Below are 68,015 nucleotides of genomic sequence, written 5' to 3' on the forward strand. Positions count from 1 at the left end.
CTTCCAGCTCTCGGCTCCAGGGGGAGGGGAGGGGGCGCGCCAGGCAGAGCCCGGAAGTTGGGGAGAGGAGGCGGGAAGGGCTTCGGCTCCGTCCAGGTGAGTCTCCGTGATTGACACCCCGGTGGGCGGGCCCTGGAATCCCGTGTCCGGGACAGCTCTGACTCCGCGCCCGCCCGGCCGCCTGTGGGGGGAGGGGGAATGAGGAGGGGAGGGGAGAGCGGAGAGGGGCGGGGCTTTTCCGCATCCTCGGCTCTGATTGGTTCAGACTGGGGTCGCCTGCGGGGGCGCGGCTCTGGGCCCGCCCGGAGTAGCGGCGGACCAATGGACGCGCTCCGGGGGTGGGGCCTCGACGAAGGCTGCGGTGGCGGCGGCGGCCCCGGCGGCGGCCGAAGAGACAGCGGAGGCGGCGGGCGGGGCCGGGCCGGGCCGGGCGGGCGATGGCGAAGAGCCGCGGGGAGAACGGGCCGCGCTCGCCGGGGCCAGGCGGGAGCCTGTCGGGGACCCGGGAGAGCCTGGCCCCGGGCCCGGACGCGGCCTCGGCCACCGACGAGCTCAGCTCCCTGGGCTCCGACTCGGAGGCCAACGGCTTCGTGGAGCGCCGCACCGACAAGTTCGGCTTCCTCGTGGGCGCGCAGGGCGACCCCGGCGCGTGAGTACCGGGGACCCCCCCCAGCTGGGACCCCCCCTTAAGACTACCCCCCCCGCCGTGAACCTTCCTCCGCGCCGTGACCTCCCCCCCCCACGCTGGGACTCCCCTCGAGACTACTGGAACCCCCTCCCCCCCGGCTGCGACCCCCGAAACTGCCGTGACCCCCACCCCGCCGTGACCCCAGAGATTGCCGCACTCCCCCTTGCTGTGACTCCCCGCTGCTGTGATCTCCTCCACTGCCCCGAATCCTCCAGCAGTGACCCCCCCCCTCCAGACTACGGGACCCCACCCTGCTGTGATCCCCTCCACTGTGACGCCCCCCCCCCCTCACTCCCGGGATTCCTTCGCCATGACCCCATCCCGCCGTGATCCGCCCTGAGACTGGTGGGATCCCATCCCCGTGACCCCTCTGTCCGGGGATTCTCCCTCTCACCGTGACCCCCTTGAGACTACCAGGACACCCCTCCACCCCGTGACCCCTCCCCTCCAGGACATTCTCTGCCATGCCCCCCCAACCCCCCACACAGGCAGGGGCCTGTGACTCAACACAGGTGACTAGGGCATCCCTCCCTCCTGGACATTCCCCTCCCCCGCCCCTTCACCTGCCTCGGGATCACCCCTACGCACCCACCTGGGGCAAGGACGCCTGACACATGACACTCCCTCCCTCCCTCCCTCCCTCCCAGTCCCCTCCCAGGTGAGGCCGGAGCTTCCCGGAACACTTGCCCACCCCCAGGGATGCCAGGACACTGCCCCCCCCCCCCAGCGGCTTCAGGAGTGGGTCACCTCCCATTTCCCCTCCTGGGACTCGCCGGGACCCCCAGTCACATTCTTTCCCCCTCCCCACAATAGGGCCCAGCCTGAGTTTCTGGGGAGGATCAACTGTGAGACCTTCCTCCAGCCCATTCCCAGACACAGACACCACGCCCCCAGCCCATTCCCTATCACCCCAGAGACGGGTCCAGTCCCCCCAACCTCTCTTCCTGGAATCCTCACCCCTTGTCCACTTCTCCCAACACCAGCTTCTAAGGGCACCCTCCAATCCTCACCCCCTTCCCAGGGATTAATTCCCCTATTGATCTTCCCTCCACTTTCCTTCCAGTTCCATGAATGGGCCCTGTTCCCACCAAGGAACTACCCTTCCTCCCCGAATAGAGACCCTTTCCTCCCCACAGAGACATCCCAAGGAGGGTATTTGAAGACAGGGCCAAAGCCCCTCCCTAGAGGTCTCTGGAAATCCCCCCAAAGAGGCTGAAAGCTCCACACACTCAGTCTGACTCTCCTCCTCCCTCCCTCCCTGCCCCTCCTCCCCTTCCTGGAATCCCCCCTCTCTAAATAGGAGTAATCCCAACCCCTGGGAGCCTCCCCCTCCAGAAACCTGTCAGGTCGCTCCTATTCTCACAGGGAGGAAGGAGGGGGGACCTTTAGGGGGCTTCCTCCAGGCATCCCCCCCTCCCCCAGCTTGGGACATTTTTTCTTCCCTCCACTTCCCCCCATCCCCCTTCAGAGAGGAGCAGGGCTCTCCCAGATCTTGAGTCCTTCTCCCCCAAACCACACATATGAATGAGTGGTTCAGGCTGTTCTCAATCTGCCCCAAGACACAGATGGGAGGGGTCTCCCACGGAGCTGGGTGGCTGGTGCCGGCACCACTCCCCCCACCCCCCAATTGCTTTAATCCCTGACAGGAGGAGATGGGCTCAATCCCATTCTCCCTCCCCCACATGTGTGTCCAGGAGGGAAGAGAGAGCTAAATTGCCCCCACCCCCACCCCCATGGCCAGCTGTGCCCTCAGCTTCTCCAACAGGTGAACTTAGCACCCTACACTCCCAATGTCTTATATGCTGACCTATGCACATGAATGGACAACTCGGAAAAGTCCCAGCTAGCAGTAGCGCTCCATCTCTCTCTCTCTCTCTCTCTCTCTCTCTCTCTCTCTCTCTCTCTCTCTCTCTCTCTCTCTCTCTCTCTCTCTCACACACACACACACACACACACACACACACACACACACACACACACACACACACGCCATCCATCCATCCATCCATCCATCCCCCCAGGCCCACATACAGATGTTGGATAGAGATGTTCCCTTTCCCCACCAGCTATGAAGAGACAAACACTTGTGCCCTCCTGGTTCTTAGCATCCCATGTTATCTGCCCCACATGTGGTGGGCATGCCCCTTGCTGTGCCTCTCATTCCCCTTTCTCCCATCTGTCCCAGACCTCCCAGGGAGGGCCTCCCTGTGCAGCAGCAGACCCAGCTGCTCCCATGCAGCAGCCAAGCAGCCTTTCTCCTCCATCGGGCACATGCCCCTCTGTGCCTGCCCCTTCCCTCCATTTCTGAGCTCCTTCCTGCCTGTGAGCCCTCTTTCCTGCTCAAGGAGAGGATGTTAGTTGCTTAGGTCGCTTGAGGTAGGCAGGCTGTGGAGGCTCCTTTGGGGGTCCTGCCTTTTATCTGCCCAAGTCTCTCCTCTCAGAGAAGATGCCAAGCTGGCCCAGAGGGCCCCTCACTTCTTCAGGCTCATCTCGGTCTTTGGAAGGGAGATGGGCATCTCACTTTCCTCACATTTGGGATGCTTCTGGTGACAGGAAGTTCTCCTCCCCCTCCCCCTTCCCCTGCTGGCATCGGGCCAGGGCACCCCTCATTGATAGATGGATAACCCAGCCAAGCTTTCTCCTCACTTCCTCCCCTGCTTATTGGGCCTACAGCAGGCCTGAGTCTAGCAAGGAGTGAGAAGGTGCACTGGTGCCCTGCTTCTAACATAGGGAACTGTGGTCACACCGGAATGGTGGGTGGGCGGGCGCCTCTTTGGGTGCTGGGGAGCAAACCTGAGTCAGCTGCCTCTTCTAGGGCGGGGAGAGCTGCAGATAAGCCTCTTTGGGGGAGCCCTAAGGGGTTTGCTGGGGAGCCTTTGCCCTCAGAGGTTAGAGAAGGGAGCAATTATCTCTGGTATTTGGAGCCTGAGACACCTCCCTTGGGCTTGAGGGCGGGAGGCAGCCAGCCCTGGCCAGCTTGGCCCTTGGCTGTCCCCGGGCTGGACTCTGATGAGAGACAGCAGGAGTCCAGAGGAGAGGGGACTCTGCCCCGGGAACCCGGTCTAGTGGAAAGGGTTTGTGTCTGGTCCCTGCTTTTCTATTCATGGTCTTGGCATGCTGTAGCCCCTGTGGGCTTGGCCTCTATAAGAAGGAAGGGCAGGGGCAGCTAGGTGGCTCAGTGGATAAAGCACCGACCGGCCCTGGATTCAAGAGTACCTGAGTTCAAATCCGGCCTCAGACACTTGACACTTGCTAGCTGTGTGACCCTGGGCAAGTCACTTAACCCCCATTGCTCAGCAAAAACAACAACAACAACAACAAAGAAGGGCAGCTTGTTGTGCCTTTCGCCCCTCCCCAGGAGGAGTGAGACAGTAGCAGCAGAGGCTGGGGGTGAGGTGGGGGGGTAGCAGACCAAAGGTCCATCGAGGCCCTGTTGGACCAAAGTTCCTTGGGGGTGGGCTTTGTCAGCTGCCTCACCACACCTGGAGAAAAGGCTGCTGGGACACTGGCTCACTCCCTGGGAGGGTGAGTGGAGGCAGTGCCAGAGGGAAATGTGGACTGAGCACTCTCTGGCCTCCATCAGAGCAGTGTCACAGCATTTAGAGGTAGGCGGTCTAGTCAGGCTTCCATGTGATGCACGAGGAAACTGAGATTCACCCAGACCTCTCAAGGGAACACCTCTTAGCTGGAGATGGCTGTCCTGGGTGGAGGAGATGGGGGGTCTCTTTACAAATATTATCTCTGATCCTTTCAACAGCCCTTTGAGGGAGGTGAGGAAACTGAGGCAGGCTGAGGTTAAGTGACTGACTCCCCCAGGGTCACACAGCTAGTAGTGTCCGAGGCTAGACCTGAACCCAGGTGGTCCTGACTCTGGGGCCTGGCGCCCTAATCATGGGGCCCGCCTGGTGGCCCTGAATGTTGAAGAAAAGACTCTGGAAGGGAGCGGAGGCTCTTACAGCCCAGCGCCCTTGCTTTACAGCTGGGGACATTGAGACCCAGAGTTGCCCAAGGTCAGAGATGGAGTAAGTGTAACTCCAGGACTCCTTGGGCCAGGCTTGATCCCTTCCTCATCCTTTCTCCCCCTTCCCTAGGATACCTGAAGAGATGAGTCTCTGAGCTCTGCCCTCAAGGGGCTGCCAATCTGACTGAGCATAGCAGAAAGAGCCAGAACAGTCTGGGGTAGGGTGTGCCAAGTGCCAGAGCAGAGCTGGCGGCAGTGAGGCCCCAGGGGTTCAGAGTGTCTGGGCTTGGGCAGGGCTCCCTGTTTAGGGGCACCCTGTGGCCTTAGGGGTCATGAGGAGGGGGTGAGGTGGAGGGGAGTGAGTGGTGGGCAGCGCAAAAGGAGGAGCCACAAGGGGAAGACCCTCCAAGGATGAGAAGGCCTCCACACTCCATAGCATTTCAAGGTTTACAAAGTGCTTCATGCCTCCCGACCCTGTGAGCCAGGGAATACAGATGGTATTCCCATTTTATAGGTGGGAAAGTGAGGCTTTGAGTGCTGGAGCTCAGTCAGGGATCCTCCCTGGAGGATCTCTAAGCACTGAGGCAGAGCCCCCCACCTGCTCCCTCTGAGCTGTTGGGAAGGACCAGTGAGAGAAGTGAAGGGACAGGCCGGCAGGGCTGATGCAGGGCTCGTGGCCCGCCAGTCCTGGAAGAGGCGCCCTGCCTCCCTGCCTCCCTGCCTCCCTGCCTCCCTGCCTCCCTGCCTCCCTGCCTCCCTGCCCTCTCCTTTCTCCATCTGGTGGGACTGGCTTCTCGCTACCTCGAGGCCTCTTATTTCCTCCCCTGCATCAGATGGCCGTACTATCCCTCACTCCCCTGGGTGCCTGCTTCCTGCAAGGGCGGCTGGGGGTCTGGGACCCAGGGAACATCTGGAGCAGCTGTGGATGCCAGAGGTTATTTCTGTATGGCAGGCCCTCAGGGGGACCCATTAGTATCCTGCAGACTTCCTCTGAAGACTGTCCTCACTGAGGGGGCGAGGGGGGGTCTTCAAACAGTAACCAAAGCTCCTTCCTCCGCGAGCCCCCACTCTCATGATGCAGGATTCCCATGAGAGGGGCCCAGGACTCGCCGCACAGCTGGAATGAGGCAGCTGTGGATGCTGGAGGGGGCCACTGGGGGACCCTAGTGAGGGAGGCTGCTGGGCCTCCCTGTCCCTTCTCTCTGCTCTCCACTCCAGCCTCAGAAGAAAGTCTGGTTTGGTAGCCACCTTAGCTGCAGTGTGCTGCAAGAGCCGCTCCCAAGCTGTCTATGACAGGAGCCCACTTGGTAGGGGAGGGGGCCAGCTTGCCAGCTGCTGCCCTCACAGGCTTTGGGAATGAGACAAGGCCGGCAGGACCTGTTTGGTGTTTTGTCTTCTCAGCCTTGGATACCAGGCCTCCAGCCAGCCAGTAGCACCTGGCCCAAAGCCAGGGTCCCAGGTAGGGAGAGAAGCTGCCTGGGGTAAGTCTCTTTGGAGGCCAGAGCCACTGAAGAGGACAAAGCCTCAAGCCCCCAGCCTCCCCCAGGGCCGGGAGAGCCCCCAGAAGTGTTATTCATTTAGCCAGTCATTTCCCGCCTGCTTCTGCCCCGTTTGGGCTCCTGCGGGCTGGCTTATGGGAGACACGGAGCCCCATGAGAGGCTGCCCTCTGGTGAGGGAGATAAGCCCTGTAGCCAAATGACTGATGATATGAGGAGAAGGTGATAAGTATAGGAGGGGGGAGATCAGAGGAGGGAAGATTGCTCTTGGTGCATCAGAGCAGACTCCTCTAGGAGGGGAGATCTGAGCCCTGGAAAAGGGCTCAAGTTTCAGCAGGTAGAAAGAGGGGACCAACTGCTCAGAGGAGCGGTCCGTCCCCCCCCCCAGTTATTGGCGCCTTCACTGACCCCCTTTGTAATCGATGCCTTTGAAAAAAAATCCCTCGTCTCCTCCTCCCAGTAGTTGAACTCTGCCTTGTAACAGATGAAAGCTAATGGACTCATAAAGCAATGTGGCTGACGGTGTCACGCTCCCGTTCTGCCCCCTCCGTCCTGAGACCGCCCCAGTGTGCGCCCATTCTCTGTGCTCTCCAGGGAAGATTGGTCGGTGCATTAAGGACTTTGGCCTTTCGAGGGCTGGGTTTGTTTGCATGATCTGGTTCTTAGGTTGTTCTTCTATCTCACTTCACAAAAACCTTCCCAGACTTTTCAGAATTCCTCACTCACCATTTATGACTCAGTAATATTCCATCCTATTTCTTCACCCATTCCCCGGTCAGTCCAGGGTTTTGTTACCACAAGGAGTTCTTGTGTTATGTGTATGAGATCTTTCTTGCCATCATTGATTTCTTTGGGATACATGCAATCCCCCTCTTCTTCCTGCCTCTTTTTGGTGGGTGGGGGGAGGGCTCAGTCACCTTGGGAGGATTGGGTACTCAGTAAGCATTTATTAAGCGCCTGTTTTCTGCTGCGCTGGCCCTCGCTTATTGCTAAGGATACAAAAACAACCCCCAAAACATTCCCTGCCTACCGTCTAACGGAGGAGACAGCCTGCCCATGTTTGGATGTATACAAGATACTGAGGGGGGAGATAAAGGGTGATTTGTAGAGGCAGACCCTGCCGCTAGGGGATGGGCACTGGGAAAGGCCTCCTTTGCAAGGTGATGCCTGAACTGAGACTGGAAGGAGGCTCAGGAAGCCTCAGTAAGTGCCAGTTGAGGAGAAAGAGCAGTAGGGGGCCTAGGGGACAGACCAAGTTGGCAGATGGATCCCTGCATGGGAGAAATTGAAGGCTGGGTTGTGTGGACCAGGGAGGAGAGGGAGCAGAGCACTGTTTGATGAGACCATCCCTAGAGTTTGAGTAGGAAGCAAACAAAGACCATCAGTTATTAATTGCCCACTGTGTGCCAGAACATGCCAGGTACTTTACAAATAGTATCTCGCTTGATCCTCACAATGGCCCTGGGAGGCTGTTGACTGAACACCAGTCGTGCACTTGTGGAGGATAGATTGGAGAGGGGAAAGATCTGAGACAGGGAGACCAATTAGCAGGGTGTTGCAATAGTCCGTATGAGAGGTGGGCCTGAACGGGGGTGGTTGGCTGTGGGAATAATGGTAAGGGGAGGGTCGTAGAGGCAGAAATGGTAAGATGTGGCAAGTGATTGGATAAGGTAGATTGATTAAGATTGAGGAGCTGAGAAGGAGGCTAGGGCCAAGGTTACAAACCTGGGAGACTGAAGAGATGGTGGCACCTTGGCAGAAACTGGGGAGTTTTGAAGAGGGGCAGGATGGTTTTAGTGGGGAAAGAGAATGAATTCTAGAGTAGTAGACACGTCGGATTTGAGGTGTCTGCTGGACACCCAGATGGAGATGAATGAAAAAGAATTTATTAAGCACAAGCTCAGAAGAGCAGAGTAATCCCTGCCTTCAAGGACCTCCCGTGCTAAGGTAGCACATATCGGTGGGCAGAACTGCAGGGTGGTGGAAAGGCCTCGCAGTCTCAGTGATGGGAGGGCAGGGCCCGCTGGTCGTAGGTTACATCAGCGGGTCAGATGAAAGTGCTGGGGGTTTAGAGGACACCGCAGCGGTGGAGACGGTAAGTCCTGAAAATGCTCAGACCTTGGGACACAGATGGAGGGCCCTCCATCCCACTAGAAGCAGGAGAGTTGGCAATTCCCACTTTATCTAAGCTGTGCAAGAGACAGCCCCGAAGGAGCCTGTGCGGCCTGGGGCCCAAGAAGAGGAGAAGGTGGAGTGGAAAGGGTGCCCCTGTGTTGGAAATGCCCCATAAGTGTTTGCTGATAGAGAACTGGGAACCAGAGGAGAGGAATTGGTGGGGGGGGATTTAGTAGAGGAAGTGGAGCATAGGATGTGAGGAATAGCAAATAGGCCCCATGGCCCTCGTGTCCAGTTTGTGGAAGACTAGATGGATATGGAGGGGGCCGAGCTGTGAAGTGCTTTAAATGCCAGTCGGGAGTTTCTCTTTGATCCTAGAGGTAGCAAGTTAGCCACCAGAGTACAGACTCCGAATTACAGAACATTAGAACCAGAAAGGACTTTAGAGACCATCTGATCTGACCTCCTCATTTTGCACATAGAGAAACTGAGACACTAAAGATGAAAGGGTTTGCTTAAAGTCACATAAGTGGCAGAGCTGAGATTCTAAACTAGATCTCAAGCTGCCAAATGCTATTATTCCATTTTACCAAACTGAAGCCAGGGGCTTGGCCTACCTAAGGTCCTCCTGCCCCAGGGCTGATGGGAGAATTCACCTCAGTCCAAAGAAGTGGGAAAAGCTTATGTGAGACCTTGTTGCCATCTCTATATGTCTTGTGTTGAGGACAGGGAACCCTTTGATGTGAAAATCAAATGGACGACCTAAATCTAAAGAACCAAAATCAATGTTCTTTTTTTCCCCTAATTTTATATGTCTGTGTATGTACATATACATTTTCAATCAGGAATATTGGTTCTTCCCCCTAGCCCTCTTCCCCATTTGAAAATGAAAGTAAAACAAAATCCCTATTACAAACATGTATAGTTAAGCGGAACAGATTTCCTCATGTCCCCAAACCAAAAATATACATCTGTCTCATTTTTGCCCTATGCGCGTTTCATTTCTCTATCAGGAGGTGGCTAGCATGTGTCATCATTAGTTCTCTGGAATCGTGTTTGGTCACTTACTGATCAGAGCCCCTAATTCCTTCAAAGTTATTTGTCTTTACCATATTGTCATTTGCATAAATTGTTCCCCTCTTTTTGCATCAGTTTGTATAAGTCTTCCCAGGTTTTTCTAAAATCATCCATCCCCTTCATCATGTCTTATAACACAGTGATGTCCTTTCACATTTATATATATATAATGAGAGGTAGAGAGATTCGAGTGTCAGCTGCACCCTTCCCTTTCTTCCCTTCCCTAACTTTCCTTTCATTTTCCTTCTAGTGTATTCCTCTTCTCTTAAGATCATTAAGACATAAGAGAACTGGGGCAGCTAGGTGCCATAGTGGATAGAGCACCAGCCCTGGAGTCAGGAGGACCTGAGTTCAAATTTAGCCTCAGACACTTAACACTTACTAGCTGTGTGACCCTGGGCAAGTCACTTAACCCCAATTGCCTCACCAAAAAAAAAAAAGACATAAGAGAACCACCCCAAAGGCTTGTCTTAATAGATTCCCTCTGTGACCCTTGATGATGAGGGGACACATGTATCATCTCATATTTGAATGTAATCATTGTTTAGTCCTCCATGTTTGTTTGTATTTACCTTTTTATGTATATTATAACTTTTGTATTTGAACTTCAGCTAATTTCTAAACAGCTCTAGTATTTTCACTGGGTGTGCTTGGAAGTCCTATGTTTCATTAAAGGTCCATTTTCCCCCTGGAGGAATATACTCAGTTTTTCTGACTAAGTTATTCTTCTTGTAAGCCCATATCTTTTGCTTTCTGGAATATCATATTCCAAGCTCTCCATTTCTTTTTCGTGGTGGCTGCTAAATCTTGGTGGTTTTGATTGTGGCTTCTCAGTACTTGACTACTTTCTGGAGGTTTGCAGTATTTTTTCTTTGACCTGGAATCTCTGGGTTTGGGCTATAACATTCCTGGGAATTTTCTTTTGGGTGTTTTTTCAGGAAGTAACTATTAAATTCTTTCTATTTCCATTTGCCCTCTGGTTCTGAGAGATCTGGACAATTCTCTTTTAAGATTTTTTGAAATGTGATGTCTAGGATCTTGTTTTGGTCATGGTGTTCATGGAGTCCAATGATTCTTAACATTTTTCTCCTCAATTTGTTTTCTAGGTTACTTGTTTTTACTATTAGATACCTTAACGTTTTCTTCAATTTTTTTCAGTCTTTTGACTTAGCTTTAATATTTCTTTTAATATTATAGAGTCATTGGCTTCTGTTTGGTCCATTCTAATTAGTTTATTGCTTGGGCAATATTGTCCCAACCTGTTAATTTACCTTTTCAGTACTTTCTTCCATAACTCTCTCTTTCTCTCTCTCTTTTTTTTTTTGGTGAGGCAATTGGGGTTAAGTGACTTGCCCTGGGTCACACAGCTAGTAAGTATCAAGTGTCTGAGGCTGGATTTGAACTCAGGTCCTTCTGAGTCCAGGGCCTGTGCTCTATCCACTGCACCACCCAGCTGCCCCCATTCCTCATTTCTTTTCCAATTTTTTTCCTCAAATGCTCTTATTTCATTTACAAAAACATTTTAAACTTTTCTGAAAAATCTCTTCGTCTCTTTTAGGAATTGTGGTTGGTTTTGTATATTTTCCTTCGAGGCTTTGCTTGTAGAAGTTTTGGAGTTATTGTTTTCTTCTGAGTTTGTGTCCTGAACATTGCTGTTAACATAAGACCTTTTTATAGCGGGATGTTATTTGTTTTTCCAGTCTTGATTTTGGACTTGATATTAAGGTCAGGCTCTGTGGGAGCTGCTTTCTTGGGGTATTATGTGTTGTGTTTTTCCAGGCTCTCAGGACCAGCTCATGCTGGGGGCCTGTAAGCTTTTGGTCTGATTGCTACCCCACCTCCCCCCCACCTGGCCTCTGCATGTTCCTGACCTTGTTTGGGGTCTGAGCAATAATGATTGCTGCTAAACTTGTCCTGTACACGCCCGCTGGGAAGTCCTGCTGATCGTGAGTGACAGAGCGGCAGGCTCCCTTTGGTCTGGGCTTCCTACCCTCCTTATTTCTCTACAGGTTGGTCTAGAACCAAGACCCCGATCTGGTCCTGCCAGCTACTCTCTCAGTAGTTGGGCTTGGGCCTTCTGCTGCACCCATGGGTGCAAGTCCCCTCAGTCCTGGATCTGTGATCCAGAACTGAGCAGTGAGGGACTGCTCAGTTCTGCTGGAGTTCTCAGGACTGCTGCCATCAGACCCCAGTACCCTGGCATGGGTCTGGCACTTCCTCTTGCCCTGGTACACAGCCTCTTCCTGTACTGCAATGCTTCATGTGAGGCACCCCTGGCCAGACCCTGGCCCCAGGGTCCACAGACCTCTCCGTCTGTCTCTAGGCCAGACAGCCCAGGCTATGACTTTTCTTGGATTCCCCCATCAGGATCAGGTCTGGGGTGTTTGCTGTTTGGAGGACTTTGGGGAGGGTGGTGGTGGTGGTAAGGAACTCTCTGTTCTGTTTCCTGCAGGCCTCTCTCCTGACTCCTCCTCCTTTGAGCTGTGTTCTTGTGGTTAGGTCTGAGTCTGAGTAAATCCAGAGGGCTGTGAGCTGGGTGGTAGAGGGCCTGCTCCCAAGCCCATCTGATGAAGGAATGGAGGATGCTTGGTCTGGAGAACAGAAGGGGCTTGGGGGAGGGACTGAGGAGCCTTCACTTTAGCCCCTCAGAGGGATACTGTCGTGACGAGGGCAGAAGGAGGCTTGTGGGGTGAAGCTTCAAAGATGTAGAACTGGGTTCCCAGCAAAGAGAACCTTCTAGCAATGAAGGCTGTCCCCAGGTAGAATGGGCTGCCTGGGAGCCCGTAGGGGCCCTTGGAAATATGGAGATTCCTATTCTCGTAGGGTTTGAACTAAAGGGCTTTGAAGGTCCCTTTCAGCTTTGAACTTCCTGGCTACAGCCAGTTCTCATCATCCTTGTGGCTCTAAGCATGGGTGGGATTGGATTAGTAACCCCTTTTTCCCTTTGACATTGGCAATCGCAACTATGCGGGTAGAGAATAAACGAGGCGGGGCAGCTAGGTGGCGCAGTGGATAGAGCACTGGCCCTGGAGTCAGGAGGACCTGAGTTCAAATCCGGCCTCAGACACTTAACACTTACTAGCTGTGTGACCCTGGGCAAGTCACTTAACCCCAATTGCCTCACTAAAAAAAAAAAAGAGAGAGAGAGAGAGAAAATAAATGAGGCGCGATAGGCACAGGTTTGTGGAGTGCCTGATATTCTACTGGGTGCTTCACTGCTCTTGTCATTCTCTGTCTTTGTTGCATATTTTTATTGTTTGCCTTTAAAATTCAAGTTTTCGATGGCAAATCCTCCCCCAAAGTGGACCATGAGACCTTTGGGCTCTAAGGTGATGTTGAGACCTCAGCAGCTTTGTTCTCTTCTGACAGCAGCAGCCAAAGTCCCAGCAACATCTGCCTTGGTTTTCAGAGGGTGGCCAACGTAGAGATTTACAGTGGTATGTATGGTCTACGGTATGATGCCCTAACACTGTCATCTGATGCAGTGGAAGGTCAGATTCAGGTTAAAAAGTGTTTTGCTTTTAAGAATTTCATTTGCTATACGGTATTTATGGTACTCCAGATTTCACGTGTCACGAGAAATGAATGTTGTCTGAAATAATTTTTTTTTAACTGAGATATTAGCACAAGAGGCCACAGAATCATAGGGAATGACTAGCAAGAAAAAAACATTACAGGTCACCAACTTTATTTTGGGTCGGCATTATGTGCGTTACTTCAGGGTTACTGTGTTAAACATACATGTTAGAGTTAAAGTTTGGTTGTGAAGGTGCAGAAAAGCGTATTTTCCATCATGTTTACTGAAAGATTGCAGCTTTTGGTGGTGTCAGGAACCCAACCCCCTCTTTCCCAGAGGTTTAATGTATCGACATTTGCATTTGGGGCTTTTGTTTTCTAGGAACTTTGCCCCTGGGGAAGCTGAGGATGGACTATATTTGTGTCGGTCAGGAGATCTGATCTCCTGTTGAAGCCCTTCCCCTTTGCTTTTCCTTTGGGCCAAAGCTTCCCTCTTCCCTCTTCCTTCTTTCTTTTTCTTTCTTTTCTTTTTTTTTTTTTTTTTTTGGTGAGGCAATTGGGGTTAAGTGACTTGCCCAGGGTCACACAGCTAGTTAGTGTCAAGTGTCTGAGGCCGGATTTGAACTTAGGTCCTCCTGAATCCAAGGCTGGTGCTTTATCCACTGCACCACCTAGCTGCCCCCCTCTTCCTTATTTCTTAATGATTCCTATATAGATTTGCTAATAGCCAGTGAGTGAGTGCCCCATTATTGGGACAAATGAGGGTGAGTGGCTTCCTCTCACTGCCCAGGCTTTGCTAAGGGATCCTGGCAGGCTGATGTCGTGCATTAGTCATTTGAGTCTGGGATGCCCCTCCCCACCCCCACTATGCCACTGCCTTCCTGGGCAGCAGGTGTGGGGGGGGTGAGCCTCAACTCTGCAAAGAGCTTTGTCCCCAGGCCCTGTTGCTGCCCTTAGGACCCCCTTGGAGGACCAGATGAGCCTTCTCCATGAAGGGGCTTCAGCTCACACAGATTCTATCCTCTGGAAAGGTGCTTGCCCATGTCCAGTCTAGAACCGGCTCATTGAAATGCTGAAGCGTAGGTGACCTCTGCTATCTGCAGGTCCTCATGCCAACGGGGCTCTCACTAGCTCTAGGATTGTGGGGAATCCATGGTTTGCCTCAATGGCAGCCACAGTGTTGGGCCCAGTGGCCACTCTCCTCTGGGAGCGCCATTGGGGCTGACATCTCCAGGTTTCTCCCTAAGCCAAGACTGGGATGAAGCGTTGCTGTCTTGGCTCTCCCTCTTGTCCTGCCTTTCCTGGATTCTGGAGAAGTCTCTCCATTGGGAGACCCAAGAACTGGGGTAGAAGGGCCAGGCTTCTGACTGATGGGAGAGGAGGCCTGAGAGGATCCCTCCCACTCACTGTGAAGCCAATAGGTATTGAGGGAATGTCTCTGCTTACGTTTAGCTGCTTGGCATTAGAAGGGGTCCCCTAAGGAATGCCAGGGACGCTGGAGCAAGCCTAGGTCTCTGGGTAGCTGCTGGCCCCTTGTTGCCTTCTCTATCCTAGTGCTGTAGAGGGATGCCCAGCCTTAGTTCCCCATGCCTGGCCAGCCTGCTCATCCCTTCCCTCAAGTAGCCAGCTCACCCCCTGGCAGTTGCCTCTGGGTTCTAAGAAAACAGGAAGTCCTGGCTCGAGTTTAGCTCCTTTCTGAAAGCCTGGAGTTTGTGCTGCTGCCAGGGGCTCCCCTAGCCCTGGGGTTCTCATCTCCCTTTGCTGAGAGGGGCCGGGCAGCCTCAGTCTGCTGGCATTGCAGGGGCTCGGGCACACCGACTGGCCCTCAGAGCTTTGCCGTAGGACTTCTGTGTAATTCTCTAGGAGCAGGTTCGCCCAGCTGCTGGCAGAGTGAGCGAGTAGGGCTGTGTAGTGTTTTTGTTCCTGCCCCATCAGCAGATCAGGGGGCGGAAAGAGAACCCTAGGAAAGCGGTACAAGGACCTGCTCCTCTGGGCCTGGGGGCCTGGCACTGGCAGGGCCAGTGGGGAGGCCACGCCCAAGGACGGTGCATGGGGAGAGGGGGATTGGGTGGAGGCTGACAGGAGGGGAAGACAGCTGCTGGCTGAGGGTGTAACTTGGCAAAGAAAACCTGGATCCAGCCTGGAGCCTCCAGCTCATGAGAGCAGGTGGGACCCAGGCCTGGCAATGAAGGCAGAGGAGCAATGACTACCAGCATCCTAGGAGAGGGTCCTTAGGCCATCAGAGTAGAGCCTGACAGCTTTTCTATGGATGGGGGAGGTGGAGGGGAAGGAGGAGGTGGGAACAGCCTTGGGTTGGGGGGAAGGGGAGAGTCCTCATCCTGCACTCACCAAGCACTTACTGTTTGGCTTTAGACAAGTCACTGGACCCCTGGGGGCTCCAGTTCCCTCATCTGCCCCAGCAGGCCTGAGATAGTGCCTTGTGCTCCTGGCCCTTGGCCCTTGGCCCTTGGCCCTTGTTCCTCCCACCTCCTTCAGTCTTGTGACTTCAGATCAAACTGCAGCAGTTTTCCTTCCTAAGCATTTTTCCCTTTGACATTTTTTAAATCGATTCTTTTTTCTGTTGCTCCTCCCCCACCCCATGAGTCAGTTACCACTTCAGGCCAGCTGTGTCGGACACTGTGCTTCATCCCACACCTACTGGCCTCCACTTCTCTGCCAAGAGGCGTGTTCCGTCACTACACTGATCAACATTCAGAAGTCTTTCAGTTCTTTTCCTTTGGGTAATCAGGGTCATGCTGGGAATTGTCCTGGGTCTGCTCGTGTCACCCTGTGCGAGACAAGGGAAGTCTGATCGCATTGCTCCTGAGCTCTTCCTGGTTGTCATTTCTTCTCAGTCCCACCCCACAGTTTATTCAGCTAGTTGCCCTCTCCTTCCACTTCTTCCCTCCTTCCCAGTTTCCCCCCTCCTGCCCCAGGACTCTGGGAATCCTTCACTTGACTGGTGTGTGTATGCACCTTTCACTGACTCAGATGACAGCCTCTGTGAATTACCATGGCCCCAAACCCCCATTTCCTTCTGGTGATGAATCTCTTGGAACTTAGCCAGCAGCCAGTCATTCGACCGACCGGCTCATCCTCGCCATGCCCAGACCTATTGGGGTTCAGCCTGCCTGGGCTTGTGTACCTCCATGTCACAATGAGGCATTGGAGGAGGCGGGAAGAGCTAACAAGGACAACTCCTATTAATGCAGTGAAGGAAGGAAGGAAGGAAGGGAGGAAGGAAGGAATGCTCTGAGGTTTGCAAAGCTCATCCCTTACAAGAAAGGTAAGGGCAGGAGGGAGCTCAGGTACCATCCTCCCCATTTTATAGATGAGGAAACTGACCTCTGGGAGGGGTCATGTCCTCTGCCCACAATCCACAGCTAGTAAGTGCCTGAGGCCAGATTTGCCATCAGATCACCTGACTCCAAGTCCAGGGTTCTACTTTATTACACTGCATAGGAAATTCCCATCGCTTTCTCCCTTTGCACCATCTCCTCCACACCCTTTGGGTAAGGCCTCCCTGGCTGCTGCAGGGCCATGGGTGTATGTGACCCTGCCTGTCCAAGAATGTGTGGAATGCTGCTGACCTTTCTCGGTGTGTTTGGGCTGAATGCATGCCCTCCAGGACCAGTGCCAGGAGGGGGCTACTGAAATCAGGTTTCATCCCTCTGAGCATAGAATGCCGGGGTGGGGTTTGTGCCCAGCCTCCCCCTAGGCCCATGTGGATTCTCACCTCCTGACCCACCCACTTGTGGTGAGTTCCATCTTCCTTTCCCTTCTGTGTCAGGGATAGAGAGCCCAGCAGGGCCTTTCCCACCTTCTCTAGTCTGCTTTGAGGTATGTCGGGGATCGAGAGCATGTGTGGTCCAGGGGTCACCCACTAACCTTGGCCAGAGGACCAAATAGGCCCGCTTAGCACTGCTAGCTAAGGACGGCTTTGACCTTTTCCAATACGATAAAACCTTCTTTAAAACTATGCAGACCATTCTCAGTGAACAGTCCGTAGGGAAGCAGCCGTCCCTGGTCTAATCCAACACTTATTTTCCAGAAGATGGAACGGAAACTTTGAGGAGGGAAGCAGGAACTTGGCTGTTAGCACTGAGCTCAAACCCAGATCTTTCAGTGCCTCGGCGCAGGGCTCTCTTCCCCATGCTGCTGCTGGTGGCTCATTTGGGCAACTTCACCTGGCCCGACTGGCCGGCTCCCCTCCAGCATTTTCGTGAGGATCCTTTGTCTGGAAGGGGAAGGAAGGGATTGGCCGCCTGGAAGCCCTTAGCTGGACGGCTTTGAGCGGAGCCTAGTCAAGGAGCTCGTGGAGGGATGGAGTTTAGAGTGTAGGTAGGGGTTGGCCGTCCAGGGGCTGGCGAGTTGTGGGTGAGAGAGAGCTCTGTATGGCTTGTGGTCAGTCCTGGACTCCCAGGGACCTTTTCCTGCTTCCTGGTATTGGCGGAGGAATGGGTTCCTCTGGGTTGAGGACTGGTTGGGCCTGCCTCCGAGGCCTCTCTGAGTCAGCCTGTTTTCAGAGGACTCCACCCTTCTCTTGGCCTTTGAAAGTAAAGCAGAAATGAGAACAGGCACTGCCAAGCCTCTCTCAAAAGACACGTGTTACTTCCTGAGGCCAAACCCCCTCATCTCCATCTCCTCAACTTAGAGAAGGTGCCTCCTGTGCTGGTTCCCTTCCTGTCCTCCTTGAAATAATGAAAACCAGCATTTGTATCGGGCTTTAAAGGTTGCAAAGCACCTACAGATATCTTGGAGCATAGGTGCAATTATCACCCTCATTTTATAGATGAGGAAACTGAGGCAGAGGTGAAGTGACTTGAGCAGGGTCACACAGCTAGTCAGTGTTTAAGGCTGGATTTGAACTCAGGTCTTCTTGGCTCCAGGCCTAGCCCTTTATTCACTGCCACAGGGAAAGTTAAGCATTCCACAAACACTGATGAAGGACCTCCCTCCTTGGCCCTAGGGCCTCTAGTATAAGAGGCGGCACAACAGCTGGGCACGGAGATGAAGGGGCTTATGATCTAACTGGACACAGGTGACTGGCCTATGAGGGAAAGGGAGACGAGGGCAACGTTTGATGTCATCTGTATAGTCTGAGGGGGAGGCTTTGTGGAGGAGGTGGCAACCCCGCTGAGGGACCTGAGCCAAAGGGGAGAGGAGGGAGGGAAGGATGGGGTGTGGGAGGAGGTCAAGGGAAGTAGGAGGAGGGTCAATTAGAGCCCAGCTGTGCATGGCCTTGAATGCCAGGATTGAGTTTATAGTCAGTAGGCTTCAGAGTTGTGCACGTAGGGAGTGGTGTAAAAGACAGATGGGAGAGGGATAGACTGGAAGCAAGAGGGCTGGTTTGGCTATTCTAGTGGTCGAGGCCTTCACTAGGGGCTTGTAGTGGGAGTGGAGAAGGAAAGGATGCCAGAGATGGTGGCAGCTGATTGGAAGGAAAGAGGTGAGTCTGATTTGGTCATGGGGCCCTTGATAAGTCACCTAACTTCTGGGTCTCAAATTTCTTAGCTACGGGGCGGCTAGGTGGCACAGTGGATAGAGTACCGGCCCTGGAGTCAGGAGGACCTGAGTTCAAATCCAGCCTCAGACACTTAACACTTACTAGCTGTGTGACCCTGGGCAAGTCACTTAACCCCAATTGCCTCACTGAAAAAAAAAAAAAAGGAAAAAAAATGTCAGCTACAAAATGAGGGTATTTTTCTCAGGACTCTTTGAAGGCTCTTCCCAGCCTTGTCATCCTAGAATCCAGGTTCTGAGGCTCTGTGCCTAGGAGGAGGCGGGGAGCACCATCAATAAAAATAGAGTGGGGGGAGGCTCTTTGGGGATGAAAAAGATGAGTTGCATTTCAGCTGTGTCCACAGCCCACAGGACCCCTGGGGGACATGCCACAAGCAGTGGGAAATAGCCCTGGCCCACAGAGCTGGAGGGCTTCATCTGCACAGCAGGTGTGACCTTTCAGTGTTCTGGGCTCAGAGCTGGGCCGGGGCTCATGGTGGAGTCTAATAAGACTCACCCAGAATCATCCCAAATGATTGAGAAAGGCTTGGTTTTGAGCCCTGCCCTGGCCTCGCCTTAGCTGTGGTACCTTGGACAAGTCATTGCACATCTCAGGGCCTCAAGTCCCCTTGTAGCTCAGGGCTAGACTAATGAGGATGTCACCCTTTCTGGTTATCATTTGAATCTTAAAACCACACTGTGGTAGGTGGTACCTGGGAAAGAGGTCTCAGCCTCTGCTGTCTAGAGCAGTCCAGGCCAGCCGAGCCCGAGCAGCTGGGCATGGGGGCATTTGGACCGGCCTCAAAGGCCATCCAGTCCAAACTGGCCCTGAACAAGCATCCCTTGGGCAGCAGGAGCCCCAGTGGCCTCGGCGGGAAGGCCTCCAGACCTGGGGCCGGAATAGCTCTGATCTCACTGAGGGAGTGGGATTTTGTAGCGGTGTCGGGGGCTGAGCACTGGGCACCGCTTGGCCTAGGGCTTGGGGGGCCTGGGATGGGTCCCTTTCTCACTCTTGGGAGATGAGGGAGCCTGGAGGTTAAGTAGAACCTGGGTTACCTCCTAAGGGGGCTGGACCGGGGACTCCGTATCTGGTTTGGGGGCGTCTAGGAGGTGGCCCTGAGATTGGGTGAGGTGGGCCCAGGGAAGAGCTGCCTGGTTGCACATACAGGCCATGGTGTGATCTCCAGCACTGGGGTGGGTGCCTTGGACCCTGGGGGGCAGGGCGGGAGTTGAATGAGGAGAGCTCCCCGGCCTGGGGAGGCAGCAGCAGGAAGCTTGGCAGATTCCACACCATGGGCCAGCCTGGGCTCCCAAGGTGTTTTTAGGGGAAAGGAAACAGCAAGGTCCCACCCAGTTGTGCCTGATGTAGCCTTGAGAGCTTCCTGGTGAGCTTCGGGAGGAGCCAGCTTGGAGCTCATCTTTAGTCTAAAGGCCAAAAGAACTGGAGATCCCCTCATCTCCCAGGCCCTCCCTGCTAAGCTGGAGGCCTGGAGTGCTGGGGTCAGTGGCCAGTCACCTGTAGCAACCCCAGCTGCCTGGGGTGGGTGTGAGCACTTATCTGGGGCCTTCTGGGGGAGGAGAGAGCCTGCTGCTCTGTCCCCGGGGCCTGCCCCTTTCTGGGGGAAGGCCAGTGTCCAACTCAGCATCCACCCTCCGCTCTGCTTTGCTTCCCTGGGGGCCCTGGTGGGCCAGACCTCAGCCCATCTCCAGCTGGTTGAGAAAGTCTCAGAAGGGAGCCTGGCAGGGGAGTGGGGAACACTTCAGTCTTGCCCACAGGGCCCTTACACTTTAAACTGGGCTTCAGGCTGCAGATGCTACAATGAGCTGTACCTGGGAGTGGGGGCACATGAAAAGTGAATCCCTTAGGCCTTTGTGGGGGGCTGGGGGGCTGGGCTCTGTGCGGCAGGAACACAAGAGGCAGAAGATACCGACTGAGAGGGCGTGGCTATGGGAAACCTAGCTCAGGCCCTTCCTGGGTGGGAGGCCTGGCACCAGTCTTCTCTAAAACACCCAGGGGGTGGGATGCTGCCTAGGGAGCTTCTGCCCTTTGGGGGAGTCAGAATCTTGGGAATTAGAGGTCAAAGGAAGTAAGACACCCACGTGTACACACAGGGACACCCCCACCCACAGGCACACCCACAGGAAGCCCAGAACAATACCAGGGGAGTGTAAGGGCTCCCTGCTTCTGCTTTATTAGGAGGCCTTGGGGAGGTAGAGACAGAGTGGTCCAGTCACCCCTGCACACGTGGATCGGCCTGCCTAGAGTACGGTGTCTGTGGAAAATCTGATTTACTAAAGAAAAAAAAGACTAGATTTGGGAGCAGCACAGAGACAGAATCCGTGATCTGAGAGCCAGGATCCTAGACTGGAGCCGGGAAGGGCTGAAGGCGCCTAGTTCATCCCTTCATTTTACAGACAGAGTCAACTGAGGCCTGAGAAGGCGTGAGAGTTGACCAAGCCTGCAGAGCTTGGGGTGGGGGGAAGGGGGGTTAGGACTAGAATTCAACAAATGCAATTAAGCAAATGTTTATGACCCACCCCCTACGGGGCCTAGCCTGGTGCCCTCACACTGCCCTCCTAGGCCCTACTCATGTCGGCCTCTCTGGGGGGACAGAATGAATGAGGTACCCACATAAGTGCCCGGTATGGCCACAGCAGGCCACAGGGGCACCCGGAGAGCGAGTGGGGATGGGACAGCCATGGCTGACCAGGGGGCCCTGATGAGGGAGGGCTTTTATACCACCTTGAGGACTTGGTTATTTAGTCTCCGCAGGCACCTGGGGTGTCACTGAAGGTTGCTGAGAAGGGGAGTGCTGAGCTGCCAGGCAGATAGCAGCAGAGGAACTGGAGGGGTGAGCTTGGGCGCCAGACCAGGGTCTCTGGCATCCTTACCTGGTGCCCTGACACACAGGGAAGGTGACCTTGAGCAACCTGTAGAGGCCAGTTTTATTGAAGGAAGTTCAATTTACCCTTTTTTCTTCCTGAGAACACGCCTGTCATCTAAAGCAAGGTCTGCATGGTCTGAGAACGGGGTCAGAGGTCAATGGTGGCTTCTCCTTTATGGTGTATTCATGGAAACTCAGGGGGTGGGGCAGGTAGAGCTGAGCCCCAGGGCACTCTGGGGAAGGTGGGGTGACCAGGCCTCTTATAGCTGCCATCGGAGGCCAGAAAACACTGAGAACCCTTTCCCTCCTAAACTTACAAATCCAGTGGGGTTAAAAATAAAACTTTACTAGGTAATTAAATAAAACATCACATCAGCAAAAGTCAGTTCAAAGCTCAGCTGGTCAGGTTTGCCAAGTGGTAGCTGGTGCTGCTGCCCATCGCAGCCAGGTGGGGGAGGTGGAAGTGAAGCTTGGCCACCCTCCAGGCCTGGTCAGAGCAGGAGAAAGCCTTTGCTGACTGAGGGTGCCAAGCAGCTGGAGGGCGCCTCATTCCTTCCTGGAGGAGGCCACGCTGGCCGCTGGGCTGTTGGTCCAGCAAGTCCCGCTTCCTCCATAAGTGTGCATGGAGTGTACAGAAGCCGTGGGGTCGGCCCGGGCTGGACCAGCTCCGGTCACTGAGGGACAGATTGTTAACTGACTTCCTCGTAGACCCCTGGTCCCAGCCCTGGCACCTCTGCCTACCGGTGCTGGTTCAGGGGTTGGGCCTTCGGTCCGCTTCTCTCCTGGCTCTGACAGTCAGCTCCCTGGTGACCCTGGCCCAGCTACTTCATCTGGACCTCCCTAGCTGCCTCGCATGGGAAGGCTTATGATGATCCCTCTAAAAAGTCTGGACCTTATCTCTCTGCGAGACAGCTAGCCTGAATATGCTCTCCCTCAACCCTGCTGGAGAACAAGGGTGCGCTCCTGTGAATGGGGCAGTGTGGTTACAGGGTCTTGTCTGCTTTATCACCTCCAGGGACTGGGGTCACTTACCCTCCACCGAGGGGCCACGGCCACTTGAACACTTCTTGCCTGTTTGCAGGTTGTAAGAGCTGTAGCCCAGCACACTGGCCTTTCAAAGCCTTTCAGAGATGGCCTGCCAAAAGCCCCCTGGGTGGTGTTCTGGTGTGTGAGGGAGGAGCAGATGGTATGATCACAAGCAACCAGGAAGCTCTCCCCATGCTGGGGGCAGCCACGTTTATGTAGCTTGTTTGAGGGAGGCCGCCTGCCCCATGCGATGACCATCTGAAAGTGGTTCGGGCCCGGTTGAAGGCTCGGGCCCAAGCTGTCACCACTCCTGTTGTTACTGGGTCTCTGTTCTGAGCTGCCCAGATTCTTGGGGAGAAGGGTGCTCCCTCCCCCCTGGGACCCATGTCCCCAGACGCCAGGCTCTGCTTTTCCAGCTAGTAAAGGTCATCATGACAGGTTTCCGGCAGAGAGAAAGTCAGGGCTGGTGCCAAGTCCTCAGACACATCCTGTTCTAAGCATGGCGGAGCCGCCCGGGCTGGGAGCCGCCGGGGCTGGGCGTCCTGTGGCCCCAGAGGCTTCTGAGTCCTGCTGCTTCATTTTACCCGTGAGGACCCCTCGCCCAACGTGTCTCACCGGCAACTGAGCCCAGATTTTGAGTCCGGGCTTTTCAGCTCCAAGTCCGGTGTTCTCTCTCTGTCGCTGTTTCCTAAATCCCAGGGGTTGGGCCCAGCGTCTGCAGAGAGGAAGGGAGCTGACCTCATAGATCCTGGTCCCAGATCAGTTTGGGCAGAGAGCTGGCCAGATCGTGTGGATGGAACAGCTCATGGGCTCGGCCGTGTCGGCGACTGCTTTCCCCCCCAAAGCCTGCTGCTGGGTCACACTGGGTCTGTTGGACTCAGGACCAGCCCCACACTGGGACAGCACTTGTTAATGAGGCCACCGGCGAGGAAACTCGACGGCTCCTTTTCCCACACTTGACATTCAGACATCTTGGGTAACGGACATCAGACGGAGTTTGTAAATAAGCCAGAATGCAGCAGGGGCCGCCTCGAGAGGAAGGGGAGGACCCTGGTCAGCCGTGAGGGGCTGGGGAGTCTGCCAGCTAAAGATGGCGTCTGCTGCCGCTTTCTGCTCCCTGGCCCTCATTCACACTTGGCTTTAACAACATTTCACACTCGGTCAAAGGCCAATAAGATCAAGGCAAGGACGTTTCCTTGGCTGGGGGGACCCTACCAGTTATTGGGGGGCAGCCCAGCGGGCAGGACCCTGCCCTTGTGCCACCTGACCTCAGTCCATCCTCCAGGATTGTCACTTACCTGGGATGCTCAGCCCCAAGGGATGAGTCTTTCTCAAAGGAGTTCTGAATGAGTCAGTCAGTGAGCATTTGAGCATTTATTAAGTGCTTACGGAATGCCAGACGCTGTGTAAAGTATAGGGATACAGGGGAAAAGTAAAAACAGTTCCTGCCTTCAAGAGAGACAACATGTTGATAGATGGGTACAGTGTGATGGGATAAAGGAATGTGGGAGTCCTTGGAACATGGATGTGAAACGTTTGTGGGGTGATGATGTGATCAGATCTGATCATCCCCGTCACGTGGAACCAAGGACTAGATTGTGAGAGTTGGGGTATTGGAGGGCCCTCCTGTGACATCATTGTCCCAGCTCTGCTTTCCTGTGGGCTTCTAGTGTCTCTGAATTCTCTCCGTCTGTTGTTTCATGATATCCCACAGCCGCCGTTTGTTCAGTAACTCCTCAGTCGACAGGCACCCGCTTTTGCCCAGTTCTTTCCCTGTGGGGTCTGGTCCCGGCATCGCCTGATCAAAGAGCATGTACTGTTTGTGCTTTATTTCTCTCCCCAATGAATCACTGACTGTGACCAGAGATTCAGAACTGGGAGAGACCATGGGGGGGGGGGGGCTGTGTCCTCCAGCTCCCTCAGTTTACAGACAGGGAAACTGAGGCCAAGGGAGGGGAGGAGACTTGCCCCAGATCACCCAGGGAGGAGGTGACAGAGCTGGGATGAGGGGCCCTCCACCTCACCTCCTGGGTCAGAAGAGTGGCTACTCAAGACACTCGAGTGCACCTTTCTTGGGGCTTTTCTTCCCTGTTCTTTCCTTGGACTGAGCTGGGGAGCAGGGGGAGATGGGAGCCTCATCACCAGGGCCAGGGTGGGCTGGGCCCAGTGGCAGTGGTCTGGCTCTGACTCGATTTGCTTTTTGTTCCCCTAGATTAGAGGAAGTCCCCCTGGAAGTGCTGAGGCAGAGAGAGTCCAAGTGGCTGGATATGCTGAACAGCTGGGACAAATGGATGGCCAAGAAACACAAGAAGGTGGGTGTGCCCCAAGGGAAGAGGGGCTACGGCCTCTCCAGCCAGGTTCAGCCAGGCTCCAGCTGGGTGTGGGACCCACGGTCTAATGGGGCAGACACACGCCCCCACCCGGGGATGCTGTGGGGACCACAGATGATGGAGGAGGGCAGGCCACTGGCAGCAGACGAGAAGTGGCAGGGAGGATGAAGGTTCCAGGGCTCGGGGAACAGTGGAAAGGTCAGGGAGGCTGATGAAGCTGAGGGGCCTGGCCCAGCTCTGGAGGCCCAGCAAGGGATTCTTTGGAGCCGGTTCTATTTCGTGGCCCCCGCTCTGACCCCGGGGCCGCTCCTGAGCAGGCCTCCCCCTTGGCCCGTCCCCGCCCCTGCCAGTTTGCCTGGGACTGTGCCCGCTTTGTCTCAGAGGCCCAGCGAGGCCCCGCCCCCCTGCCCTTCAGGAGGGGGCATCTGCACCCAGCAGAGAGAAGCCGTCGTGGTGCTTTCTCCTGGCTGGTCCCCGGGGACCGGTTTGCCCATTGGGGTGTCCCAGCTGACCCGGTTAGAAAGGGGCCAGAGGTCTGAGGCTGCCGCCAACCGGGGGTTGGGGGGCCTCTCCCAGAGCCTCGGCAATCTTGAGGCGCTTCTTCTTGGAGTGGCCATTGGTGTCTGCTTTGTCCCCGCTGTAGGCCCCTCCCCAGAATGGGGGTTTTGAGCCCATGTTCACACCCTCAGATCTCTTCCCTTGGTGAGGTTCCTAAGGAAGAAGACCTGAAGCTTGGGGGAGGGGGACTGGATCTGGACAGGGCGGGGTCAATTTCCTCCCTGGGTGATCTTGGAGAGGGCCCTACATCTGGATAGGGGATGGAAGGCCCGGCGACCTTGGGCAAGTCACTTTCCCTCTTTAGAGTACAATTTCTTTGTCTGAAGGGCTTGCTCTCTTGTGGAGGGCTGCATTTCTGAGGTGTCTCTGAGTGCTCTGTTCTGTGACAGCAGAAGCTTCTAGGCTTGCTGCCTTGGGGAAGGCTGTTGGGGGCCCCAGGCCAGCTCAGTCCTTGGCCAGGGAGGGCACACTGGTGGCCCTGGGAGCGTTTCATGCCACCCTGGCCCCCGCAGCCTGGTGCTGGGCAGCACCTGTCTCGGGAAGCAAGGCCTGGCCTCCTCCCCACCACATCCCCCCATCTCCCTCCTAATCAGTCTGGAGAGGGTGGTGCCCAGGACCTGTTCCTATCAGGAAACCCAACTTGGCCCCAGCTCACAAGGTCTCTCCTGAGATAGGCCTAGCACGAAATTCCCCTTGCCTAGACCTCTGGGCAGTGGCCGGGGCTGGAGAACACCCCCCAAATGTTTGTGCCCAGAGGAAGAGCAGGAGGAGGCTCCCCTGTACTCCGCCAGCCAGTGGCCCTGGGCAGGTGAGGGCCTCAGGCCCCGGCCAAGCTGGCAGCTCCCCCACACATGTGGATGCTTCCGCTCGTCCTCACTCAGCATCACATCCGGGACTGGCCCAGAGTGTCCTCATCCCCTCCTCTCTGTGGTCCTTGGGGTAATGCTGGCAAGGAGGGAAAGCGTTAGGGAGGCAGAGACTTGTCCTCCTGTGTCGGCCTCCGTGACAGGGCCCGGCCCACCCGGCTCTGCTCTGTTTGACCAGCCAGTCCTTCTCTTGGCATTTTGGCCTTTTGAGTCCCAACCCCCTCTCTTCTTCCTCTGATCCCCAGGGACCAGGCAGACTGCTCAGTGAAGGCCAGAAAGCTTTGGTCTGGGCCAGGCCCAGCTCCCTGAGCAGAAGGGCCCCCGCCTCAGGCCTTCCTGGAGGAGCCGAGGTTTGGTTTTCTTCTTACCCCCAGAAGGCCTTTGGCTGCTGAGCTGCCCCTCCAAGGAGCAGAGAAGCAACCTCAGTCTCCTCTTCTGCCCAGCCAGCCCCTTCCCTCCTGGGCCGCTCACTTTTGAGCCCTCCCCTCGCCCACCCAGCCGGCTCTGTGTCTCTCTTTCCCTCGCCCCCATCCCACGCCTCCCTGGCTCAGTCTGCGCACTTACAGGCTTTGCCCTCAGAGCAGCCAGTGCCTTCCTTCCCTGCCCCTGGGGGCTCTGGGGCTGCCTCTTGCCACTCATGCCCATGAGGATCCCCCTTGGTCAGCCCCCGGCAGTACGTGGGGCAGCCTACTTCCCTTCTGGGTGCCGGGCTCCTTCCCATAAAATGAGCGGAGTTGATGCAGTGATCTCTGAGGCGGTCCCTGCTGCCTGACATCCTGGCAACAAGATTGGAAGTTTTCTGGCCCGGGGCCTGTGGGCCCCAGCCCACCTCGGGCACCCCTAGGCGGCGCTCTCCCTTCTATGCCCTATTCTATCCCCTCATCTCCATGACGGGGAGGGGGGTGGGGTGGGGGGTGGGGTGGTTGTCTGAGTCTGGTCTCCCACGCCCAGCTGAGACCCTGCATTCCTCAGCCAGCCAGGCCTCAGATCAGCCAGCACAGAGCCTGAGTTAGAGGAGATGGTTCCCTTCCGTCTGGCCTGAGTGCGGCCTTTGGGGAGGTCTGTCCTGGCCCCCTCAGGACCTGAGATGGGGAAAACCGGGGATTCCCAGCCTGTCCCTGGGGCCTCTGCATTCAGCCTCATCGTCTTGCCAAGCTTCCGGCCTTTGGTCTGAGCTGGCTGCACGATGCCTCTGATCAGTGCCACAAGGTGTGGGGACTTCCCTGCACCCCGATAAGCTAGACCCGGGATTCTCCGACAGTTCTGGCCCTGGAAGCGTACCTCAATGCCTGTGCCAGGGACCTGTCCAGTGATGTAAATGTTTGTCTCCTGGGCCTCACGTGGCTGAGGAGAACCCAGGGATGGGCAGTGTCTGCAGGGGAAATGCAGGCTTCTTGACAGGCAAGGAAGCAGGTCAATTTGCCCACCAGGGCCCAGGGGAGTCAGGCTGGCTACCTCAGGGCTTTGAGGCCTGCCTGGAGCCAGGCTAGAGGCCTGCTTAGAACCTCCCCCATGGCTGCCCGGGAGGCTGGCCTGCTGCTCGGACATGCCTTAGGGGTACAGGACACCCCTCTGTCCATCCCCCCTCCAAGACCTGGAAAAGAAAGAGCTTAGTCAGCTCCTCTATCCTGATCTTCCTCTTCTGGCCGATGACTGGCCAGGGAATCCCCACTTTGAAGCTGACATAGGCAAGTCCCCCACCTTGGCTCCCCTCCCCTTGGAAGAGGGTTGGGGCAGAATGTACTCAGATCTTTGACTGGGGACACCCTCCCCTCAACTGCTGTCCCCTCTGGGAGCCAGGGCAGACAAGAGGAAGAGAGACGACCTCAGCAACTGGGTCTGAAGGCCAGCTCTGGCATGGGGCAGTGCCCTAGGAGTGGTCTCCACCGTGGGCCTCAAGCTTCCTGACCTGTACAATACCCTTGCCTTTCCTGCCTCCTGGGTGATCAGGAGGAGTGTGCTTGGGCAACTTTAAAGCCCTGTGTCTCTGATGATCTTCCCAGGCCACCTTGGGGGACCCAGGACACTGGCCTGGCCTTGGGAGACTGCTCCCAGGGCTCTGTCTATCCCAGGCTTCTCTTCTTCCTGGGCTCCTGTGTCCCAGGCTGGGTGATCCCAGGCAGATCAGCTGGCCGCCTGCAAAGCCGCCACCACCGCCTTCATTTTTGGTAGCTCGAATGAGCTCTTCTGGGGACTGAAGTCTCATCATTCATCCTCATACCAGCTCCAGTTCTTTTCTTCGTTGTCTGAGAGGACTCGTCCCAAAATAGTCCCACCTGGGGTGGGAGAGGGGATGGGGGACAGGGACACTAGGGGGCCAGCCTCCAGTGGGCTGGAGTCCTCCAGGCTGCTAAGCGTCCCCTAATCCTGCTGGTGTCTGAGGGGCCGCGCAGTCCTCATTGCTCAGAGGATCCACGGTGGGGAAAGGCCAAGTCAGTCAGCATTCAGTAAGCCATTATGGGGTGCCTGGCACAGTCCTGGGCACCGAGCATTCAAATACATACCCAAAGAAAGAGGACCTGGACTGGGAGTGCAGGCCCATGGTCTCAGCCAGCTGGAAGGCGCCTGGCCTCAGTACCTCAGTGGGCTAAGCCAGTTGGGTATGAATATGGGGGGGGGGGCCTTGTGAGCCGGCCCAGGCTGGAGGTGAGTCAGGCCCTGCCAGACCTGGACAGAGGTAATGAGGGAGGGAGGAAGGAAGGAAGGAAGGAAGGAGCGTGCGAGGAAAGACGCTCCCTGCGCTCCCGGGACATCCCCTCTCTGCTCTCCCTCCAGCCTTCAGCAGCCGCTCTCTTCTCTCTGCAGATCCGCCTGCGCTGCCAGAAGGGCATCCCCCCATCTCTGCGGGGCCGGGCCTGGCAGTATTTGTCAGGAGGGAAGGTGAAGCTGCAGCAGAACCCTGGGAAGTTTGACGTAAGGAACAGCAGCGCTCGGCACCCCTCCCTCCCCTGCCCCTGCCCCAGCCCCTCGCGTGCAGATCTGGCTGAGCGGCCCTGGAGGCGCAGGCCCGGCCACTGGGGGTCCCGCGTCTTAGCCGGGCAGTCGGGTCAGGCAGCGAGATGCCAAGGCCCCTAGTGGTGCTTCCAGAAGGGCAGAGGCGTGGCCCCAGCAGCCTCCTGAGGGGTCCCTGAATGTGCCCCTGGTGTGCCCAGGGATGGAAGGGCCACGTGGGATCAGAGCAGATCTAGGGCCGTGGAGACAGACTCTTTCTCACCCTCATTTTTACAGAGGAAGAGACTGAGGCCTAAAGGGGCTGAGGGAGTGAGTCCTGTCGCCGCCCCCCCCCCCATTATTTCTAGGATGGGTAGTTGGAGGCCCGGGCTGAAGGCACTTGCAGGCCACACCTACCGGGCCTCAGGGGTTCGTTCTGAGTCTCCTTGGCTTGGGGTCTCATGGGTCCTGAATGTCTAGGCCAGGTGCCCCCAATTTCTGCTTTCAGGAGTTGGACCTCTCACCAGGAGACCCCAAGTGGCTGGATGTGATTGAGAGAGACCTGCACCGACAGTTCCCCTTCCATGAGATGTTTGTGTCCCGTGGGGGCCATGGGTAAGCAAAGTGGGCTGCCAGCATTGATCAAGCACCTACTGTGTACCTGGCCCAGGGCTTAGCCCTGGGGGCACAAAGGCAGGCCCTACCCGCCCTCAAGGAGCTCCCAGGCTCAAGGGGGAGGGTCTGGGGAGGCGGGGACTTGGGGAGTCTCAAAAAGACTCCTCCCTTTTTCACCCAGAAAAATGGAGTCCTTTCAGCCAGCTGATCTTTTCTGTGGTGTTTGAAAAGCAAATTCCCCAGAGGACCCTGGCACGTTCATCTTCACTAATTAGCCTTCATTCAGTTTGGATGCACTTGTTGGCTCTTTTCCTGGGAGCTAGAACTGGGCAGGAACACGGGCTCCCTTGAAGCAGCAGGAAAAGAGGGAAGGAGGGCACATTACCTCGTTTTTGAGATTGGGATCAGGGCTCGTTGTGCCAGTGTTCTTCAAGTCGTTTTTCAGTCGTGTTCGACTCTTCATGCGCCCAGTTGGGGTCTTCTTGGCAGAGACCCTGGAGGGGTTTGGCATTTCCTTCTCCAGCTCATTTGACATATGAGGAAATTGAGGCAAGCAGGGTAAAGTGACTTGCCTAGGGTCACACAGCTAGTGAGTGTCTAGGCTGTATTTGAACTCGGATCTTCTGGACTCCGGACCCAGTGCTCTATCCACTATGGTGCCACCTGGCAGCCCAGTTCTGCCAAAGGGAAATGTTGAGAGAAGGCTTTGAACAAGGAGTGTCAGGGCTGGGAGGGATGTCAGGTCCCTGAGAGACTTAAGAGACCACTGGGTTCCAGCTCCCTGAGGAGGCTCAGAGTGGAAAGGGAGCAGACGTTTATGAAGTGCCTGCTCTGTGCCAGGCACGCAGTTGTGGGCACTTCCCACACATCATCTCATTTTAGCCTCACAACCACCCTGGGAAGTCGGTGCTATTAATAATGGAGACAGACAGAGGTTCAGTGACTTGCCAGGCTCGTTAGTTTCTGAGGCTGGATTCGAACTCGGGTCTCCTGACTTGTTCCCTCTTGCTGGGCCCATAGCCGAAGCCCAGAGGAGAAGTGGCTCATGAGCCCCTTGAAGTCCCAGCCTCTCTTCCTCGGGGCCCAAGCCAGGTGAACAACATGGGGCTTGTCTTGGTTGAGGACTGGGATTTGGAGGCCAGGGTGTGGGCCGCAGAGGGGAGATCTGCAGAATGGCAAGCAGCTTGTGGGACGAGGCGGGTGCCCAGGGAGCTTTGCCCCAGGTTGCTTCAAGCCTGGGCCTGTTGGAGGACACCCTGTGGCGGCCCAGCCCACTGATGCTGAGCATCTGGAGCTGAGTCAGCGGCCGGTTGGCAGGTCTGCCCTGTCCCCAAGGCTGGGCTCTGCAGAGATGGGTGAGGGCCTCACGGCCACACCAGGTGGCCTGGGCTGTTTTTGGCCAGACCTGCTGGACCCTCTTTTGTGGCAGAGGCCTGGGGACGGAGCTGCCCGCGTCTCCAGGTCGCCCTGGAAGGAGCAGGCTGAAGGCAGGGAAGAGAAGCCAGGCTACGAGTCACAGGCCGGGGTCTTCTCCCGGCTCTGCTGTGACTTGGGCCAAACCCCGGCTGCCTCGGGTGGCTCTGAGGATCCAGTGAGAGGGAGAGAGACACCAAAGGGTGTGAGAAGGAAGGCTTGTGAGGGCCTGGCCTGCGAGGGCCCCGGACTTCTTGGTCTGGGTCTAGCTCCGGTTTCTTCCGGTTTCCAGTTGAGTGAGAGCAGCACTGGGTTGGGCCTGGGGTCCCCAGGGTGGAATTCTCCCTCTTACCAGGTGACCTTGGGAAAGTCACTTCCCTGTGGCCCTGTTTTGCTCCTTGGTGATGAGACAGGGATGACTCTCAAGAGCCAGGCTGTGGGTGATGGCCTGCACCTTCCCCCCAGGCACAGCCACCAGGCTGAAAGCTCTTGGCCCAGCCCAGCCCAGCCTGTTGGGCCCTGGGCACCATCTCACTGCTTTGCCCCTTTCTCCAGCCAACAGGACTTGTTTCGGGTGCTGAAGGCCTACACCCTCTACAGGCCAGAGGAGGGCTACTGCCAGGCGCAGGCCCCTGTGGCGGCCGTCCTGCTCATGCACATGCCTGCTGAGGTACCCGCCTGGTGCCTTGGGGTGGGGGGTTCATGGGGCCTGCAGGGGAGCCCCCATCCCCCACAGGGAGGGAGAAGTGGTCAGAACCCTGAGGGCATCCTGGAGGCAGCGCCTGGCAGGACCTGACTCCTCTTCTCCTGTCACAGCAAGCTTTCTGGTGCCTGGTGCAGATCTGCGAAAAGTACCTGCCGGGCTACTACAGTGAGAAGCTGGTGAGCTGCCTACGTGCCCCCCTCAGGGACCCCTGAGCAGCCTCTGCCTGGCCGGGGGCTGTCACACAGCCTTGTTTTGGCCCCACTCCGGGATCAGAATGCCAAGCTTGGCCAGAGAGCGAGCCCTTTGGGGTGGTGGGGGGAGAGGCGGGCGCCCACCCCATGCTCCCTCTTGTCTGCCTGAACCCTGGCCTGCTGCTGGTGGGGGATGGGGGGTGCGGTTAGGATGAGATACTCACCCCTGCCCCTCGCTGCAGGAGGCCATCCAATTGGATGGGGAGATCCTGTTCTCTCTGCTGCACAAGGTGTCCCCCGTGGCCTACAAACACCTGAGCAAGCAGAAGATCGACCCCATCCTGTACATGACGGAGTGGTTCATGTGCGCCTTCTCCAGGACCCTGCCCTGGAGCTCTGTGCTTCGTGTCTGGGACATGTTTTTCTGTGAAGGTACAGGGCTTCTCCTGCCCCCTTGGGAGCCTAGGCCATGGGGACAGGTGATCCTTGTCAGGGCATGAGCCAGCCCAGCTTGGCTGTTGGGAAGAGCCGGGCTGAGAGGGCTGAGTTTGCCCCTTACCAAGGTGCCAGCCCGGGTAATCGGCATGCTTTGATTGAGACTCGGCCGCTCAGAGAGGCCCTGGCACAAAGGGGGCTCTGAGGCCAAGGTCTGGAGGCAGGACTGGGGAGGAGGCTCATGTCTACTTTGGCCATAGCAGTGACTCCCAGGACCCTTAGACACCCTTGGAAATTGGGTCCCCCTCTTCTCCCAAAAGAGCCTCTGCTCATGTGGGCAATAGCAGCATGTTCTGCCTTGGAAAGGAAAGTGGAGCCTCCCGGCATAGCTGCACAGCAGGAGGTGCTATGGGCGCGGGGCCAAGGCCCAGGGAAGGTCCCCTCAGACAAGAAGACCAAGGGTTCAGTGTAATCTCCACTAAGCGTTTAAGTGCCCAGTATGTGCCAAGCCCTGGGCCCAGTGCTGGGATACAACTAAGAAAGAGAGAGGCGCTCCCTGTCCTCTAGGACCTTCCAATCTGAAGGGGGGTGGGGGGTTAGAAAAGGGGAAGGAGATGAGGGGGGACCAGAGGAGGGGAAGCCAGGCCAGGCAGCAGATACAGGGAAGCCTGGGCTGAGTCCAGGCTCTGTCCTCTTTGAAGGAAGATGTTGGGAGGAGCTTGGTCCTCTGCCCTTCAGGAGGACAGGGTGGATGCTGGCCCCAGAGCCTTGGGACAGACTCGCCTGAGGCCATAGAGCTCTTAAGAGGCTGAGCTGGACACTGAGCCCCCTCCTGACCTCAGGGCCCTGCTCTCACCCCCATCACCCCTTTGAGGGTTCAGAGCCTGAGGAGGGGGGAGGCAGTGGGCCTGTGCTGAAGCCAGGCTGGCCCCCACCTGGGAGACCAGATTGTCTCTCTGTCAGGAAGGATTTAGGGTCCCTCCTCATGGGACCAGGCTGGAGTCAGGGCAGGGATTAGGCCCTAGACCAATCTATGGGAGGAAGCAGCTGCTAGAATGGGAAGAACATCTGTCGTCACAAGAGCTGGGTTCAAGTCCCACTCAGTTACTCGAAGAATAACCTTAGGGAAGTCTGGCCCTTGTTGAGCCTTGGTCACCTCCTCCGTTAACTGAAACAGACTGTGTGTGAGGGGAAGCGAGGGGGATTAGACGCCCCCCCCCCCAAGTCTCTCCCAGGTTTAAAGCCCAGGATCTCAGCATGATGGTGGACCCCCTACCCACTGAACTCCATGGGGCTAAAGGGGCCTCATTTCTGCTTACAGCCTGGACAGGGGTGGCTGGGGGTCTGCAGATGGGGCCTCAAGCTCCCCTGAGGGCTGAAGGGGTGCCCAGGGGCCCACAGGGAGAAGGCAGTATAGGGGCAATGCCTGCACTCTTGCCCCCCACTATTCTCCCTCACCACGCCCCACCCTGTGAACTGGTGAAACACTGCCGCCCTCCCCACCAGCTAGGAGGCCTGGCTGGGGCCAGAACTAAAGGGGGCACCGTTCCTCCAGAGCTGCTCTGCACCGCCTCCTGCTGGGTGTGTGAACAGAGAGCGCCTGGTCCTGGGTTCGAATTCTACCTCCTGCTCTCGTCAGTGCTTGTGAAGCTGTTCGGTCAGCTTCAACTGCACCTCAGTTTCCTCACTGGAGAGCAATGAGGGTAGTGCTGGCTCACCTGGCTCCCTACAGTCACCCAAGGCGGGGGTTGGGAGGGATGGGGTGTGGGGCCCTGGCCCTGAAGTGTCCCACTGGCCTGGGCGTGACCTCTGACCGCTCCTCTCCCTGCAGGCGTCAAGATCCTCTTCCGGGTGGGCCTGGTGCTGCTGAAGCACAGCCTGGGCTCCTCAGAGAAGCTGAAGGCCTGCCAGGGTCAGTATGAGACCATGGAGCGCCTGCGGAGTCTGAACCCCAAGATCATGCAGGAGACCTTCCTGGTGCAGGAGGTATGGGGGGCCTGGAGGGGGGCCAGGGAGCTGAGGAAAGGGATTGAAGGTGGTGGTGGGGTGCCCGGGAGGCAGAGGGGCCCAGCCAAGATAGGGGTGGCACGCTCACTGGGCCCTCTCTCCTGGTCTGGCCTCGGGCACCAGGTCATCGAGCTGCCTGTGACTGAGCGGCAGATTGAACGCGAGCACCTGATCCAGCTCCGGAAGTGGAAAGACACGCGGGGTGAGCTCCAATACCAGGCGCCACCGCGGCTCCATGGGGCCAAGGCCATCAGCGAGGCGGAGCCGGCCCCCCGAAAGGCACTGGAGCCCTCTCCCTCCATCCGCCTGCCGCCGGGCACCCAGCTGCCGGCCCCGGGCACCAAGAGCCGGCAGCAGAAACAGGCTGAGAAGGAGCATCAGAAGGCGCTGAAGGAGGCGGCCAAGCGGCAGAAGGGACAGCGGCAGCCCCCAGCCCAGGTGCCCGGCGAGGGCAGTGATCCCGGCTCCGGCTCCAAGGCTGGCCTGGCACCCAAGGAGGCCAGCGGGTCTGAGGATGCGGAGCCCAAGGACTTGCCTCATCATTCCAAGGAGAGCCTGACTTCCCAGGAGAGTGAAGACACTTACTTGTAAAAGGGCCAGGGCTTCCCGATTCCTCAGTTTCCCTTTCCTGAAGGGCAGCCAGGCTGGGAGGGGGCATTCCAGCAGGCCCTTTGTCCCCCAGAGGGTGGGGGACAGGGAGCTTCCTATAGCCTTGACCAGCAGTGAGGGGCATCTTGTGTGGCCCGAAGGGCTTGGAGACAGAAGGCGGGGCCTTGGCAGTAGCTGGCCCCTGGGGATCGTCCATCCCCTTCTGTTTGCCGGGCCCTGGCACCCTTACCCTCTTCCCATCAGCAATAAGGTGAGAGCCCCTCAGCCTCAGTGACTATTTATTTTCTCTGGTATTGGGCTGCCCACGCGGTCTAGGGGTCCGGACCGTGACCAAGCATCCATCCCTCGCCCCAAGGTCCCGGTGTTCTTGGGCTCCCAGGCTCTTGCTGGTCACCATGAAATCATGGGCTTCCTGTTGCCCCAGTTGGGGCTCTTCCAAACTCACCCCTGCCCTGGGGGTGGGACTGGGACCAGGCTTCCCTCCCCCTCAGCCTCCAGCCCCTTTCAGCCTAATAGGCTCAGACCCTCAGCTACTCCTGTCCTGGGGAGGGGCTCCACCCGCTGGAAGGGCCTTCACCGGGAAGGGGCATGAGTCTGCCCTGGATGGGGTGGGCACAGGGAGCCCGTTCCCTGGGGGGAAGAGCCGAGGGGATGGGCTCTCTTTGTGTACAGTAATGGTTTTGTACAGAAATAAACTGGGATATATAAAGAGATTTGGGACCACTCTCTTTGGTGGGTGGGGTCGTGGCAGAGCAGGGCCCAGCCCCCAACTGGGGATGCCCCATCCTGAGGCCTCTGTGACTGAGGAGCCAGGTTCAGATCCTACCTCGGAAGCCTTTACCTGGGTGACCTCCTTGGCCTCAGTTTCCCCAGTTGCAAAAGGCAAGGGTCAGACTGGATAGCCTGAGGGCCTCTGGTGCTGGGCCTCTGACCTTGCTCAGGATGTTAGGCCTCCAGTCCTAGAGCTGGTGCCCTCAAGTAAGACCCCCCCCAAGTGGGGATTCACAATTCGGCTCTCCATTTGACAGGGCCCCCTGGATTTTCCACCCCTGCATTTCCTGCTCCCGCCTGGGGCTGAGGGAACAGATTTAACACATTCACTGGGGGGGGGGTTCTGGCTGAAGGGGGGTTCAAGGTTCAAATGGGAGGTGGGGGCCAAGGGGTACACCGAGGTTGGGGCTGGCCTGCCAACAGCTGCCCTGGATCACCTTGGCACCAAAGGGCCCACCTAAACTCTGAGTCTGAAAGGGGAAGGTGGCTTCTGGCTCCTTCCTCCCCACTGATGTTTCCGCATATTGGAGGGGGTGGTGACCTATTTACTCAAGGTAGGTGGGGCTTCGGGAGCCCAGTGGCCCTCATCTTCTAAAGAGGAAGAAACACCAGGCCTGAGAGAGGGGAAGGGACTTGTCGGGGTCCCCTAAGCCAGGCAGGGGTTGAATCAGGGCAGCCCCTCCAGCTGTCAGAATTGGGCCTCTGCCGATGAGACCATCCCCAGGAATTTAAAAATAAATAAGAATAAGAAGCTGCAGCCTGCCTGGGGAAGGTGGCCCTGTGGATGCTAAGGGAGAGAGGGTACAAAAAGCTGTGATTGGATATGGGACATTCAGGGGCACGGAAGTGGAACATGACTGGAGGAGGATCTAGGCCCGGGCTTCCTTACAGTTTTTCCACTTGTGACCCCTTCTCGCTGGAGAAATTTTTACATGACTCCAGGTATATAAAGTGTGTGTGTGTGTGTGTGTGTGTGTGTGTGTGTGTGTGTGTGTGTGTGTGTGTACATACCTATATGTTGGGGGGGAGACATAGGAAGTAGGCATATACAAGCTTGTATTGTTGCCCAATTTTTCATGACCCCCACATTCAGTGACGAGACCCCATCTGGGGTTGTGACCCACAGTTTAAGCAGCTTTGCTCTAGGCTCTGGCCATCCCTGTGGAGTGTTATGGGGATTGAGAAGACTGAATGAAGTTGGGGTATTTGGGGATCCATGTGTGTGCTGATGTACATGATGTGGGGGCAGGAGGTAAGGCCCGAGGGGACACTCAGCCAGGCACTAAAGGAGAGAGGATGTTGGGGGGCAGCCCCTGAAGATAGAGATGGAGGCCACCAGGGTCTGGACTGGGTGAGAAATTTGCCCAGCGTGAACAAACTTCCACAAGAGAAGGAGGGGTCTGAGAATTGTTGACAGAGGGAGGGCGCAAAAATGCAAAAAATGAAGACTCAGGGCTAATTTGATGCCCAGAGCCCCTTCCAGCTTGGACACCATGATTGCATGCTTCAGGGGTCTCGGGACCCCTGCAGACTCTAAATTATTGAGGACCTTTTGTGTGTAGAGTCTCATCTATTTATTATTAATTATTAAATTGTTAATGATCAAAAATTAGAACTGAAAACCTCTTCAGTGATGCATGTAGGTCTGACCTTGTGGACCTCCTGAAAGGGTTTGGGGACCCCTTTTGAGAACTGCTGATTTAGCATACCCAAGAGGCTTAGCGCTGGAAGGGACCTTGAAAGATGTGCTGTTAGGGCAGCTAGGTGGCGCAGTGGATAAAGCACTGGCCCTGGATTCAGGAGGACCTGAGTTCAAATCTGACCTCAGACACTTGATACTTACTAGCTGGGTGACTCTGGGAAAGATACTTAGCCCTCATTGCCCCACCAAAAACAAACAAAAAAACGTGTGGGTTGAACAGTACATCTTGCTTTTTTGCTTTTTTGTGGGGCAATGAGGGTTGAGTGACTTGCCCAGAGTCACCCAGCTACTAAGTGTCTGAGGCTGGATTTGAACCTGGGTCTTCCTGAGTCCAGGCCCAGTGTTCTATCCACTATGGATCCAATGATCATTTCCATGCTAATTCTTAGCCCTATGAGCTCCAGCTGTCATCCTGAAGAATCCAGACGTCCCAGAGACACCTTAGACTCAACATGTCCAAACTACACTCGTTCCCTTTCCTAACCACCACCACCCTCCCAGTCATCCAGACTTGAAACTTCGGTGTCACCCCCCCACTCCTGACTCTCACTTCCACCCCCAAATCCCAGCTCTTCCCTAATGACATGCCTCTTTTGTACCTCCTCCAGCCCCTGCCTCAGTTTCCTCAACTGTAAAATGGGAATAACAGCACCCACGTCCCATAGCAGTTGTGAGGATCAAATGATATTTATAAAGGGCTTGGCACACAGTAGGCACTCAATAAATGCTTCACCTCTCTGCCTCAGTTTCCTTATCTGTAAATGGGATAAAATGATGACACCTACCTCCAAGGCTTGCTGTGCTTTGCTAAATGCCTAAGTCTTCATACATGCTTGTTTTCCTCCTTGATTCTGGGTAACCCCTGCCCCCGCCTTGCGACTCTCTGAACAGAACATGCCATCTCGAGTTGGCATCCATCTCACTGGCTTTACCCAGGGACTAGAATTCTTTCCCTCCACCTCATCTTCAATCAATCAATAAAAATCACCGTGTGCCGGGGACTGTGCTAAGCCCTGGAGATACGTAAAGAAGCAAAAGACAGTCCTTGTCCCCAAGGAGCTTATAGTCTAATGGGGGAGACCACGTGCTCTTGGCTTCCTTGGTGGTTCGGTCCTTTCAGGTGTGTCCAACTCTCAGTGACTCCTTCTGTCTGGGGTTTTCTCGGCAGATACTGGAGGGGTTTTCCCATTGCCTTCTCTATCTCATTTTACAGATGAGGAAACTGAGGCAAACCAGGTGAAGTGACTTGCCCAGGGTCACACAGCTAGGAAGCCTCTGAGGCCGGATCTGAACTCAGGAAGATGAGTCTTCCTGACTCCAATCCCAGTGCTCAATCCATTATGGTCCCACCTTCCTTGAAGTCCCAGCTAAAATCTCACCTTCCACAAAAATTCCTATTAGTGAATGCCCTCCTTCTATTGCCCCCAGTTAGTCCTGTCTATAGCTTGTTTATAGTGGGAAAATGGGTACCTTGGTTTGCTTGAACCCCCCCCCCCAATTATGCAGGTAAGCAAAACTGTTTTCCTCAACAATCCTCTGCCCTTTGCTTGATGGAGAGTTCAGAGACTTATCTGACTGTGAATATGGACCTCATCTTCAGCTGGTCCCCAATTTTGGAATAATCCTTTTCTCTTTTTGAGGAGATCACATCAAGAACGCCTTCTGATTTGTGTATCAAAGGCTACATCCTGCACCCCTGGAATTCCTCCCCCCCCCCACTTTGGGAGTGGGCCTTTCTAAGCCCATCTTTTCTCCAAATTCCTTACCTGTCTTTGTTTAAATGGTATATAAACCCTGTCAGCTAGGTGGCGCTGTGGATAGAGCACTGACTGTGATGTTGGGAGGACTTGAGTTCAAATCTCACCTCAGACACTTACTAGCCCTGTGACCCTGGGCAAGTCACTTATTCCCAATTGCCTTAAACTTCTAGGGCCATTTTCAGTCATCCTGATGTATGTTTTGCCACTGGACCCAGATGGCTCTGGAGGAGAGAGTGAGGTTGGTGACCTTGCACAGCCCTCCCCACTTAAATCCAGTGCAAGTCATGACATCAGCCCAATATCATGGTCTTCTTTGAGAACCAAGGATTCTCGTCTCTGCTTAATAAAATCTCTATTTTAATTTGTACAGCCATTGCCTTTCACTTGGTTTTCCTTCCCTTTTAGGAAGAAGGGGATTTAAATTTCAAGAACCGGCCTTTGCATTTGTAAAGGGGGAAAGAGAGATCTAAATCCCATTTAAGAGATGTTTGCTTCGATTTACAAAGCCTTGTTTGCTTGTGGTCTCCCCCTTAGACCCTGAGCTCCTACCCCACAGGCTGGATTTGTTTTTCTATAATAAAACATTTCTCTATTCATACCCCACTGTTCATAGCAGGCGATTAATAAATGCATATTGACTGATATAGAAATGCAAACCTTAAGGCACTACATAAATGTTAGTTATCATTATTATTATTGTGTTTGGTTTTTTTTTTTTGCAGGGCAATGAGGGTTAAGTGACTTGCCCAAGGTCACACAGCTAGTAAGTGCTAAGCGTCTGAGGTCAAATTTGAACTCAGGCCAGTGCTTTCTCCACAGTGTCACCAAGCTGCCCTAGAACAAATTGAAAGATCTATAGACCTCCACCCTCCCCACCCTTCCCTGAGGCAAACAAAACAAAACAAAACAAAACAAAAGGGCCAGAAGATCTACCAAATCCGACCCAGGAGATTTCAGACAAGAGACCTCTTTCTTTTTTTGTGGGGCAATGAGGGTTAAGTGACTCGCCCAGGGTCACACAGCTAGTAAGTGTTAAGTGTCTGGACTTGAACTCAGGTCCTCCTGAATCCAGGGCCAGTGCTCTATCCACTGCACCATCTAGGTGCCCAGACAAGTGACCTCAAATCACCCCCCACTGCACCCCTTCCCCAGACAGTCTGCATGTCAGTTACTTTACAAATTCCCTTTTATTTTCCCCCTGACACCAAAGACACCACAGTTCAATGAATGAATGATGGGTTTGTTGAGTGAATCAATGTCTTTCCCACCTTCCCCACCCCCTTTTCAAATTTAGGGTTCTCTCAGACTGCCCTGGAGCTGAAAGCTCCAAAGGAACGAAGGTTCTGGGACCTCCAAGAAGATCCATTTACCGTTTATCAGTTAATCAACAAAGCATTTAAGCGCCTCCCATCCTTAGCTCTAGTTTACAAAGAAAAGACCAAAACAGTCCCGGCCTCCCCACCACGGGACAGGTAGGTGAATTGCCAATCACCTATTAAGTGGATACAAAGAGAAAAGGGAACCGGGATTAGCCCCAATCTTCTAGAGGGGAGCTTCTATTCAAGGGTTTACTGATAAGTCCAGGTCCTGGCCTTGACTTATCAAAGACTTGACCTTTCAAAGACTTTAGGGGATAATTTCCAGGGCGGGTGTGTGTGTGTGTGTGTGTGTGTGTGTGTGTGTGTGTGTGTAAGAGTGCTTGGGGAGGGAGGAGAGGAGATTAAGAAAGGTTCCCGGAGTTTAGAAGTCAGATGGGAGGCTCCGAGGAAGCTTGGGGGGGTCTGGCTATGGGAACCCCAACAATCTGGGAGCTCCTGCCGCCTGACCTCTTCCCTCCAACACCTTTCAGATATGGTCTCATTTTTTATTCCGGCAACAATCCTTTCCGGGAGGTGTCATCATGCACATTTTACTAGATGAGGAAACAATTTGCCCAGGGTGGTCAAATTTGAACTCAGGTTCTCCCATTTTGCCTTCTCTTTTTTTCCATGCACCTGGCCCCAGGTCATAAGGTGTGTGTGTGTGTGTGGGGGGGTGTCAGAGGTAAGATCTGAACCCAAGTCTCTTCCTGGGGCCTCACATCATTGCTGGGAGCCTGGCCTGGCATGGGGGGGAGGGGTTCTCTAGGGTTCTGAGGCCCAGCATCACTTCACCGACTTAGTTCCGTATAGGAAGTAGGGAGTGTGGACTCTATCTCCGAAATAAATTGACCAGTTTAGCCCACAAACATCTCTCCCTTCTTCCCATTCAGTTCTCCAAGGAGCTCTTTTATTCAGTTATTTCCTCCTTCTCCCCAGTACAATCATACCCATTAGAAGGAACAAGACCCTGAGGCAAGGAGTCGCCTCGGAAGGTCTCGGCCCCCCCACCCCCTCCCCCCACTGGACCCACTCACTAGAGTTTCCAAGAATTAGACGCTTAATGAGCAAGGCTTCCTTCCTTCCTCTGCTGGGAAGGACCTGTCATTTCCCTAGCCTGTGCCTCAGTTTCTCTGGGTTGGGGTGTGTGTGTCTGGGTGGGGATCAGCCTGCCCTCGAGGACAATGGAGCCAGAGCCCAGCGGGTTCCCTAGACTGCACGGATCTCCAGGAAGCTTGGTGGGTGGGCCGGCCTCCCGGACAGAATCCAGCAAGCTGGCGGGGAGCTGGGGGTGGTGAGGAGTGGGGTGCTGGCACCCAAACCCAAACAGTTTGGGAGTTTGCTTGGCTTCCCTTCCCCCACCCCCACCCCAAGAGAGCAGATCAGGTAGTTTTACTCGGGACCCAGAGTGGGAGTAGGAGGGAAGGGGCTGGCCAGGACAGGGTGTCCCTGGAACTGGCCTGCCCTGGGAGGAAGCAGCTTTCAGCCAAACAATAGCTGCTCCTGGATCCCAGCCACAGGCCTGGGCCCTGGGAAAGGGGACCAGGGTGTGGGGTGCGCCTGCCCCTTTCCCTCCAGCAGGGGGCACTTGTGCCTGCCCTCTTTTCTTCCTAGAAGGGGAGGTCCAGGAACGCGGGGGCCAGGGAGGGGCAACCTCTTCCAGGCTGGCTGGACAAAGGACTGGGCAAGGCTCACGGGAGCCCTGGCCAGCTTTCTTTGCTATCTCTCCTGATCAGTCTCTCATCCCAGCCTTCTGGAAGAGGGAAACAATACCATTGTCATCCCCCAATCCCGTTTGAGTCTGGGCGAGCCCCCCCCCCCCCCCTCCTCCTCTCTGGCTACAGCCCTAGTGGAGACGAAGGGCAGACCACTCTCCGGGAGGCTGGAGCTCCTTTCGGCCCCCCCCTCCATTCTGCTCTAGCGGTGCCCGTGGGACAGCGCCTCAGAACACCCCAACTGCAAGGCGTGGGAGGAAGGAGACCTGTCACTGGTTTCTGTGCCTCAGTTTCCCCATCTAGCAAATAAGGGGGTTGGACTGGATGGCCTCTGCAGTCCCACCCTGCTTTAGCATTCCAAAGGCCTGCAAGCTTTGCTAGGGCTGCTTCTCACTAGGGTTGTCTCTGCCCCGCCCCTCCCCTGCCCTCCCCTTAGTCCCCCACCCCTTTCCTTGGTGCTGGAAGGTTGACAAAACAGCCGTCAAGGCAGGCCTGGGGTGCCTGCTTGCTTATCCCCATTTTACAACTGAAGCCACTGAGACTTAGGAAGTAAAGGTAACATAGCCATCACTCCCCCAGGCTGGCCTTCGGTCCCTCTTCTCTTCCCCGGAGCCCTGCCTGGGATAGGGGCATGCAGGGGCCCGGATGAGAGGCCTGGCCAATACAATGCTTCACAGGAACTGGCTGGAGCCAGGGCCAGGGAGAGCCAACGGCTTAGGCCAGCGTAGGGGGGAGGAAAGGCTGGGAGCCTAGAGCCCCAGAAGGTGAAGCCCAGCCAGGCTGGGCCCCCTCCTCAGAGCTGGCTAGGAGGGTGGGGGCGGCAGGCCAGGGCAGGCAGGGAGGCCTGGGCCCTGGCCCAAGTAGGGGAAAAGCTGCTGGGATAGAAGAGGGAAAGAAGGAAGGGGGAGGGAGAGAGGGAAGGATGGGGGAGGAAGAGCCATTGGCACAATACCTTTGATGGCTGAGATTTACATAATGCTACAATCCTGGGGAGGACAGGCCTGGGGGGCCCTTGGCCCCCTTTTTCCAGAGGCCCAGAGACCAGGGATGACTATCCCCAGGTCACACAGTAAGCTAACCTGCCAGCCAGCTCACCTGGCTCCCTGCCCAAAGCTAACACATCCCTTTAAGCAGGGCTGCCTAACTTTGGGCACCTGAACTCCTTTGCCAGGCTGGGGAGCCTGCTCACAGTCATGCTTTTAAATCACTGAAAGAAATGTTACATTTGGTAGAGGCTCCGGAAATAAAGACATTTTCCCCCCATCCAAGCCCACAAACCCCTTTGCAATATGTCATGTGTGTGTAGCTGCATCTCTCTAAATAGGGGCTCAGGCCCTGTTCCCCAGCAGCTCATGATTGGGAGGCTAAGAACCATACAGGAATATAGGCTCAGACACAGAGACGATGGAAAGGCAGAAAGATATGGGTTCAAATCCAGTTCCTGAAACTTACAGGCTAAGTGATTTTAACCCAGTTGTTCAGGCCTCTTCAGTCATATCTGACTCTTCATGACCTCATTTTCTTGGCAAAAATACTGGAGTGGTTTGCCATTTCCTTCTCTGACTTTTTTAAAAAAATAGATTAAGAATTGAGGCTAAGAGGATTAAATGACGAAGGGTCACACAGCTAGCAAGTACCTGAGGCTGAATTTGAATTTCGGTCTTCCTGATTCCTGGCCGGGTTGCCCCAGGCAACTCTTTAAAACCAGAAGCTGATATGCTTATGTAAAAAGTTTCAGAAATCTAGGAAGCCCCAAGACCCTTCCAAAGTACGATACTCATCCCCTTCACCACCGCATTTTGAGGAAGGAGTTTGCAAATAGGGAGAGGTAGAGTGAGTATTACCATGCCCATTTAACAGATGAGAAAACTGAGAGTGTGAGCTCCTGTAAGGGACTCCGTGGTCTATTAACCACATATTCAGTGTCAGATCTCTACATGGTCCTTTGAAGGCCGGGTTTCCATATTGGGAGTGAGAGAGGTATGGGAGAACAAGAGAGAAGCTCCTAGCAGAGTCGGAGGTGGTCTCCGAGGTGGAAGGGCCCAGCCATGAGCAGTCACCCAAACCTACTGAGGAATGCTACCAGGGACCCCCCCCCGCCCCCCCCCCCCCCCCCAATGCCTTCACTCTCCTAGGCCCAGCCCAACAAGTCTGATGAGAGTTCTTGCCGGGAAGAAGTAGGATTCAGAGTCACCTATTCAGAGCTGTGCCGGTACGCAGTGGAGAAAGAACACGGCCGGCCTGAGTTCAAATCCTCCTCAGTAAACTCCAGGGGCTCCACCTCCTCACCACCTTCTGCCCTCCATTGAAGGGTCTGGCCATGGACTCCAAAGCTTCCATTTAAGGAAGGAGCCTGGACCATCCCGCCTGGCTGCTGTGTGTGTGTGTGTGTGTGTGTGTGTGTGTGTGTGTGTGTGTGTGCCCCGCACCTAGCAGGCCCTTCACAAATGCTAGTTGATTTCTTCACCGGAGAAGGGGCACCTACCCACCCGAATGAGGAGAAGGGAAGAGAGGACCAAAGAGCGAGAGACTTCTCCCCTCCCCCCATGCCCAGGTCCAGTCTGGATGCTCTAAGAGGGTGTAAGATGTGGGGGAGGGTCTTTCCCAGCCTCGAGGGTCCCGCGTGCGCCTGGGCCAATGGGAGCCTCGCTGGGTTTCCAGAGAGGGGAGGAGGAGCGTCGGTATACGCTAGTCCTGCTCCCCAGCCCCGGTCCCCTGCCCCCCACCTCCATCCTCCAGGGCTGAGCCGGCCTTGGGAGTGGGAAGGGGAGGGGCGTGCTTCTGGGAATTTAGCCCCTCCTCTCTCCTTACCTTTTGGAAGTCTGGGTTCCATTGGTCCGCCGGGCAGTGCTGGGGTTCCGCTCGTTAAGAAAGATCTTCGGACCCCACTTTGAGCTCCTTTTTCTACCCATGTAGTCCCTAAGGCTCGGGACTCGAATCCAGACCCCTGTCCCGGGCCGAAGGGCAGAAGCCCAGGACCCGACCTCTGATCCATCTCCGCTGCCACCCCTGAGCCTCAGCCATGGACCACAAGATGCTCGAAGTCCAAAGGTTCCTGGAGAACGGTTCTCTCCCAGACCACCTAGTGACCTCTTCGCAGAAGCGAGAGTTTCGCCGGCGGGCTCAGAACTTCGCTCTGGAAGGTAAGGGAGGCGGCTGCGGATTATCCTCCGGCGCTCCTAGTGATTCAGCCCCAGGGCTCCCAGAGGACTAGACTAAGTCTCCTCGGCTTCCCGATTCCCTGCGGGTGCGTGGGATCATAGATTGAGACTTAGGTCTTAGAGACAGTCGCGACCGGGCAGGCAATGGAGGGAGGAGATGAGAATGGGTTTTTTTGTGAGCAGCAGCAACTGGGCTGCAATGACTGGGATGGAGAATGTATGAAAGGGAGCGATGGGTAATCAGCCCCGAAAGGTAGACCGGAGACGCCTTGTGAAGGGTTTAAATGCCAAACGGATTCTTTTATCCTAAGAGCAAGAGGGAGCTATGGGAGATTCTAGAGTAGGTGAGGGGGATGGTCAGACTTGGGCCTCGGAAATATAAGGCGTGTGTGTGTGAGAGAGAGACTGAGACCGACCGAGAGTCAGATAAAGGCCTCGAAGAGGTTGGTGCTTCTGCTAAGGTAAGGAGGCAGAAACCCAGCAAAACCAGAGATTGTATAATGGCAAATACAAATTTCTTGGACTGAGTGAAGAGTAAGGGCAGGGAGCTAGGTCTGCCCCTCCTACCGTCATTATCATTATTATTTCATTTATATTCAGAACTGGAAATGACCTGGCAGTCTCCTAGTACGGCCCTTCCCGCCCCCTCCTTCATCCAATACCTTTTGGTGGTCCGTCCGGTCCTTTTAAAAAATGGCATTTTAAAATTTTCTCCCCCTCCCCACAATTACATGTTAAGATAGTTTTCAACGTTCATTTTTGTAAGATTTTGAGTTCCGAATTTTGCTCCCAAAGCCAGCAAGCAATCTGATATCGGTTATACATTACAGTCAGGTTAAACATATTTCCACATTAGTCATGTTGTGAGAGAAGAATCAAAATAAAGGGGGGGGGGAGAAAGAAAGAATAAACAACAGCAACTATGAAAAAAGTATGGCTCAATCTGAATTCAAACTGCATAGTTCTTTTCTGAATCTGGAGAGCATTTTCCATCATTGAGTCCCTTGGAATTTTCTTGGATCATTGTATTGCTGAGAAGAGTTAAGTCTATCACATGTTGTTGATACTATGTACAATGTTCTCTTGGTTCTGCTCACTTCACTCAGCATCAGTCCACTTAAGTCTTTCCAGGTTTTTCTAAAATCTGCCTGCTCATCGTTTCTTACAGCACAATAATATTCCATTGCATTCATATACCACAACTTGTTCAGCCATTCCCCATTTAATGGGCTTCCCCTTAATTTCCAATTTTTTTCCCTCAGGTCCTTTTTTTTTTTTTAAGTTGATCCCCTCCATGTTGGCTTCCCCAAGGCCTGGGCTCTGTCTCTTCAATCTTGGGGCTCCATAGGTGTAGCTTTAGGCCTGGTGGGGCCTGTGAGGCCATCTGGATGGAAGCCCTTCTTTCTAGACCCTTTCACCACCACTATTATGTGGGAGTATTTGTTTTCTCTCTGATTTTCTTGGGCCTGTTAGTGGGTCCCTCCACCTTGGAGGTCTCCTAGCCGAGAATGGACAATGGGCATGTAATCTTGGGGACTCCTTCCATGTATGACATGGATTGGGTCAGGGATTCTTAAACTGGGACACATATGCTAGTTTTTAAGTGTTTTGACAACTGCATTTATTATTCTGAGGAGTGGCCCCTAAATGACCCCAAAGGGCTCCATCCAACCCAACACAAAAAAGATTATACTCCCCTGTCCTAGATGACAGTGGCGTCCCTGACAGTGTAATCTGGATAAGGAAATATGGTGGATTTGAAATTTGATCGTGGAATGGTTTGGGGATGGGTCTTCATGGAAGGCTGCTGGAATTTGAGAGAGAGAGAGACCCACGCTTTAAAAAGATCGATTTGAGGTGAGTGAAGTATGGGCAGGAGTGGGGAGAAGCTTGATGTGGGAGACCTACTGGTGGGCTACTGTAATAGACTGGGTCTGAGGTGATGTGGTCTCCCTCAGCTCCCCTTGACCTTGACCTCATCCTCATCACCTGAACCTGAATGCTGAAATTCCCCTCTCTGATGACTGTGGCCTCCCCTTGGTTCCTGCCTCCCCTTGGTCCCTACCTCCCCCTTCCAAACCTCTGGCTTCTTGTCTCCTTCCCACCATCTCCTGTCTCTGTCCCTCCTCTGCCTTCCCCTCATTTTCTTCTCTTGGAAGTCTCTCACCTGATAGAATCACTTCTATACTCTCCACTTCCTTGGAATCATTCCCTCATGCTCCCTCTCTCCTGTCACCCTCTTCCCCTTCCAAATTCACATCTGGATTACTCCCACCACCCACCAACTGTGAGAATGGGAGATAATCCCTCTTTTGGGTCCACATCTGTATATTGTATATTGTGCCTCATTTGGAGGCAGCCTGGCTGGAGGGAGAATCCCACCTCCCACACTTACTGGCTTCAGGGGACCCAGACTTAATTACCCTCTTGGGTTCAGTTTCCCCTTCTGTGAAATAGGCATAATAATAGCACCTTACTTGCCTGTGTTGTTGTGAAGATTGAATGAGTTACCATATGTAAAGGGCTTGGAGGAAGCATTTAGGAAATGTTAGTTGCTATTATTCTCTCCTCTGCCTGGCCTGGGAGCCTGTTCCACCATCCTTTGCTTCCTCTTCTAGCAGAGGCCTCCGGCTGATGGAGATGAAGATGGGGGCCATTCCTCCTGAGCACCCTCTCCTCTGTTCTAGTGTCTGAGCAGGATCAAGAATCAACAATTCTCTCTAGGGTTTTAGGGTCTCCTTAGGGACTCACAGCAGTCCCCTGAGGTACCGGATGTGATTTTCCCATCTAAGGAAAGGGAGGCAGTAAAGGGACTTGGCTGAGGTCACAGAACCAGGTGCATGAAGAGGTAGGATTTGAATGTGGGGCTTCCTGGTTCCCCAAACCAGCAGGCAATCCATAGCTGCCAAGGAAGCTTGCTCAAGGAGAGATGACTCCCATTATCATTCCCTCCCTCTTCAATGTTCCAGTCTCCCTGAATCCTTACCTGCTGCCTCTAGATAAGCCTAGATCTTCCTTGTCCTTAGAAAACCTTCCCCCCCAAATCCCCCACCATTCCCAGAAGCCCTTTTCCTACAATTCTTAAATTCTTTGAAAAATCCCCATATACACAACCATTACTAATTATCCATCTCTGGATTCCTGCAATCTGGCCTTCTGGTCTACCATTTAGTTAAAACTGCTCAATTCCTGGGCACCAATGATTTAATTGTTAAAAAAGACAGAACCTGGGGGGGCGGCTAGGTGGTGCAGTGGATAAAGCACTGGCCCTGGATTCAGGAATACCTGAGTTCAAATACGGCCTCAGACACTTGACATTTACTAGCTGTGTGACCCTGGGCCAAGTCACTTAACCGCCATTGCCCCGCAAAAAACCAAACAAAACAAAACAAAAGAGAAAAAAAGACAGAACCTGAATGGAGAGCTGAAGGGGCTCTATCCCTTCATTTTACAGATCACTTGTCCAGGGGTAACACAAGTAATAGAGGCTGGATTTGACATTCCGTACCCCACTTATGAGTTAGGTGGAGCCATGGTGCCTTGGGAGACCCTATCCCTAGCACTGACATTTATCACCCCTGTGACCTCCGGTGGTCCTGTCAATAGAAGTAACTGGTTGGGGACAGATGGAGTCAGGAAGACTCTTCTTCCTAAGTTCAAGTCTGCCCTCTGGACACTTAGTAGCTGCGTGACACCCTGGGCAAGTCATTTCACCCTGTTTGCCTCAATTTCCTCATATGTAAAATGAGCTGGAGAAGGAAAGGGCAAACCACTCTTTTTTGTGGGGCAATGAGGGTTGAGTGACTTGCCCAGGGTCACACAGCTAGTAAGTATCAAGTGTCTGAGATTGGATTTGAACTCAGGTCCTCCTGAATCTAGGGCCGGTGCTCTATCCACTGCGCCACCTAGCTGCCCTCAAGCCTATTCATTTCTACCCATAAGGAAAATGAAGCCAAGTCAAGCTAATGAACTTGCTCAAGCTCACCAGGTGCAGGGGCTGGAGTTGAACTCAGGCACACTGGTTCCAAATTCAGTGATCTTTCTAGCACATCAGGAATGGAATCATTGTCTGTTGTCATCCCCATGAATGTGGGAGGGCTCACCTTGAAGCCTGGAGCTGGCTGCCCCAGACTGGGGCTCCCTCCCCAGGGAAGGGTCTGGGTCACCCCCTTGGATGAGGCTCTCCTGGAGAGCAGGCTTAGGTTGGGCTCCTTCAGTAACCAGTTCAGGTTGTCTTATCTCCAGGCCACAATCTGATGTTCATCCGTACGGGCAAGAGGTCGCTGGTGGTGTTGGATCGGAAGGACCGCCTGGAGCTCGTGAAGCAGGCCCACGTCACTACCTCGGGCCTCCATTGCACTTTGCAGGAAACTAAGAAGAAGGTTTCCGTTAGCTACTACTGGCCCACTTTGGACCAAGATGTCACCAAGTGGGTCAGTGGAGGGTGGGGGTCAGTGGAGGGTGGGCCCTGGGGAAGGCAGGGGCCAGATTCCCAGAGAGGAGAGGCCCCCACAGACATGGACTCCCATCCTGCCCCTGCAGCTCACTCTCCTGTATGACCCTGGGAAGTCACTTCATCTACCTGTGCCTTGGTTTCCTCACCTGTAAAGTGAGGGGCTTAAGTCTTTCAGTTCTTACTCCTAGACCTTTCCAGCTCTGTGGTTCTCTGGCCTTTTGCTTTTGCATAACATCTGTCTAGATAGCATCTTAGCCAGTCAGCTTTACTTTTCGATGGAGATAAGAACAAAATCCCAAGGGGAGGTGATTTTCCTTCATCCCTGCATGGGGCCACACAAGGTTATCATCATTTCATAGTGGTCACTCACTGTTCTGTCCATTTAAACTGCACCTCCCCTTGTTTCAAAGCCTTTTGGGGAAAATCATATGACATCATATTTGTAAAGTGCTTAGCACACAGAAGGTGCTTAATTAATGCTTGTTCCCTTTCCTTGTAGTCCTTGCAAATATAGTTCCTGGTTCTGCTTACTTCACCCTGCATCTCATCTATATCCCTTCACATAAGTCTACCCAAGGTTCTTTCGGGTTTTTATTAGTTATATTTTTTATCTTGATTTGCTTAGCCAGTGCCCCAAACAATGGGCACCCACTTTGTTTCTAGGCCTTGATGATTGCAAAAGAATGTTGCTATGAATATTTGGGTCTATATGAGGTCTTTCTTTCTTTGACCTCCTTGGGGTTCATGCAAGCAATCCATTTTACAGAAGAGGAAAACTGAGGTCCTAGAGAAGAGACTAGCCCTCTGCACTGTCTCATTGTCAGGTCTTCCTCCTTGGGCCACCTAAAGGGATTATGGGAGATATTGGGGGGGGGGATGACACAACTCTCTTTGCCTTTAAGCAGGGGAAGGATGTCTAGGTTTTGACCTTAGGGAATTCTCTCCTGAGCTTTTTCCCCTTTCCGCCCTGTAAAGAATCCCAGAGAGTCCTGGGTGGTTGGCATTCCCAGCCCAGGAAAGGTTGGCAGTGGGTGGTGTGTGTGATGGGGTCCAAGCCAGACAAAACTCCAGTGGTCTTGGTCCCTCTCACTGCAGGTCAAACAATGTAGCTGCTGTCAGAAGGCACGCCCAGAGAAGTCTCTGTCCATCCAGGTAACTGCCCCAGGGGATCGAGGGCAGGGATAGGGAATGAGAGGGAAGGGCAGCCTGATTGCCATCTTGGGCTCAGGGCACCACCTTTAGACAGAGCCAGCCAGTCCCTCCAAAATGATAGAACTTTGAACCTGAAGTCAGAATCTAGCTTTGAGATCTTGCTCTGCCACTTAGCTGTGTGACCTTAGACAAATCTCTTGCCCTCTCTGGTCCTCTGTTTTCCCATCCGTGAAATGGGGGGTGGGAGTGGACTAACTTAAATCTTAAGGGTTGGCAGCATGTCTCTGCTCCCTGCGGGTCTTGCCATGAGGGGGTTTGTCTGGGGTGAGCAAATGGATGGTCTTCATCCCCACAGGGTGTCACCAAGAGCCACCGCAGCAAGGACCCGCTGCCTGTGCTTCAGGTTGAGGCGGTGAGTAGGGGGCCTGCTTGGACTTGGGTTAGGGCCTGGGAACGGTTGGGGGGATGGATAAAGGGGGAGTGATAAGCACCTCCACCATGCCAGACACTGTGCTAAACACTTCACAAATATTACTTACTTTGAGCTTCATGAGAACTCTGGGACTTAAGTATTGGGATGATAGCTATTTTAGAGTTGAGGAAATTCTGGCAGACAGGTTAAATGACTTTCCCAGGGTCACACAGGTAGTAAGTGTCTTGAGTCTAGACTTGAACTCAGGTCTTGACTCCAGGCCCAGCGCTCTATCCACTGAGCCACCCAGTTGGTTGAGAATTGGATCTGTTCTTGTACTGCGTGAGCCAAGATCCCAGCCTTGCACCCTCTCTGGATGAGGGGCTTTGGAAATCTTGGGAAACTTGAGCCAGGGGAGGGTGGATGGTAATCGTCTTCCCTCACTTGCTTCCCCGCCCCTAGCTCTGGGAACTTGGGGCTGCCAAGGGGTTCTGAGGTGCTTCCCTCCATGAGGCATCTCCCTGGCTTCCCCTCAGGTCACTCAGGCTTTTGAGCAGGTGGGCCTGGGCCTGGTGGGGCCCCTGGTGGAGACTTCGAATGGCTTCCGCTTCATCCTTCTGTCCGTGGATGCCTACTCACGCTGGGTGGAGGCCTCGCCACTGAAGGAAAAAAATCCCGTGGACGTGGCCAGGGCCCTGATCCCCTTCCTTCTCCGATTTGGTCGCCCTCAGCTCCTGGTCACCACACTTAGGGTCCCATTTGTGAGCCAGGTAAGGACTGCAGCCCATCAGCCCCTGGGGTCCCACAGTCCCTCTGGCCCCCCATCAGCCTCAGATCTCCCATCTCCCTTCAGGCATTTCCCCTCCTGGTCCTTCCAGGCCCCCTTCCCAGGCCCTCAGCTCCTTTCCAATGAACCCTCTCCCGCCTGCAGGTGAATCGGAGCCTCCATCGGCAGCTTCGGGGCCTGGGTGTGCCCCTTGGCAAGCTGGACATTGTCGTGTCCGCTTTCCAGCCAAAGATTAATAGCATCTTCTCCTTGACCTCCAGCTCTATTAGGAGGTGAGGACTAGCCGACCCCAGCCCTTGGTCCCCCTGGACCTGCCACCAGCAGAGAAAGGAGGAATAGAGATTGTTGTTATCAGTTATAGGGGGAAACTGAGTCCCAGGTGGTGGAATTGGGACTGGGGCTCCCTTCTGCTCCCTCACAGTTAGAGGAGCTGGGAGGTGTGGGGAGGGGTTGTAAGAGGGAGGAGTCTGTGAGGATGGGGTGGGGCTGGCCTCCTTATGACCAGGGCTCAGCTTGGGGCACCCTGTCCTGGGCCTCAGGGATGTGGTGCCCAGGAGGGGTGGTAGGTGTGTGACTTGGGACAAGGAGCACTGCCCTTTGGGGCCTCAGTTTTCTGTAAAGCTGGGCTGGGGGAGGGGAGCCTGTGGGCCACAGGGGTCCAACCCACCAGTCCCAAGCTCTGCCCTGGCTAAGGGGCTCGTGGCTGCTTTTAGGACCCTGGGGAGCCTGGTGAAGGGGGAGCATGAGAAGTGGGACCAGGTCCTGGAGAAAGCCCTCTTCTCCCTGAGGACGGCAGTGACCAAGAACAAGAGGAAGAGCCCCTTCCAGCTCCTTTATGGCCGCAAACCCAGGGCCTCCCAGGATGTTCCCTCCCATTTTGATGTGAGTGCTGGGCCTTGGACCTCTCTGCCCTTCCCCTTGCTGCTGGCTGCCTCTCTTGGCTCCCACTGGGACTCTGTCTTGCTTCCCTTGCCCAGGGCTCATGCTGCTGTTAGCCCTTCCTTTCCCCCTCCTTCCACCCCTCCCCCCCCAACTCTTGGGTCCAAAGAAAGGACCTGAACCCAGAACCTTAGGCCTCTTGAAGGGTCTGGGACCAGGAGAGAGTGACCAGAGCTCTCGGCCCTCCCATAAGCCCTGTGTGTGGGCTGGGGACAGCACCATGGCCTGGACTCATATCTTATCACTCAGCCTCCTTTTCCTCATGAAAGTCATGGAGGGTTGGACTTGACCTCTCCGCTCCCTTCTGTTTCTAAATCCATGGACCTATGATCCTGGTGAGGTGTCCTGTAAGCCCCAGCAGGGGGTCGTAGATCTGAGGAGGGGGCTCCCTGCCTCCAGCACCCCTTCTCTTCCCTTTACTTTGCATCTTTTTCTGGAGTTCCATCAAACATCATGGCACTGGACTGGAGGTCAGGAGACCTGAGTCCTCAAACGGCTCCTTTATAGCACCCATGACCCGTGGTTGCCCAGGCTCACCACGGGCCCCTCCTCCCTTGTCCCCACTGTCTGTCTTCTGTAGGCTATGCTCTTCCCTGTGACTCTCCCTTCTCTCCTCCATGTGCCCTCAGGTGGTCGCGGCAGACACTGTAGGGGACAATGGAAGAAGCATCCATGACGAGGAGCCCGCCGAGACAGGTGAAACCACCACGAACCACATTTTGGCAGACCCTGTGCCAAAACCCATGGGGCAGTCTAAGCAGGAAAGCAGGCAGGAGTCCACACAGCAGCCCCGGCAGCAGCCCATGCAGGAACCCATGCAGCAGCCCATGCAGCAGCCCATGCAACAGTCCACGCAACAGCCCATGCAGGAACCCATGCAACAGCCCAGCCAACCATCCAAGCCAGAAACCATAGGGCATCTCATGCATCAGCCCATACCCGAGCCCATAAATCAGCATATGTGGCAGCCCATGCTGGGGTCCATTCTGCAGCCCATGCACCAAGCTATGCAGCAGCCTATCCAGCAGCCCATGCACCAAGCTATGCAGCAGCCTGTGCACCAAGCTATCCAGCAGCCCATGCACCAAGCTATCCAGCAGCCTGTGCACCAAGCTATGCAGCAGCCCATGCACCAGCCTTTCCAGCAGCTCATGCACCAGCCCATGCTTCAGCCTATCCAGCAGCTCATGCAGCAGCCCATGCATCAGCCTTTCCTGCAGCCCATGCAGCAGCCCATGCATCAGCCTTTCCTGCAGCCCATGCCAAGGCTGACAGAATGCCCTGCTGTGAGCAGCTGGGGCCAACAGACAACTCCCAGCCTGGACACCCCCTGGGAAAAGTGGGAGCCTGGTGGAGGAGCTTTTTGGACCCAGTGGAGGGATCCTGGCAACTAGTGGGAGAAGCCAAGCAACCTGTGTCCATCCCGAACTCTGCTTCGAAAGGGTGGAGGGTGGAGGATGGGAATAGAAAGTGGTCTTGGGAATAGCCCGTACTTCCTCCCAACCACAGTGACATCCGCACTGGGTCAGGGGATGACAATGGGTTTATGAACTAGGACCTCCTGGCATCTCGGACATTCCTTTACCCTTGTGGCCCATCCTTCCATTTATGAAGCGCCTACTGTGTGCCAGCTATTAGGACACAATGACAGAAACAAAGCCACTGACTTCCTGGGGATAATGGGGATGATAGTGTTCCATCAATTAACAAGAATTCATTCTCTTTTATGTTCTAGTCACTGGAGATACAGAGACCAGAAGTGAGACAGGTCCTGCTCTCAAACCATTGGGGAAATAGTACAGATAGGGGTACATGTACAGGGGTCTCAAAAGTCTTAGTGAAGTTTGAACCTATTAAAACTTTAGACTTTCACCAAGACTTTTGGGACATTCTGTACAATGGTATAGATAAACTTGATACAGGGTGGTGACCACCAGAAGCTTCTGGGAGACTGGCATGTGAAGTAGAAGGGAGGACATAAGTTTTCCAGCCTGTGCAAAGACTGGAGGGAGAGGGGGGAGGTGGAATTGGGGGTTATGGCTGGACCCACAAGAAAGCCAGTTTGGGGTTGGAAAGGTAGGTTAGATCCAGGTTGTAAGGAGTTCAAGATTGTGTTTTATTTCTGGGGTAACAGGGAGCCATGGAAGTTGCTGGAGTAATATCAGCTACTAAGATCAATAAATAATTGGGTTCTGGAAAGCTCTCTGGAAGGAGATGGTGCCTGGGCCAAAAGCCTTGGAGAAAACAAGGGCTTCTATGAGGTTGGGGTGAATTAGGAGTTAAGTGATAAGCACGTAGGATAGATAGAACCTGTGCAAAGATTGGAGTGAGACTGTCTAGTCCAGAGAGAAGTGCAGAACAGGTCACTTTGACTGCAACAGGGATTAGGTAAAGGCTGCAAAGGGGTAAGGTCGTCTGGGGCCAATTGGGAAAGATGGCCAACCTGAGCTGTATATTTCAGCCCAGAATCAGGAATTAGGGAAGCGTTGGGGTCCTAATGATTATCTTAAAGACACATGGAGGAAGGTTTAGAGTCTGGAGGCAGGGAGGCCAATGGGGCTATTGTAATAGACCTGGTAAGACTCAGTGTTTGTCTTTTTTGGAGAGAACCAGTGACATCACAAGGTGGTGACTCCCCTCATGAACTGGATTTAAGGGAGGCAAAGTTGCACAAAATCCTCAGCCTTGCCCCCTGGGTCACTGGGGTCCAGTGGCAGGACAAAAGTCAAGATGGATGACCTTGATGTCTGCCCAAGCTCTTAAGTGCTCCATGGCACCTTCGTGCCATCCATTCCGATGGTAGCTCCACAGTGCTGGCTTCATCCAAGGTGGGAAGTCTTCACATGCTTGGGGTGGACATCCTCCCAATTCACTGATGAGTTCAAAGCCTGTCTGTGGGTCACCCTCTGCCTGGTTTAGCCTGTCTGCTGAGTGGGTTTTACAGGGATATGGCTCTTGTACATGCTGCTACAGCTTCTTGGTGCCCCAAGGGAGCTGGGTGGTGGATGGGCACCCTCACACCAGAGGTGGTTGCCCTCCTTGAAAACCCCCAGACCATGTATGCTTGGACTAGTGTGCATTTGGGTCTAGAGAAGAGGGGCACAATGGGAGCTCAACAACCTATTAGATGTGGGGCATCCAATGGGTGGGGAGACAAGGCAGCTTTGTGGGTGACTTAGAGCCTGGGAAACTGGAAGACAACAGATTGGACCCATAGAAATTGGTTAAGAGGGGGAAGGAAGATGAGAATTTGGACAAATGAAAGATCTGCTGAGACAACCCAATGCTCTGGGCAAACTTGTTAGAGGGCGTCTTTGTGTGCACCCAGTTGTTTGTCCATCATTCTAAGAGATGACGATGACGACGTTGGGGGGATGTCACGACTTGCACTGAGTTGGATTTAAGTGAGGGAGGGCTGTACAGGGTCAGCAAGATCACACTCTCCTCTGGGGCATCTGGGTCCAGTGGTACCTAATACATAGAGACATCACTGCAAGGCACCTAGAGTTTGGGTCAGAGCACCTGGATTTCTATTCCGACCTTTCTGGGCCTGCCGCTTATTTCTCTGTCACATGAGTTGGCCCCTGAGGTTTCTGGTAGGTCTGGATCCTAGGAAAATCTCAGGGAAGTGGGTGACAGCAGACGGGGGCCAGCATGTTGAAGATGCCCAGATAGTCGTCCTGCTAGCTAAGGAGATCTCGGGTAGACTTGGAGAGGGCAGTTTCACTTGGCTGGGCTGTGGAAACCAGATTGTCTGCAAAGAACTGATGAGCCAGTGGGGTGGAGGAAGGCACAGAGGGCAGCATCTTTTGCTGGTTTGGCCGTGAAAGTCAGGAGATTGGAGGCTGATAGCTAGAGGGAGTGGAGACAAGTCAAGTGGAGGTTCAGAAGTCAAGGGGAGCTGCGGAGGACTTTTTTGTTGGTGGCAGGGAGGGAGGAGCCTGGAGATCAGATGGAAGGGGCCAGGGTGGGTCTTTAAAAGGGGAAGAGGGCATCTGATGACCCTGAGGAGAAGGGAGGAGGGGCTGGGAGGATGAGCTACGTCTCTCAGGGTGTAAAAACGGAGTGGGGCCCAGGAAGGAGGAGAGACAGATTTTGAACAATTTAGGGAAAGGATCAGCAGAGGGGCCCTAATGGAGCTTAGATAACAGCAATTTGGTCCTGGTCCGGGACTCGAATTTGCTTAGTTCTTTCAAGGTTAGTTAGGCTCCAGGGTCCTGGCTTGGGGTCTGAGGGAAGGGATCTGGGAGGTGGGTGAGCAAGAGGGGTTTACGTCGTTGTCTCTCCCCAAACTGCCTATTTCTGGGTTTTCCTCTGGATTTCACACTAAAATATGCTACTCACCCAGTTGCCTCTGAATCAGGGGCGGACTGAGCTCTAGGAGGGGAGGGGGAACGCTACCCGCTCCGGATGACGAAAGGGGGCGGGGTATTCACCTTGGAAAGAGCACCAGGGAGCCTGGAGACACCTTTTGCCTCTGACATTTAAGTGCTTTGTGGATCTTAGGCCCTCCTCGGGATCTGGGCCTCTAGGCCTCTGCTTGATGGGAGGGAAGTTTCACCGTCAGACGGATTTACTAGTCTGAGTGTCTCAGGTGGGACGGAGTTGTCTCCGCGGGGAATCTAGTGTCTGCTGGACCCAAGTTACTTAGCCCTTCCCGGCCTTCGAAAGCTGCTCCTTATTGGGGAGGGGCCTGATCCTGTATCCAAGTGGCCTTTTGGGGCCCAATAAGTTGCGAGAGCGGAGGGAGCTGAGGTTGGGTCTCTGGGCCTGTTCCCAGGGTCTGCAGGAGCCCCCCGCCTGGAGGCTGGATCTCCCCAGCCAGGGTGTGGCCAAGCCGACCCCTTGCCGAGCCCCTCCACTCCGCGGCAGCTTCCTGCAGGCTAGCCTCCCAGGGCTCCCTGACGTCGCTTTGCGTGGCCAGGGCCCCCCGAACACGCGTGGGGCCCGCCTCCTTCCCCCTGGACTTCCTCCCCCTCCCATTCCAGACGGGCCAGCCGGTAGGGGCGTGGCCCGGAGGTTTGGCTCGGTATTGGCCGGCCCGAGCGTTCTGAAGGGATGGGGCGTGGCCTGGGGAGTTTCAGGGGGCGTGGCGTGGGCCGGAGCGCTCCGAGGGGCGGGGCGGAGGGAGCAGGACCCGCTGCAGCAGCCCGAGGAGGAGGAGGAGGAGCCGGGGCCTGGCGCTGGGGCCAGGCTGGGCGGCTGTGGGGCCCGGCCGCTGCAGCAGCCGCAGCCGTCTCGGCGGCCCCTCGCTCCTCCTTCTCCTCCGGGCCTCCTGGGCTCGGAGGATCGGCGGGCCGGGCCCGATGGAGCTGCACATTCTGGAGCACCGGGTCCGGGTGCTGAGCATCGCGCGCCCCGGGCTCTGGCTTTATACACACCCGCTCGTCAAGCTGCTCTTCCTGCGGCAGCGGAGCCGGTAAGGCTAAAACTGCTGCTGATGGGGGGGGCCTGCCCGGCTTCTCGGAGGCCCCCTGCTAACCCCCTCCCCAGCCATCCGCCCCCTCCCCCCCAGCCCGGGCTCTGGGTGGGTCTGGGGAGGGAGGGGAGTAAGGGTGATGATAACCACGTTCCCTCTGGCTTTCCAGCTCACTATCTCATTTGATCCCCGAGCCAGCCCCGCAGGCCCTTATTATCCCCACTTTACAGATGGGGCCACTGAGATTCTGAAAGATTGTAGCGACTTGCTCAGAGACGCCCAGAAAGTGGCGGCCCCGCAGCTCCCCCTCCCCCTCCCCGACTCCCACCCCCACCCCCGGCTTGCTTCGACTTGTCCTTGTTCCTAGACTTGCTGAATTAACGGGGTGTGTGTGTGTGTTGGGGGGGATAGTGGAAGTTCCAGCCTTCACGAAGGGTTTTCTAGCGGACTTTGAGCATTTTGTGAAGCTCGATTTCATGAGCCTGCTGCCCTGCTTAGAAGCTGTGTGACTTTGGACAAGTTACTTCCCCTCTCTGGGCCTCACTGGCCTCTTCTGTAAGATGAGGGGGTCAGACTCTACGACCTATTCTAATCTTCTGTGGGTCAGTGGGTCAGAGGGATGGGGACCAGCAGAGGTCACTCTATCCAGCTCTTGGGGACTTGCTTTGGAGCTGGGTCCTTCCCCGAGATAGCAGGAAAGGGACTGGTTTGTATGACTTCCCTAAGATTCAGAACAGCCAGTATCCCTGCACCCCCCCCCCCCATGGACAAGGGGCTCCGGGGACCCAATTTGTTCTGCTTCAGTGGAGCCTGGGCAAAGTCCACACTTCCTTGAGTCTGGCTCATCCTTCCCATCCTTCCCTCCCCTCTGCCTCTGGACTTTGGGATCAGGGGGATGAGGCTCTGCCTTGCCTTGGCTCATGGGGGTCCCTTCTCCTTAGGTGCAAGTTTTTCAGCCTGACAGAAACCCCAGAAGATTACACCCTAATGCTGGATGAAGAAGGGTACAAAGGTATTGGCTTCTGGCTTCTACTACCTCCTCCCCTGGTTTCCTCAGTCCGTCGCCCCTAGACCCCTGCCAAGGAATGTCCCTTGACTGTCTATGTATGCCAGACAGACCCCTTCATCAGTATGCTTAAAACTGGTGGATAGGGCAGGCAGGAAGGATGGAGGCAGCAGGTCCTAGTGAAATGTATCCCAGCAGCACCTAGGTGCCTGCCCCGGCTGTCCCAGAGTGGAGAGGCATGCCTTGGAAAGGTGGTGAGCCTCCCAACAGAGGCTGGGTAAGCAAATATTTGGGATACAGTTGAGGACATTGTGTGGCAACCTTGTGATGGGTGCCTATTTCCCTTGGATCCCAGTTCTGCTGCCCTGCTGTGGCTGTGTGATATTGGTCAAGTCACTTCCCTTTTCCAAGATTGTGGTTTCCTCTGGTAAAATAGTAATAATCACACACATTTATAGATTGTACTTTGTACTGCCGGACTTCTGTGTGCCCCTCTGGGTGGCTTGGGATGAGGGAAGGAATCACATTGGCTCAGGAGGGTTTTCATGTCAGCTGTTAATCCATGCCATCCTCAGAGGCCCCCCCCCCCACCACTTCCACCTCTGGGAGGGAGCAGAATAGCTGGCCCCCCACCCCCAAGGTGATGACAGTGGGATTTTTTGAAATCAGGGTCCAGTGTCAGCTGAGGGTCTGGGAGCTCTGTGGAGTAGATGGGAGCCAGCAGGTGATTGAGGCAGATGAAGTGGAAGATTTTCTAAGTCTGGACCTGAGACATGGGCTGTATATATGTCGATGAGCCTGGTCCCAGGGCTGAAAGCTGCCTGCCTTTAGCCCCCTTTCTATTTCCTGTTGTGGCCTCAGAGGCAGCGCTGAGGGTTAGGGAAGCTGCTTGCCCTGGTGTTCTGTTGGGGCCCATTGAGGAGCAGTGCCCAGGTGCCCAGGCTCTCAGTCCAAGGCACAAATAGAGTCAGAGAAGTATTAGAAGATGTAAAGTTAAGAGGAACTTTAAAAATCATCTGGTGCAAACCTTTTTGTTTACAAAGGAGGAGACATGCCCTAAGATGGAAAATGACTTGGCCAAGGTCTCCCAGGAACTCCCTGTAGCAGAGCAGAGATCTGAACCCAGGTCCTCTGTCATCGATCTTTCCCATACATCAGTTGCAAAGCAGTAGTAATTCAGTAAATTTATTAAGCACTTACTGTATTCAAGACACTGGGGTTATAAAGACAAAAATAAAATACGCCCTAAGGAACTTATACTCTACTGGGTGGATGTAACACATAATAATAATAGTTATTATTAGCATTTATATAGCTCTTTAAGTTTGGAAAAGTTTCTTTTGGGGAGGAGGTAATGGAAGTTAAGTGACTTACCCAGGATCACACAGCTAGTAAGTGTCTAAGGTCACATTTGAACTCAGGTCCTCCTGACTTCCCCTTATTCTGTCCACTGTGTCGCCAAGCTGCCTTGCAAAATATTTTTTAATCTCCTTTAATGTGCACAGACAAGTAAATGCAAAGTAATACAAAGTTATTTCAAGAAGTAGAATTGACAGCCATGGGAATGTATTGTATCTGTTGCTACTTGGTATGGTAAGTCAGTGTTGTTACTGTTGCCATTTTTACTATATTGGCTTTACCTAGTCATGAACATTACTGCAAAAAAAAAAATTTATAGTTGATTTTTTTCTAAGTCTGATGTTTGCCTTGCTAGGCTAAATGTTTGGTCTGGTCCATTTTTTCTTTCTTGTGAGTTGTCTTCTAGCCTCCTGCAGGCTGGGCACTGGGATCCCTGGGGCCCTGCTCAGAAGTAACTGGTGCCCATTGAGGGAAAGGGAGAAAGAGAGAATTCACAAGTCCTCCCCTCCCCCACGCAGCTGGGTATGTTCCTCCCAGACCACAGTCTCCTGCTCTGTCCTTCCTCTCCATCTCTTATCAGTTGGCTATCTTCATCTAGGAAGGCTTCCTGAGCAGCTTTTATGAACTGGAAGGATGGGCCTGTGCTGGACTTGGGGCTACTGTTGAAGCATCTGGCTGGGTTCCCCGCATCTACACCTTCCTTTATGGGCCTCCCACCCATATGGGGGTAGGGAAGGCCCTTTCTATTGAGAGAGCTGATGATGAGAGGGGGTGGGGTGAATATTTGCCGGGTCCTGGAATGAAAGCTCCCTGAGGCAGGAACTATTTTTGCCTTTCTTTGTCCATCCTGTGTTAGAACGTGCTTAATAAATAGGATTGATTGGTAAGTGAATGGGACAGAGCCCAGGAAGGGGGAGGATACCTGGGCTACCTGGAATGTTCTGGGAAGGGGCCCTGGGAGGATGTTGTGAATGGGGAGGAGAGTAATGAGCCACAGGCCATGTCTGGCACAAACCTGGGTGAGAGAGAACTTGGTTCTCTTTCTGTCTTCCCCAGCTCGGTCCAGAGACCCCCTTTTCTTCTCTCCTCCCCCACCCCAAGGCCTGGCCAGAGCTGGGGATCTGGAATCTCACTACCATTAACTGGCACTAGAGGTGTTCAACTCAAGTAGAAACAGGGCAACCCAAACATACCTCAAGTTCCTTTGAGTTGCAGATTGGGTTAGAAAGCCACCATCTGTTTGTTTCATGAAATAATTCCCAATTCCATTTTAGCCTGGTTTTGGAGCCAAAGGTCGCCGCTTGGAGGGTGGTGTATTTGACCCCTAGGATCTAACCCAACCCATATTTCAGCCTGGGCAGCCAACTTTTCTTCTCTCTGTAAAAGGAGGAGTTTGGACTAGAAGAGGCTTCTAGCTCTAAATCCCAGGGTCCTGGGTTCAGTTCTCACTCTGCTTTGTGACCTTGGACAAGTCATTTGAGGATCAAAGGAACTTAACAAAGAAAGTGTTTTGCAAATTGTAAAGTCTGAATACAAAAGCTGGCCCTCCTTGGGGGGAGTTGGAGTTGCCCAACTCTGGGGAGGAGGAAGACTCCCGACCTTGGGGTCCAACCTTGGGGTCCAGGTGGGCCCCAGCCTGGGGCTGGTCCTGGGCTGGTGAGGGTGGATAGAAGGGGGTGGTCCTAAGCCCAGCCTTGGTCCTGCTTTCCTTGAGCTCTCTCCTTCCTCTCTGGCTCTTTCTCCTCTTTGATTCTCTTCTTTCACCTGCCTCCAGTCATGCCCATCAGTGTTTGCCTGCCAGCTGCTACCTTCTCAGCCTCTGCCTGCCATCCCAGGCCTAGGAAGGGAGATCCTTAAAGCTTGGGGGCTTCTGTTCAAATCCAGCTTCTCAGATCTGGCTGGTGCTAGGCTCTGGGCCCAGGGACAGAGATAAGCAGCTCTTCCCTAAATTCAGAACAATCATGTTAGCGGTAATTTTGTTGTCCAGTCATTTTTCAGTCGTGCCTGACTCTTTGTGACCCCATTTGGGGTTTTCTTGGCAAAGATACTGGAGTGGTTTACCACTTTCTTCTCCATTTGACAGATGAGGAAACTGAGGCAAACAGGGTTCAGTGACTTGCCCTGGGTCACATACCTAGTACACTCCTGAAGTCAGATTTGAACTCGGGTGTTCCTGACTCCAGGCCCAGCGCTCTTTCCACGGCAGTTCCCCCAGCTGCCCTAGAAGGGACTTAGGTGTCATCTAAACCTCTCATTTTACAGAAGAGCAAAGTGAGGTCCAGGATGGGAAAGGGACTTTCCCTAGACCATATAGCTAGTAAATGTCAGAGCAGGATCTGAACACAGGGCTGCTAACTTGAAACCCGGGGCTCTTTCCACTGAGCTGCCCAGGTTGGTCCCTGTTATATCTAGGCTCAGGCTCCCCTTCAGTCCTGCCTGGGATACTGCTTGGGGGGGAGGTGTGCATGCTAAGGTCATGGAAAGGTCAGGGCCTATCCATTCGGGCTGAGAGGAAGGAAGCCAGCCTGGGCAGCCTTGATGCCAACAAAGGCAGCTTTAATGCATGCCTAGCCACCCTGGGGGAAGGCCCAGGCCCTTCCCCCATCTCCATTGCCCTACCCCCACCCTCCCTAAGCTCAGGATGGAGCCTATGACCTCAGCCCATCCCTGGGCCAATCTTTTCCAGTTCATCCAGTTCCCCAACCCTGGGGGCTGGGGTGTTCAAAGCTATTCAGACTGCTGCTGGCATCTCCCACCTCCCCAATTTGGGAGCGGTATTTGCACAGAGGCAGATTTAGCTCAAGATAAGAAAACTTCCTCACATGAGAGCTGTCCCAAAGTAAGATGGGCTGCCTCAGGAGGTAGTGAGCTCCCCGTCACTGGAGGTCTTCCAGAATGGTCTGGGTGACTGCTTGTTGGACCTTCTATAGGGGGGAGTTTTGTTCTGGCTGGGCTTGGAGTCCATGCCAGTGGGGTGTCTTCAAACTCTGAGATTCAGTCCCATCCCTTCCCTCTGTGAGGGAGCAGGGTTCTTTCCTTTGGGCCATCCCCCTGCCCAGTGCCTAGTTCCCAGGGGGATCACGAGGTCATGGGATTAGAGTTAGAAGGGTCCTTGATCTCCTTTACTTATTTTTGCTAAAGACAAAACAATCCAGAAAACTGTGACTTATCCACAGCCATGCAGACTGTGTGCTGCAAAGCAGCCCTTTGAATCCAGACCCAGGGCCCTGGGCTCTCAGGCCCATCCTTCCCGTCTCCACCAGGAAGGTCAGGCAGGATGCCATCAGAGCTGCTGGCCGTGCCTAGGCTGAGGGGGAAGTGGCCAGGGTGGCCGCCTCTGCCTGCTGTGGATGGCACCTCCCCTCTCTTGTTCACTGGCTCCCCCTCGTGGTCACTGGCATCACCTCATTAACAAGGTTCCACCTTCTTTTCCGGATACTGGCTGGTTGGCCAACTTGGCTTGGCCTGGGCACCCCTGCTGGCACCCAGGGAGGCTTGGCACTGAGGCCTGGGAAATTCTCTCCCACGGCTTGTTGTTCTTTCACCCTTTGCACAGAAGGTAGGAGGGTATCGTCCTGGCCCTTGGATCATGTGGAGTTGGAGGAGGGGCAAGGGATTCTCTGGGGCCATGCCCCCAAGCACACGGTCTGTGCTGGAAGTGGGGAGGGGCCTGGGACAGATTTGGGATTCAGTTCCTGGCTAGGATCAGCCTCAGTTTATACCCTGGAGCATAGAGTTGGGTTGGACCTGCTTAGATCACTGACCTAGAAAGGACCCCATGGGCCATCCATCTGACTTGTACCTGGGTCGAGATGGCATAATGGAAAACCTGCTTGCTTTGCAGACAGAGGAGCTGGGTTCAAATCTTGGCTCAGTAAGCGACTCCCTCTACAACTGTGGACAAGTTATCAGATCTGTCTAGGCCTTAGCGTCTCTTGTGTAAAAAGGAGGGATTGGATGGGAGGGCCTGAGTCTGGCTCCCAAGTCTCCAGTGAAGGGGCCCTCTCTGGCTCAAGCAGGCTGTCCTTCCTGGGGACAGCAAGGCTGTAGCTTAGCCCTGCTTCTGACCCCTGAGTCCAAGCAGAACAGAGCCTCCTCTCCTGGCCAGCTCCCTCGTTTCTTGAAGCTGACTGTGTTGTGACCTCCCAAGCTGCCTCTCCTCCAGACTGAACCTGCCTCAGTCCCTTACCCGAGCCTGGTTTTGACATGATCTTCAGACCCAGATCCCACTTGGCAGTGTGTGTCAGCAGGATGATATGGGAGCCAAGGAGCTAAGAGAGGCTTCCAGGAGCATGGAGGGGCTGCCCCCTTGCCCTCAGCCCTGGTCAGATCCCACCTCACATAGGGAGACCCGCTTCTTAGTTTCCAGGCTTAAGAAGGCTATGGATCAGCTGGAGAGTGTCCAGAGGACGGGCAAGGGCCTTGAATCCCTGTCTTGTCAGCATGGGATGAAGGCATTGGGGTGTTTGACCTGGAAAAGAGAAGGCTCTGGGGTGGGGGGGAGGGAACATGAGAGTGATGAATGCTGTGCCATTGAGGAGGTGGTGAGTTCCCCGTCCTTGGAGGTGTGCAAGCAGAGACTGGATGCCCACTTGGAGATGCTATAGAGAGGATTCCTTCCCACTCATTGCCCTCACCAGCTCTCCCTCCCTCCTGTTATGGACCCTGTGCTTCAGAAAAATCAGGTGTGGACCCCTGGCCTCATTTCTTTAGCAAGAGTCGTGTGTGTAGAGCCAGAGTTTGGGGTTTGGCCTCTTCCTGTGAGACCTTGGAAAAGTGACTACCCCTCTCTGGGCTTATGCTTCTTCCTTGGTGACATGAGGAGCTTTGGGCTCAAGGATTGGATTAGCTGGCCCTGAGGCCCAAGTCTGGGTCTTCAGTGGCCACTCCAGCCTCTGCTCCAGTGAAGAGGATCCTCTGCTTCCCAAGCATTCATCCTTTTTTGGGGGGACAGCAAAGGGGAGACCCCTTCCAGCTGTCTGGGACCAGGATCCTAATGGCTCACGTGTCTGTGTCACTCCCTGGGTGATGCTATTCCTCAGACACACAGCACCATCTGATCCCTGTGACACCCTTGAGCTGGAGGCCCACGCTGGAGAAGTGACTTGGCTAAGGTCCTATAGAGATCAGCGTCAGGGCTGGGCCTAGAAATAAGGTTTCCTGATGCCTCCTGCAGATTTTTTGCCCTTAGAGAATGGCGCTGTGGTGGGGGGTAGGGGGGAGGAGGAAGGCCCTGGCTCTCCCTTAATGACGGCCCTCTTTTCCACAGAGCTGCCTCCGTCAGAATTCTTGCAGGTGGCTGAGGCCACATGGCTGGTGCTCAATGTTCTATCCAACAGCAGCTCGGCCACCAATTTTCAGGCCGTCGGCGTCACCAAAATCGCTCGGTCGGTCATTGCTCCACTGGCTGAGCACCATGTCTCGGTGCTCATGTTGTCCACGTACCAGACAGACTTCATCCTGGTGAGACTTGTAGGAATGGGGGGTGGGGAGGAGGGGTCATAGGCCATTCTGGATTCTTTGGTCCAGAAGGGGTTGTGGGTATCCCCTCTCCCCCACAGCCTGGATGGGAGAGAGGGGGAGGGCTTTGTGTTTGCCTTCTTCCTCAGCTGGGTTCTGCCAGGCTTCGGGGGCAGGAGTGAGGAAGAGGGAAGATTGAATCTCCAGGCCTTGGGCATGTACAGGAACGTGTCTGTTCACGCCCTTTTCCCAGGGACCTCCTGGACAGGACTCTGCCTGCCCCAAGTCTGAGCAGGGGCCATGGACTTGCAGGGAAAGGAGAGAGAGGGGGAGGGAGAGAGAAGGATAAATGGAGACAGGAGGAGAGACATACAGACACAGAGAAAGAGAGATGGAAAGAAGAGGGAGAGTGAATTAATGAAGGAAGGAAGACAGGCAGTCCGGTGAGGGTCAGTATTCAACATAGTCTATGGACAAGCTGGGGAGTATGTGTGTGGTGTGTATATCACATGTATGACAACATACATCCATGTGGGAGGGGGTACACTGGACCTGTGGGTAGGGATTGGGGGGGGGGTCGGATAAATGAGTGGCTCCTTAGCCTCCCCTCTGGGCTGTAGGTGCGTGAACAGGACCTGCCCGTGGTGATCCACACTCTGGCCCAGGAGTTTACCATCCACCGGGAGGTCGATGGGGAGCCTGTGCCGGTGGCCTGCGACGATGCCAGCAATGGCTTCCACAAAGCCAAACTGGGTGAGGTGCCCTTCCCCTGCTCCTCCCCCTGCCCCGCCCATGTCTAGTTTATTCAGACTCTGCTCCCAAAGGGTTCTGATGTTATTATCTTCTTGAAAATACTATTACTAGCACTCATTCCCTTCCCACTCCCAGCCCCGCCAGGGCCAGTCCTTGGAACAAGGAGGGGGAATGGGGAAGCAGTTCTGTGAAACTACCTGCCTCAGCCTAGTCTAACAGTGTATACTGTGTTCTATCCCTGGAACCCCCCCACCTCTGGAAAGGGAGGGAGGGAGGGGGGTCTTTAGTCATGCTATTATCAATAATAGCACAAGGGCGTGTGGCATTATTAACCGTGTCCATAAGCTTGTATTGCCCTTAACTCCATGGCTTCTTTGCAGGCCCTTTGGAGAAGGCTGGGGGTGGGGGTGGGGGCAAGGATGACCAGCCTGGCTTAACCGGTGAGCTGGCCTTGGCCCAGGGAGAGTGGGACTTCTCTGAGATCCACTCAGGGGGATTAGCAACCCCTCACCTCTCTTCAGAGAGGCCTGTTTTGTCCAGCGAGCTCATTTTGTGTGGCCACCAGGTGGAGCCACATCCCCACCCATCCTAGGGGGCCGGGCCTAGCCCTGGGTACCTGGAAACTGGGCTGAGCATTGACGGGCCTTCTTCCCCCTGCCCTGAGCCAGGCCCCAGCTCCACTGTGCACCCCATCCAGAGCCCCCAGAACAGATTCTGCATCCTCACGCTGGACCCCGACACCCTCCCTGCCATCGCTACCACGCTTATAGATGTCCTCTTCTACTCTCACAGGTGGGCACCTGCAAGCCACTGTCCTGCCCTTCTCTTCTCTCCCATCACTTCACCTTGCCTTTCAGATGGGGAAACTGAGGCCCAT

The 68,015-nt window shown here is 54.8% G+C and overlaps 3 protein-coding genes across 4 annotated transcripts in view; all 3 read left to right on the forward strand.

Annotated features, from left to right (window-relative positions):
• Window positions 1–362: 362 nt before the first annotated feature.
• Window positions 363–35,632, forward strand: TBC1D10A (TBC1 domain family member 10A). Its single transcript, XM_043979049.1, has 9 exons — window positions 363–649; window positions 24,480–24,579; window positions 28,827–28,934; window positions 29,461–29,567; window positions 31,536–31,650; window positions 31,797–31,862; window positions 32,120–32,309; window positions 34,144–34,298; window positions 34,443–35,632. The coding sequence occupies exons 1-9, from the start codon at window positions 438–440 to the stop codon at window positions 34,908–34,910; spliced, it is 1,521 nt and encodes a 506-aa protein (XP_043834984.1). The 5' UTR covers window positions 363–437; the 3' UTR covers window positions 34,911–35,632.
• A 9,369-nt stretch (window positions 35,633–45,001) lies between these two features.
• On the forward strand, window positions 45,002–54,535 carry LOC122744349. The gene is made up of 8 exons (XM_043989809.1): window positions 45,002–45,377; window positions 49,641–49,828; window positions 50,947–51,003; window positions 51,359–51,415; window positions 51,952–52,185; window positions 52,347–52,474; window positions 52,916–53,084; window positions 53,771–54,535. Exons 1-8 carry the CDS (start codon window positions 45,257–45,259, stop codon window positions 54,533–54,535), a joined length of 1,719 nt encoding a protein of 572 aa, XP_043845744.1. The 5' UTR covers window positions 45,002–45,256.
• A 3,762-nt stretch (window positions 54,536–58,297) lies between these two features.
• Window positions 58,298–68,015, forward strand: part of CASTOR1 (cytosolic arginine sensor for mTORC1 subunit 1) — a 13,189-nt gene continuing 3,471 nt past the window's right edge. The window contains exons 1-5 of one of the 2 annotated variants that reach the window (XM_043994698.1): window positions 58,298–58,560; window positions 59,502–59,572; window positions 66,195–66,388; window positions 67,006–67,138; window positions 67,807–67,930. In XM_043994698.1, coding sequence (XP_043850633.1) covers window positions 58,448–58,560; window positions 59,502–59,572; window positions 66,195–66,388; window positions 67,006–67,138; window positions 67,807–67,930 — 635 coding nt within the window. In that variant the 5' untranslated portion in view covers window positions 58,298–58,447. The remainder of the gene's footprint in view (window positions 58,561–59,501; window positions 59,573–66,194; window positions 66,389–67,005; window positions 67,139–67,806; window positions 67,931–68,015) is intronic. The other variant, XM_043994618.1, reaches the window with a different exon arrangement.

Source organism: Dromiciops gliroides, chromosome 1, assembly GCF_019393635.1.
Source record: "Dromiciops gliroides isolate mDroGli1 chromosome 1, mDroGli1.pri, whole genome shotgun sequence".
Taxonomy (NCBI): domain Eukaryota; kingdom Metazoa; phylum Chordata; class Mammalia; order Microbiotheria; family Microbiotheriidae; genus Dromiciops; species Dromiciops gliroides.

Excerpts from the sequence above, each read along its gene's own strand:
- TBC1D10A (XM_043979049.1), top strand. The coding sequence starts at position 438 with ATGGCGAAGAGCCGCGGGGAGAACGGGCCGCGCTCGCCGGGGCCAGGC. Across the intron at positions 28,935-29,460 it reads AGAACCCTGGGAAGTTTGAC|GAGTTGGACCTCTCACCAGG; the intron begins GTAAGGAACAGC and ends TTCTGCTTTCAG. Across the intron at positions 31,863-32,119 it reads GCTACTACAGTGAGAAGCTG|GAGGCCATCCAATTGGATGG; the intron begins GTGAGCTGCCTA and ends CCCTCGCTGCAG.
- LOC122744349 (XM_043989809.1), top strand. The coding sequence starts at position 45,257 with ATGGACCACAAGATGCTCGAAGTCCAAAGGTTCCTGGAGAACGGTTCT. Across the intron at positions 51,004-51,358 it reads AGAAGTCTCTGTCCATCCAG|GGTGTCACCAAGAGCCACCG; the intron begins GTAACTGCCCCA and ends TCATCCCCACAG. Across the intron at positions 52,475-52,915 it reads ACCTCCAGCTCTATTAGGAG|GACCCTGGGGAGCCTGGTGA; the intron begins GTGAGGACTAGC and ends GGCTGCTTTTAG.